Genomic DNA, 71,257 nt, shown 5'->3' on the forward strand with positions numbered 1-71,257 from the left:
AGCTCGTACAGATAAAGTATGTACAAAAAATGATCCTTGTAAAACCGTACGTTTCCGAAATGCTTGTTGAAGCAAACTCTTATACATGCACTTCTATGTCTAATGGCTTTGAAATTTAAAAGTTAAATAAAAGATTAATTCTAATGAAAAAGAGCGAGCTTATTTATTTTATGATGACTTCAATTGGGGAGTCATCAATTGGAGGCATAAACTGAAAAGTAAAATCAAATCAACATTGGCAAAAAATCAAACTATTGTTGAGTAATGCAAGTTGCACACACTCGTATCATGTCTACAACACTTTTCTTGATAAGTATTGAGTTAGATAAAAAAATTTATTTTCAAAATTTGTTTTAATTTTTTTTAGTAAGGGGAAATTCCTTTTTCTTCTTGAAAAAAAAATGAAGCATCATTTTTAGACTTAGGTCATCATACACATTGCATAAATCTCTCATCATAACACTTAGCATTATATCATGCACCATTGTCATTCATAAATGTCATATTTGTTTTATCATTTGTTTGTTATGAAGTTCTTTAACATTATGATTTGATTGTCTCATCAATAACATTCATATTGCAATTATTCATTCATGTCATCTCATTTGACTCACAAAGGTCTACAAGTTGATCCTATAATAATATTTGTTCTTACAAAATTTTCAGCAATCTTTATAAATTTTATCTAAATTGAGTTTTCATAATGCATGAATCATTATCACAACTTTTGCAAAAAGTATCATTTTGAGTCAATCTTTTAAAAATGTCTTTGTCTTATTGCATTTTGTCTTTCTTGTTTCATCTTGAAACCGATGGCTGGTCGTCGGCAAGGCCTCACAATTGCATGGCTACTCATTATGTCAAGAAAAACTTCATGTGAAACAAGGTTCCTTCTTTATCTTGAGACCAATGGTTGGTCATCGGCAAGACCTCCCACATTGAATATTTAATTATCAAGGTAGAGAGTGAAGAATGCCAAGATAATCAATTTTCATCCAAAATGACAATATTGACTTCAAGCATGCTAATGACAAGTATCTTTTGAATTATTTTCTAAAAAAATGACTTTTCATGAGTCAAGAAAAATATGTAGTGAGAACTTGCTTCAGGATTACCTTGATAAAAATGGGTTAAATCAAAGCATTTCATCATGCATCATCATATCATGTAATATGCATTTTTCTTTATGTTACTAACAAATTTTTGTTTTGCAACTGACATAGTTTTTAGGAACCCAATTATCCCATGTCCCATTAGAAAAAACCTACCCAATCTTATTTTAGGATCATTATGTAGTTATATGGATATTAGGCCCATAGGTTATCCCATGGATTGATAGAGCAATCCAAAATCCATTTGTTGAGCGCATAAACTATTATGAACCTAAATCCTTACCCTAAGGATGCCTCTTTGAGAAAGAGCTCTTCCATGATTTTCAAAAAGTCAAAAAATATCTTAAAAGAGGTCATTTTTTATGCTTTTTGCCCAAAAGCTTGTCTATGTCTTTGTCTAAAAAAACAATCTGCCTTTGTCAAGATCATCAGTCGTCTTTCATGCTATTTCAAGCGACAAAGTACTTGTTTCATCTTTGTTTGACCTCGTTCAACAAGACTTTTCGCTCACATCACCGAGGTTAAAGAAAAGCCCTCATGTGAAACAAGGTACTAGCTTAGTTTATAGTTCAACTGTGTTTGGCTAGACCTCTTTGCCTATAAGACAAGCACAACAGGGAGTCCCTTGAATTAAACTGCGTACACATCTCTAGCTATCATCTTGTACCATCAAACCATCTATATCTTTGTTTTTGTCAAGATTTCTTTTTTGAAAAGCTTTGCTAGAAATGATCTTTTTTGCACTTTTTTCAGCTGGTGTGTCTACTTCTTTGTTGTCGATCGAGCTTTTGCATGATCGACAACAAAGAGGGGGCATTTGTAGACACACGAATTTTGACCAAGCCATTTCATGTTATGAGTCACGTACCAAAATCTCATGTTTTTAGCATATTTCAAAGTTCTATAAATTTTAATTATATTTTTGGCCTTCGAAATTGGATCCTCAAAAAATTTGTCCAAAATAACACTTATACTAGAGGTTTTCATCTTTTTAACAAGCCAAATATCAGGTCTATCCAACACAGGGATCAAAAGTTATGATAAAGACAAGATGACTTGTTTAGTAAAAAACTTGTTTTTTAGGTAGGTCTACTTTAAGAGCAGTTTTAACCCTCAAATTGATCGAATTTAGTTTTCCATTCAAAAGAAATATTTGTCATTATTAGAAGCAATAATGATAAATCATTTGTCGTTATTGCTTTGTGAAACATTCTGCATTTTTGGATGTCGACAACCTAAAAAACGATGCATCCCAGCCCATTTTGGATCAATTTTTGACAGCCAAGGACAACCCTCTCACTTAATGACCTCTATTAAAACTAAATCCTATCCCCTAATCTCTTCCTTGAGATTAAATCTTAGCCATGGTTCAAATTCTTTGAATTTCAACCGTTGATCCTTCTTTGGATCGCAGATACATAGGAGACATATTTGGATCTGCCCAAAGCCAATAAATAGGGGTGGGCTTCCCTCTTCATGAGAGAGATCTGATTTTTGTCCTCCTAATCTCTGCGAAACCGAACTTAGCCTAGTCCATCTAGCCTATCCGACTTAGCCTAGTTTAAGCCCACATCGATATTCATTTTTATTACAAAAACAATTTAGGCACACTTAAATAACTTATTTGCTCATGTTAGATGATTTAGGAAAAATACCATAAGATAAGGATTATTTTGGAAAACACGTTAAAAAACAAAAAAAATCATTTTTTTATTGTAAAAACCATTTACGCACACCAAATAACTCTTTTGCCCAGAACAAAGGATAATTTAGAAAAAACAAAGGCTATTTGGTAATACTCATTAAAAATGTCTAATTTTGTACATTTTGGATGTAACATTTAGAAAATAACACAACTAACTCTCATTGTTGCGCCCATTTGTGGGACTCAAATCTTACTTTTAAAAACATTTTATTTAAAAAAAGATTTTAGAAAATTTCTTTTTTTTAAAACATGATTTTTTTTTGAAGGAGATGTGGGGTCCTCACCGGTACGAGGTTAGGTCGTTCCTCTCGAAGTGGCAAAGGATAACCCAACCAAGGTTGAGATTTTTCTAAGAAAGATATCCTCTAAGCGTCTTTGAGCACTTGTGAAGTAAGCCTAGAGTGGTGGAAACATCTAAGGATTAAACAAAGTAAAAAAAAAGTATGTGCGAGTTAGCAAAGTGCGTAGGAAAAAAATTACAGAAAAAATAACAATAAAAGAAAGAGAAGGAGAGAACACTTGAGCTTTTGGCAAGCCCTAACCCTAGATCGATGAATTGTCAAAGACTCTGTTTCGCAAACTGCAAGCTAAAAATCTGGCAGAGTATCCCCTTCTTAACCGGATTGTTAAGACACGTGAACCTAATACCGTGGATCCTTAATTTTTGAAAGAAAAAATGAAGGTTTTTTTACTGAATTTTTATTTAGAAAATAGATCCAAGATTCAGATCTGAATTTGAGAAGATAATGAGAATCGTTCTTCAAGACATTGAGCCTTTTCTCCTTCGTTGAGCAAGAATCAATTAGATCAGTGACATGGATCGTTGTTGTTGGAGGTGCATTGCAAAGAAAAAGTGTACCTCAAACACGAATACCTAGAAAAAAGTAAGTTCGGTAGTAAAAAACAACAAAAGTAAAAAAAAAAGTACAAGACAAAGAACAAGAACAAGATGTGAACATTAGATAAATCCGAATCTATTGCGAGGGAGCACGGTTGATACTTCGTTTTGGTTAGAGCTTCGGAAATGAGTAAATTGCAGATCTTGAACGTGTTTTTTCAAAATAGTCCTTACCTTATTATATTTTTCCTAAATTGTCCCTTTTTGAGTTGTGAAATAATTAAAAAAATCATAATTTCTCTGCTTAAATGGTTTTTGTCACCGACTTTAACGGGAGTTTCCCTTGGGTGGATTTGGCATGGTTATGCAAAAGGCAGGGATTAATGTGAGATTAGCATACAAGGCAGGGATGATTTTGAAAAAAAAAAAAACCAATGGTTTTTAAAATTCGTGTTGGGAAATAATGAAAAGATTTGATGGAGGGAAAACATGATTCAAGGGTCACTTTTGGTTAAACTCGACATATAGATCAAATTTAGAAGGACAAATCTACATGAAAAAAATAAAAAGTAAAAAAATAAGTTTTTTCACTCCTGATATTGGAACCCATAAGTAGGGGTGTTAATGGGTCGGGTTTGGTTCTAACTCTGGTGGAACCAAACCCAGATCTGATTTGAGATACTGGTATCGGGTCTGGAATCAGGTTCAATTAAGAGAAAATACCTAAATCCTATAAGGATTACAAGAACCAGGCCCCAACCATACCGGGTAAAATAATATTTTCTACTCTCTTTTGCATTGAAAATTTGCGGATCCTAATCGAAACTCGGGTCATGCTCAGGTCTAGTATGAAATTTCACAAACCATACTCTGCTCCATATATTAATCGGACCTTTTGATTATGACCCGAATTCTAACCAGATCTCTTTGTTCATCACCTAACCCTTATCATATAGGGTTTTGTGTGATTCGGGTCCGGGTCAAACCGATAATATTTCTATACACATACGTATCCACGTATATATACACACGCACTCGCGCATGCCAAGATCTTTCGAGAGAACAACGTTTGTGGAATTTATCGCGAGTTTTTCTAGGCCGAGGATCTAGGTTTGTGACCTTGTTTTTGGCCAAACGAAGGGATGTAGCGGGTAACGATCAGCAGCCACATACGTAACGGCCTTCCATTTGAACCACGCTCGGCACCTTTAGGATCCACCGGTATTCGTGGTCCCTCAAGCTCCAAGCCAAGAACCTTATCGACCACCGTCGTTGCTGCTGCTCGCCTCCGAGCTCCCCATCATGGCGGCAACCCTCGGCAACCATTTACCTCCCAAAACACACAACAGAACGAGGAAAAACGGCGTCTGGAAACCCACCATCATGGTGAAATCGTGCCGTTGCGAGGCAATCGGCACCGACAGCCGAGCAACGGCCGGCGAGAGTCGAGCCACTGTGAAGAACGGCGGCGACTCGCTGGTAATCTGCAGGGTTATTAACGGGATGTGGCAGACGAGCGGTGGTTGGGGGAGCATCAACAGGGACGACGCCGTCGACGCCATGCTTCGCTACGCCGACGCCGGGCTTACCACCTTCGACATGGCCGACCACTGTGAGCTCCTTTCTGGTTCTCCTGCTGGAGTTTGGTCTCCTTTTCCTTTGAATTCTAGTTTTCCTTTTATGAAAAATGATGAATTCTTACTTGATTTGAGTTGTTGGGGAGTCGATTTTTCAACTTTTTTATTACAGAGTGGGCATGATGAAATTGCCCAACAAGAAAGAAAAGGTTCTTGTTTTGTTGTTTAGCGGTTTTACAGATGCAGTTTTATGTCGAGGCATAAGCATGAAAGAGTGTGTGTGTGGGTGGAGAAAGTGGATTGCTGCTTTGATTTTCATGAATCTTGGCTGACTGTTCTTTTTGCTATAAAATCTGTTGGGAAATTGACCACCTCCATTAGAAATTTGTTCCTGAAATTATTTTAAGAACGTTATGTTTCAGATGGGCCTGCAGAGGACTTGTATGGCATTTTCATCAACAGAGTTCGGCGAGAGCGGCCGCCCGAGTTTCTTAATGGGGTCAAGGGGTGAGTTGGAAGTGCACGGTCACGTTCCTCTTGTATTTGAGAAATTAGTGAACCAGATGCATTAATCATGCCATTACTATCATTGAAGGGACTAGAAATGCATGTGTCTGACATGACTTTTGTCTGGAAAGGGATAAAATAAGTCTAGCATGTAGGCTCAAAGCCATGTTTGTTCAGTAAAAGAAGAACCTCCATTGATCTCTTTTCGCTATTGCTGTTTGAAATTTCCGTTTTGCTTTTCTTGGTCGCCCCTTTTCGCTCTGTTTCTCCAGAAATTGACTGTTAAGTTTGGATGAAATTATTGTGCTAAGTCAATCTTGCAAGTGTCTTGTATGATTGATGCAATGCCTTGAAAACTATTTTCAACAACATTCTTGATTTGTTACTTGCTTGATAGGTCTAGGCTTTGTTGATATCGATGCAGTGTAAAAAACAAATTTAATTTCCTATGTCTCACTATGTTCTATATTATTAGGCAACTTCCAGCTTATGCAAGTTCCTGAGTCTCTATGTTTTATGGTCGTATTTAACTTCAAGTTTTAACTAGTTGAGAATTCTTATCTGCTTTTGACAATCTAATTGCAGAGTATGAAAATTTGTTACTTCAACTTTATCTAGTTCTTCTACAAAAAAAGACCTTTTGTTGGTGAGTTTTGAGGTCTTGTATGCAGTGAGATGCTTTATGGATGTTTCAATATCCTCAATTACTTTGAATTTTCTGGCGATATCTGCCTGTTTATTTACGATATTAATTTGTAGCCCAGTATATTGTTATCACATTTGCCCTTTTTTCCTTGAAGGAGAATGATTTTCTATTAGAAATTTGAAAAGTCTTGGTGTGAGAATTTTTGTGCTTGTTCTGAAGACACATTTATGTAAACGGAGGTGAAGTTAGTACCATGGGGAGCATCATCATGTTATTTTTGTTGCTTGGATATATGGGTATTTCTTAGTAAACAATAATTTACTTTATCAGAAAGTTAGTTGGTTATCAAGGCTTAAATTGCATCTCCCTGTGAATTGTTTATGAATTAGATAGTTTAACAATTAATCACTATACTCTGTTTTTAGGTACAGAAATGCAAGCTTCCGAATTGTATTTTAAAAGTTGCAAATGTTTTGCAGCCTTACCAAATGGGTGCCTCCCCCAGTTAAAATGACAAGTAGCTATGTTCGCGATAGCATTAATGTTTCTCTAAAGAGAATGGATGTTGCCTGTCTGGACATGCTTCAGTTTCACTGGTATCTGATTTTTTCACTTGTCTTTATTCTAATAGCACTGTTAATTTGATAGATAATAAGAAAAGCATTACCAAGATGCCAAAGACAATCCACTGTCTGCTCTGACTGATTTTTGAGATGTTAGTTTGTAATGTAACTTGTTTCTGCTTTGATTAGGTGGGATTACTCAAATCCTGGGTACCTTGATGCATTGAAGCATCTAACAGATCTGAAAGAAGAAGGTTTATTCTATTTTTTGCATGGGTTACTTTCTTTGTGTTTCACAACTTGTGGGTATTCCTCATTGATGCATTCATATGCAGGAAAGATTAAGACTGTGGCTTTGACAAACTTTGATACAGAAAGATTGCACATAATACTTGAAAATGGGATCCCAGTTGTTAGTAACCAGGTAATAGCTCTCTCTTTGTTGGAACTTTGGTTACTTTTTAATAAAAAGTCTTTCAGCAAATAATTTAGGGTTTGATGCTTGATAGGTACAACATTCTGTTGTTGACATGCGCCCTCAACAGAGAATGGCAGAATTGTGTCAGCTTACTGGAGTTAAACTTATAACGTCTCTCTCTCTCTCTCTCTCTCTCTCTCTCTCTCTCTCTCTCTCTCTCTCTCTCTGTGTGTGTGTGTGTGTGTGTGTGCATGAAGGGTGCAGTACAATTTTGTTGTTAATATGATCTCATCTTCAACATGCAGGTATGGGACAGTGATGGGTGGCCTCTTATCTGAGAAGTTTCTTGACACAAACATATCAATTCCTTTTGCAGCTCCACCGTTGAACACTCCCTCCCTTCAGAAATATAAAAGGGTAAGTCACTTTTTTAGAAATTTTCAATCTTCTAGATCCGCCTTATGTTGAAAGTTTCAGAGTTTTGGACAAAGTTAAAAAATGTACTTTCTTGCTTAGGCCTTGGTGATATTTTTGCTATTAACATCTGTAAAACGTGCTTGGTGTAAGCATATAGCTGCCTACTTTCCTGAGCAGATCTGGCTTTCTACAATTTAAACGGAGTGAGATCAATTGTGGATGACTCTGATGGGTCCTTCAAATATTCACTTATAGAGGCTTCTGTCCTCTTAGGCCTTTGTATTGATTTAAAGGTGATGCATGTCTCTATTTGGCAGATGGTAGATGCATGGGGAGGGTGGAATCTTTTTCAAGTACTGCTTAAGACACTGAAGAAAGTAGCCGTGAAACATGGGGTTTCGATACCAACAGTTGCTGTTAAATACATACTGGACCAGGCATGTCAATCTTCATACCTTACAAATAAATGTGGTTCCTCTGATTGTCATGACTTTGGTTTCTGACATACAGGAGTAGCATGACCTACTTAGATTTATAAACAACCAAAAAGCCACCTCGATCGGTATGGGTTGGATATGCAGGATTAATCTGTTGAAAACAAATCCAGTCACCAATCCAACCCAGTTTACTATCTAATTTGTAATTCCTCTGCACAAGTTTGACAGTTTTGGTTGTAAAAGAGTTGTAATTGCTTTGTCCTATGCAGCCCTCAGTTGCAGGATCCATGATAGGGGCAAGATTGGGTCTATCCCAACATATAGAAGATTCGCTTGCCATATTTTCTCTGGAGTTGGATGAAGAGGACAAGAGCAGTATTGAGTCAGTATCAAAGAAAGGAAGAGATCTGCTTGAAGTTATCGGTGACTGTGGTGGCGAGTACAGACGTGCATAGGTACTGGACATGATACCAGGTTGATATACAGATGAAGTCTTTTGATACTTAGGAAGCTCTTTTTGGATTTTTTTTTTGTTTATTCAGAGGGTGGTGGGTGGTAAAACTGTGTTCATGTTCAGAGGGTTTCTTTGTTTTATTTTGTTGTATAATACCTTTTTTTCAATCCTCAATCTCTTTGGGGAGTTGGGATGTGGCCGTCAAGTCGCTGATTGCATAACCGGCTTAACATATCTAGAATACCTCCTACAGGTATTTTCATTTTGCTGCACTTTTTCATCTTGCTTTCTGTTCACTGTTAAAGACACTTCCTTTTGATGGGAGTTCAGATCTGATATGAGCCTGTGCCTCGATCCCCATGTCCATGGATATCTGGTTGAGATCAAGGTATTCAAACGCACGTAATTGATTTGTTGTAATAGAGGACGAAAAATATCTACAAAAGGTGGCAGGGTTCCCTCGTTTCTATTTTTTCTGATTTGCGTGCGCACACACACACCTATTCGACTTAAGTCCCTAGTTTTCACTTAGGGATGGCAGTGGGGCGGGGCGGGGGACAAGGTCTCCACCTTCGCCCCGCCTCAAGATTTTATCCTCCACCCCCGCCCCGCCTCCCTGGCGGGGATGGATTTTATCCTCCACCCCCGCCTTCATCCCCGTTTCATGTCCTCCATCCCCGGTTCAAACGGGGATGAGGCGGGGATATTGCGGGGAAAAGTGGTCGGGGCGGGGATGAGGCGGGGACGGGGAAAAGTGCACACCCATCCCTGCCTCCACCCCCGGACGGAGATGGATTTTAACCTTCGTCCCCGCCTCCATCCCCGTTTCATACCCTTCATCCCCACTCCGAGGCGGGGAAGGGCCCCGCTTTCCCCCGGTCCACTGCCATCCCTATTTTCACTCAAGAATTGGTCTTTGGAATAAAAAACTGATGTAAATCCAAATCAAATTTACAGAAAAAAACCTAACTAACCACGATTTTATCTATGAAACGCAGGAAATATAAAGGGAATTGCAAGAAATTAATTGAAAACAAGAAATAATTGGAAAGTCACAATTCTGTTTTCAACTCAACTATAGAACTCTTAAATTTCTCATCTTTTTATATATGAGGGTTCTTAATTAGAATCAAACAAACATTCTAATTTTGATAAACACTAATTAAGATAAGTTCCTATTTGGATGCTCTGAAATTTGATGTTGCTCCAAGCTTCACTCCATTACTTGAATCCAATCAAAGAATGCATTTGGACTACGTTGGCTTGTGAACTCAAGAATATCAAAATTATCATATTCGACACATCCAATATTCTAACCATTGTTTTGTAGTTTTTGATGGATGTTTAGATCCAAGGACTTGGGGGTCAGGGTCATTTATGGTTTGAGACAAATTGAAACTTGTGAATCATGTACCGGGTTAGGACTTGGATAAGTAGGCATATATGTTGGAATATGATCTGATTGGTTTGAGCAGATATTTAGGTTATAGTAAAAGGGACGGCCACGATGTTGGCATGAGCAAAAAAGCTCATGTTCAGCATGACCTGATCTGTTTAGGAAGATCAAAGTGACTAGTTCTGGTTTTGGGAAGAAACTCAATTCTCTTTTTCAGTTCAGGAGAAGGAAAAGAACGAAGAGTGAAGGGGAACCAGTTCCAAACCACCCTTCTTCACCGTTGATAGTTTTGGGAAAGGTAGAAAGAGGGCTAAGGTTTGAAGGTCCACTGACAACCATCAGTGAACCAACGGCTACTGGGGTCCTTCCCACTTAGCGAAGGTTGGTATGGTGCTGTGAGTGTTGGATGGGTGACCTGATTTGACACTATTAGTGGGCCACATAATGGGAAGACAGTGGGTGGAAGTTACCTACGCAACTGTCTTTTTCCCAGGGTAGACTGCTTTAGCAACAAGTCTAAGCTCATCATCGACCTAAAGCCTGGGCTCATCGTGGGGGTCGACCGGATAAGGAGAAAACCGAACACCCGCACACACATTCTATGGCATCTTCAGGTACACTTTTTGTGTATGTTGATGCAGGAAACACCAACATTGGGTTTTGGGCTGTGTCGGGGTGGCTGGTCTCGCCGAAGATCCAGGAGGCCGAGTGTTGGTCTCCATCGGCGGCGGTTTGCCATGAAATGTCGCCGAAGGGGGGATGTTTTTGTCGGATTACTGACGTTCGTTCGACGACGTATGGCATCCGGGGTTTGAAAACCCCCTTTCTCTGCTCCTTCAGCCGTGGGGCTCTGCCATCACCAGAGAAACAGGCTGATCGTCATGGGGCGATATGCCTAAAGAGGCGGTCGTCGGTAGTCGGCACCGCTGGGGTGTCGTCGGGGGCATTAGGGCTCCTCTGAGCATCGGTTGCCGTCACCATCAGGATATGCAGAGGGTTGAATGATCTTACCTGCATCGTTGCGTTGCAGGATGGTTTGTCGACGTCGGGTTTGCCGCAGGATGTCACCGTCGGGTGACATGCGGCATCCGAAATCCCCCTTTTCTCAATATCTGTGGCCGTCAGGCTACAAGGGTTTTTTTCACCGAAAAGAGGGGTGTAGGTAGCTGTTAGCCGTCGTCCTCGTTGGAATCGTTGGATCTGCTGAAGGTCGTCGCCTCACCAGCTGCATCACCGACGATGTCCCCTATCTCAAGATGCGCAAATCAGGGATTCCAGAACCCTTTACCTTTGGGTTTTCGTCGGGATGCGTTGTTGAAGATCGTTGGTCGCCATCGTCATCGCCATTTGCTTTCGGCCAACCGCCAGTGGTTGTCGCTGTGTTGCGACATGGGTTGCCGCCGAATAGGCAACAGACTTCTCTGCTTTCCTCCTCAGACCACCAGGGTCGAAGGGGTTTTCTTTGTCGTCGGTGAACTCAGGTAGCAGAAGTCGCCATGGAGTGACGTTGGTCACTGGCAGGCGCATGTGGGTCGCCAGATACTGTCCTCTTTTACATTTCATGTTTAGATCGTGAAATCCTTCAGTTTCCGAGAAACCGAACGCATGATCTTTTACGTTTTTATCGGGCGACCCGGGTTAAACCAGGTATTTCAACCCAATGGAGACCCGATCTGACCCATTTTGGGTGGATCGGGTCTGCCAAGATCCACCTGAATCTGGTCTGCGGTTTTGTCCCAAGACCGGACTCAGACCCATAAGGCATCGGGTCTGGATCTGATCCTGTAGACTCGGACCCATTCAGTACCGAGTCTGGGTATGGGTCAGAACCAACGTTTTGGATTGGGCTAAGGATCTGATCCCTTAGATGGACCCGAATCCACTAGGGTTTGGGTCAGTGATCGGATCCAACCCGGTTGGATCAGAGTGAGACCCATTTGGTTTCAGGTCTGGCCTGATCTGGTTGAACAGGGTCAAGATCCAAAATATTTTGGATCGGGTTGTGATCCAGACCATCAGGTATTCGGGTTCAGGTCTAATTCGGAAGACCCAGATTCAGTTTTAGATTGGGTTATTGTCCGGACCCATTTGGTTCTGTGTCTAGTCCGATCCAGCTTGTACCGCGTTAGACCCGAATCTGGTTTGTACCGGGTCAGACCCAGATCCAGTAAAGACCCGGATCCAGATTACACTGGGTCAGACCCGGATCTCGCTTATACCGGGTCAGACCCAAATCTAATATAAACTGAATCAGGATCCTGGCACTGTGTGAAACTGAATCGGATCTGTGACTAATTCGGCTCTTTCAGGAACCGGTTCGTTGCCATTTTTTACCGATTCCTTCCAGTTTTTCACCGGTCCAGAGAAGCTAAGACCCTGTTTTCATAAATATATGAAGATACAAAAAATTTAGAATTAGATTATAGGGTTTTATGAACTTGTGTTCATACTTAGTACCGATTCATAAGGTTCAGAACCGGTTTGAACCCTTAGATGATCAGTTCTGGGCTGTTTGAGACCAGTTCAGGGTATTTTCAGACCGGTTCTTGCTTGAAGACTCTGAGTTTTACCCATATGAGCATGTTTTTGTTATTTTTCATGCTTTATAAAGTGTTCATTGTAAAGATTGCACGACTTATGCATGCTAATTCATGTGTTCTATGTTGATTAAGTTGTGCATAATGATTTTAAGCGTGAATTATGATTAAATTCATGATATTTTATCATCAAAATTAGTTTATGCATATAAGTGGAAGCATGAACTTGTATTTTGACGATATAAAGTATATCTTGTCATGAATATAGATGCATTAAAATGTGTGCATGGGCATGCTCCATAATATGAATATGTTTTCAGTAAAAGATCTTGATTGACTGATTCATGTAATCACCAAAGTGATCTGAGTTGTGTTGATTGAGTATTCTATGTACCATATTAAGATTTGTTATTATGATTGTGTGTGAGTTTATGAAACATCGATTCTACCCAAAGGTAGGTCATTGCGTTCCCAATTCACACAGAGTGTTATAGTAGATGTGTATTCCAGCCTATGAAGCATGTTCGTACCCAAAGGTACAATGCTGAATTGCCTCTACTTACATGATCTGCTAGTTTTACCAACTGAAGTCAATTTCTTGAGAATTGAAGAGATGAAGCAACTATCAATATTGTTGTTTCCACCAAAGTGAAACGATATTGACTCAACTATGCTTGTCTCATAAAAGGTGAATAATAAGGGGTCTCATGTTTACCCTTTTAATATAAATCTCGTATAGAGCGATTTATCTTTCACTCATACGGAAAATAGAACAATTGTTCTAAAGGTTGTCTATGAGAAGTTGGAGCACTTAAAAGGATGTCCATAAGAAGTAGGAGTATTCGAATAATCCTAGCCTGTTGCTTTTGCAATCATGAGTGACTCAAAATATTCGAGGTGTCATCTCTCACTGTAAAACAGTGCAGGAATTTCTGAAATCCATTGGGACAGAAATTTTATACAAGATTTTATCTCAGGCCATTTGAATATAAAGTTTCAGTATGGATCTTGGGTTCTATTAAGAAACCACTAAAGATCTTTTGTGATAATGAAGCATCTATGTCCTTTTCAAATAACAACAAGAGCTCAATCTCGTGTCGACACATAGAGTTAAAATAATTTATTGTTAAAGAAAGGACTGAAAATCATCTGGTATGTATTGATACAATTGGGATGAAGGAAATGACTTCAAATCCCCTTACTAGAAGGCCTAGCACCGGGATTGTATTCCCAACATTAAATGGGATAGGTCCTTTTGATTTCTTCTTTTATATAAAAATACATTATATGATCACATTTGTGTATATAAATTTGATTCTCTATGGCTTTGTGTATTGTTGATTTTGCATAAAGGATCTCTCATATGGGTTAGAGAGAATAACAAAACAACAATATTAAAGGACCAATAGAATAGGTAAGCGACCAATCTATTGATAAAGATAATTTCAGCATGCTAAATCACTGAAGGTGAATTATATTATAGTACATGGGAATATGACATTTCATAAAGGAGTGTTCATCTTCATGACTCATTTGATTCATCTATGTGATAATGGGTAGCACATGAAGAATTAAATTGCGCTAATGGTATAAACCTCGATTTAATGCACTTTTGGTGTCAATAGGTCAAGTGGGAGAATGTTGGACATAACGGATCTGAGCCCAACCCATTTGGGTGACCCAATCTGACACCATTAGTGAGCTACATTAGTGTGCCACAAAATGGAGAAATAGTGGGTGGGAGTTACATACGTAACTGTCTCTTTCCCATTATATAAAGGGGTAGACTGCCATGCCATGAAAATGATGAGAGTTTCGCTGTAAGTCTACCCAAATTCCACATTTAGTTTACGTGGTATAGGGTCTGGCTCATCATCGACCTAAGGCCTGGGTTCATCGTGGGTGTCAACCGGATGAGGAGAAATCTGAACACCCACACGCACACTCTATGACATCTTTAGGTACGCTTTTTGTGTATGTTGATGTAGGAAATGCCAATAGTGAGCACCTTACTACCCTCCTTGGTGGTTGACTGGAGGGTGGGAATCTCACTGTCACACTCAGTCCGGTTGCTGGTTAGGGACCAGCATGGTGAGTCCAACGACCTCTCTCACTTTTGGTTGTTTTGATGATGTAACACCCCAATTTTTATAACCCAAAATTGGTGAAATTTTTTTTTTTTGAAATACATTTAAATCTTTTAGCAGTTAACAGCGGAAAAACACATTGGGCATAAAACTTGGCGTGCTACTTCAGATGAATGCTTGCAACCATATAATTATGGAATTTAAACTTTAACAACTAATTAACCATGCATGAAATAAAATCAAGTTTCATAATATCCAAAATTTATCACATTTGTCATTGAATTGAATTAAAGTAAAATCAGAGTTCAGAATTCATGAAGCAGAGGAAAGGTAGGCTCAGTCCCCGTCGCAACCTTTCGTCTTCGCACGTAAGTACCTACTTATTACCTGAAAATTTTTAAACCATATAGGGTCAGACAACATGTCTCAGTAGAGTAATTATGCTAAACTTGTAAGACAGAATAACAAGACAAGGATTTCAATAGAAATTTCATGGTTTAACATTTAATTTAACTTAAACAATCATACAACAAAGCATGCATGTTTAGAATTTTCATACTTAACAGAAAAACATAAATCCATACATTCAAAATACAAAATGCATGAACCATTAAAATGCATGACTTACCATATGCAGAAGCTCTTTCAATGCATGCATATTTTCTTATCTTCAATTACATTTTCTTAATTAGATGATGCATGCGATGCCAACTTAATACACACACCATTTAAGTTATCACTTCTTAGCCCTGCTGATACGACACAGACAGACATTCTCAGATTAAGACCATGACACAAGACATGTTTTACATACAGGGGTGGCTTTAGCCTGGCCAGGTCCATTCACTAAGACGAGGTGAGGGACGTTAATACGAGAGAGATTCCCAACACCTTTCAACCCGATGCATGAGTTTTTTCTTATGAATACTATAACCTCTACGCTGTAGTCTAATGCAGAGGTTTTCCCTCTAAAATCGTGGGAGGGGAGGAGCAACCTTTCTTGCCCATAACAGACCTGCCCCACGAAGTTTTGTATCACATGCTACTCTCCCAACAAGTATCTTGAGTTTAATGTCACATGATTACTTGATTACAGTCATACTTTTTATGCAACATCAAACTTAAACCACTTTATGGTCATGGATGCATTCTTATAAAGCATTGGACAAAGTCATATAATTAAACTTGTAACAGACACTTGAGCACATGCGTAGCATAAACATCTTATTCATTTTCACACATCATAAGGCATATGCATGTACATGGCCAATGCAACAAGAAGAATATATATGAACATCCATATCAATGAAACAATCATATCATCACGATATCATGGACATACATGTAGTCAACATATTTTTAGAATTTAAAACATAAACTTGTATTCATTGGACCTTTTGATCTTAAATCTTTAATGTGTAACCTTTCATTTACAATTCATGCCATAATCATATAAGATTGCATAAAATCAGACCTGCATAATCATTCACATAATGCATACTAATTCTATAAAGAAATTGAATAAAAACATATATACTATGCACCATTTGAGCCTTGATTTATGAATTTGCCCTAATTTTTCCAATTTCATAACTATGTCCGACTGGTATAGAGCTCACAGAAATTTTTTGGCTTTAGGAACAGAGCTGAAATTTGTACAGTATTTAGGAATTGTTGTCAGTTATCCATAGTCGCAAACCGTTTGTAAAAACTCTTTTGTATGAGGGAGTTATGCATGTTTTACTACAGACCTATCAATTTTTGTTTCGACTGTCACAGAGATGTGCTCGGTCTATGAACAGTGCCCAAATTTCTACAGTAGATGTACAATGGAGTTAGCTTTCCAACGCAACAATTCGTTTGTCAAAACTCTTCCGGACGAGGGAGAAACAACCATTTTACTGAACGAAGGTCAAGTGGAAAACCTGGAATTCCGAGATTTGCATTTGGGTGAATCAAACCGAGTCACCCGAATCCCAAGAAAAATTAAAAGAAATAGGGAATACGCATGAAATAAAATTCTGAAAATTCTAAAATATTAACAGTAGATGGAACACTTCATAAACTATCAATCCAAACTAATATTTGCATGAAAATCATGGAATAAATCAAATACAAATATATTTTACGAATCTATTTCTAAGAAACCGATTTTTATGATAAACCCGATTTCAAAAATGGTTTTCTTTAGAGGAAAACTTGTTTTTGCCATGGATCATTAGATCTGAGTCAAACCCACGGTTAGGAGGGTTTGATCATGATCTAAACTCATGAAAAAGCATCAAAATCCATGCCAAGAACTCCGTTCTTGCAAGAAAAGCATAGAAACCCTACCTTTTGTTGAAAAAAATGTATTTCTTGATGGATGAACGACCTTTTTTGCTCGATCCACCGATCAGTTCCTCCTTCCAGCAAGGTGAGGACCTTAGATCTCCTCTCCACACCCCTTGAGGTCTGGATCTTGCACTCAAGAACCAAAAGAAACCCTAAAAGAAGAGAATAGGGAAGGGAAAGAGAGGAGAGAGAGAAGAGGGTTTTTGGGGGAGAGAGAAGCTCTCCTTTTTTTTCCAGCACAAATGAGGGGGGCATGGGCTATGGGAGGGTTTTATGACCCTTCTTAAATTAGGTTATGGGCTGAAATTAATTTCAGCCCTTGATCTCATTAATGAAATTCATTTGGAGCCCTTGATCTCCACTTTGACTTTTCAAACTTTAAATAACCTTGAAAATCACTATACCTTTATTTTCAATTTGAATTTGAAGTAAGATGTCACATAGGATGGGACGGCCCACCTATGGGCTCCTACTAAACTAATAAAAATGGATTTTAATTTATAAAAAAGAAAACTATTATATTAAACTATTATTGAATAATCATAAAAATCCAATTAAAAATCATTTTTGTTTTATATAACCACAACTCATGTGAAAATCTAAATGAATTGAATATAAGCTAATTCCATCTTATTAATCATATTAATATGCATATTTTTAAAATCTACTTTTGTTAATTTACTTTATTTAAATAATTTTACTTAAAAGAGAAATCAACATTTTCTTTTTAAGTAAGACGTTTTCAATTAGACATCACTTAGAATTTTCTCAAATATTCAAACCATGTAGGGTTTATATTTACTACAATTCAATATAATTAAACCCCTTAATTCTTACGAATATACTCAAACATTCATTTTAAAAGAAATTAGGATTTTATATTGGCACGAATTTCAAGAAATTCCATAATGCTAATAAAAAAATAACTTAGAAATTTTCTGATATTACATCCAATCCCCCTAAAAAAAATTTCGTCCTCGAAATTTAGTTAACATTACGTACCGAACAAGTGTGGATATTTAGCTCTCATATCAGCCTCAGGCTCCCAAGAACACTCATCAAGCCTGTGGTGCTGCCATCGTACTTTAACAAGTGGAATTGACTTATGTCGCAGTACTTGTTCTCGTCGATCTACTATCTCGACCGATCGTTCCTCAAACGTGAGATCTCTCTGAACCTCGACCTCGTCATACTGAATAACATGAGTAGGATCTGGTACATATTTCCTCAACATTGACACATGGAAAACATCGTGGATGTTGGAAAACCGAAGGGGAAGTGCCAATCTATACGTGGTGCCTCCTATCCTCTTAAGGATGAGGAACGGTCCTACATACCTCAAACTCAATTTCCCTTTCTTGCCAAACCGAAATACGCTCTTGGTTGGCGATACTTTGACAAACACATGATTACCAACCTCAAAAGAAACCTCTCGCCTCTTTGGATCTGCATAACTCTTCTGACGGCTCTGTGCAGTCAAAAGTCTCTTACGAATCAACTGTACTTGATCCGTATAATGCTGCAAAACTATAGGCGATTCAACAGTTCGATCACCTACCTCGCTCCAACAAACAGGGGACCTACAGGGTTGCCCGTACAATGCCTCATATGGAGCCATGTCGATACTCGAATGATAACTGTTATTGTAGGCAAACTCAGCTAACTTTAGGTGCTTACTCCAGTCACCTTTCCACTCCAATGCACACGCTCGCAACATATCCTCGAGTGTCTGAATAGTCCTCTCTGATTGGCCATCCGTCTGGGGGTGAAAGGTTGTGCTAAACTTGAGCTTTGTCCCCAAAGCTTTCTAAAGTTGTCCTCAAAATTTTGACGTGAATCTAGGATCCCTGTCTGAGATAATTGAAACAGGTACCCCATGTAATCTGACAATCTCGTCGACATATAAATCCGCCAAACTCTCTAAGGTTTGATTCGCCCTGGTCGGTAAGAAGTGTGCCGACTTTGTAAGGCGATCCATAATTACCCAAATGGTGTCATATTGCTGGCGTGTCTTGGGTAGACCTACCACAAAGTCCATGGTAATGTCTTTCCACTTCCATTGCGGAATCTCAATCAACTGCATTATACCTCCCGGTCTCTGATACTCTATCTTGACCTGCTGACAGATTAAGCATCTTGACACGTATTCAGCGACATCCCTCTTCATGTCGGGCCACCAGTAATTCCTCTGAAGATCCTTATACATCTTGGTGCTTCCGGGATGTATAGTGAATCTGGTACGATGCGTTTCATCCAATAACTCTTTCCTCAACTGGGGCTCTGCGGGCACCCAGAGCCTCTGGCCATACCAGATGCTTCCATCCTCCTCTAAGTGTAATGTTGACTGGTCTTGCTTGCATGATGCAATCATCTTATTGAATTTGGGATTATCCTTATGTTGGGTGATGATCCGATCCATGAGTTATGTCCGCATTGTCGTGCTAGCGATCTGAATCTGACCCGATTCTGCTTCAAAGGGCTTCCAATCTATCAGGCTTTCAAGTAATTTTCACTTACTGCTGATAAAACTCGCAAGGCTCCCAACCTTTCTACTCAAAGCATCAGCCACTACATTGGCTTTGCCTGGATGATAAGAAATGGAGAAGTCGTAATCTTTTAAAAATTCTAACCACCGTCTCTGCCTCATGTTCAAATCCTTCTGTGAGAATATATACTTGAGGCTCTTATGATCTGAAAAGACCTCAAATTGCTCACCGTACAGATAATGCCGTCATACCTTTAGTGCAAAGACTACTGCAGCAAGCTCCAAGTCATGAGTGGGGTAGTTCGCTCATGCACCTTCAGCTGATGTGATGCGTAGGCGATCACATTGCCATGCTGCATCAAAACGCATCACAAACCAGTACCTGATGCATCACTATAAATCACAAAGCCTCCTTGCCTAGAAGGCAATGTGAGTATAGGGGTTGTAGTAAGCCTCTTCTTCAGCTCTTGAAAGCTTTCTTCGCATTGCTGGGTCCAGACAAACTTAATTCCTTTACGAAGTAGTTTCGTCATAGGTGAAGCGATCTTCGAAAAATCCTGAATGAAACGACGATAATAGCCTGCAAGCCCGAGAAAACTGCGTATATCTGAGACGCTCTTAGGCTGTCTCCAATCTATGACTGCTTCCACCTTGGCAGGGTCGACTGACACCCCATCTTTAGAGATTACGTGACCCAAGAACATAACTTGATTCAGCCAAAACTCGCACTTTGAGAACTTAGCATATAGTTGATGTTGTCGAAGTGCTTCGAGGACAATCCTTAGATGCTCCCTATGATCTTCCTCGCTCTCGGAGTAAATTAGGATATCGTCTATAAATACGATCATGAAAAGGTCTAGGTAAGGTCAAAAGATCCGATTCATCAGGTCCATAAATGTCGCAGGGGCATTTGTTAACCCGAAAGGCATCACCAAAAACTCGTAATGGTCGTATCGCGTCCTGAATGTTGTCTTTTGCACGTCAGATTCTTTGATCTTCAGTTGATGGTACCCTGATCAAAGATCAATCTTGGAGAAGACCTTGGCCTCTCGAAGTTGATCAAACAAATCATCAATCCTGAGAAGAGGGTATTTGTTTTTTATTGTTACCTGACTCAACATCCTATAGTCAATGCACATACGCATTGACCCATCCTTCTTTTTGACAAACAATACTGGAGCTCCCCAAGGTGAAACACTAGACCGAATAAAGCCTTTATCCATCAATTCTTGCAGCTGCTTCTTTAGCTCCTCTAACTCTGCTGGGGCCATACGATAGGGTGCTTTAGATATCGGGGCCGTTCCAGGCACCAACTCTATCACAAAGTCCACCTCTCTGGTAGGCGGTATGCCTGGCAGGTCATCTTGGAAAAACGTCTGAAAAATCTCGAACTACGTCCAAGTCTTCTAGTGGTGTAGTATTGGGGTCTATCAAAGAAACACTGGCCAAAAAGGCCCCACACCCCTTTTCTACACAACGATGCGCCTTTAATGCCGAGATAAGTTGTCATTTGCTCTCCTTTTTACATGCCTTGTACTCGAGTACAGGCTGATCAGGGCGAGCAAATTGAATGTGTCGCTCACGACAAAGCATACAAGCGTAATGCTCATACATCCAATATATGCCAAGAATTACATCATAACCGACCATATTCAACAGGATAAGATTGGCAGGGAGGTTCTGCCCTGCAATCATAACCTCTACTCTAGATAGATAGGTACGAGCGATAGAGCTACCACTCGAAGGTGTGATAACTTCTAGAGTATATCCCAAAGAAGTCGACGTGACACCAATCAAATTCGCAAAACATACAGATACGAATGAATGCATAGCACCAGTGTCAAAAAGAACTTTAGCATCAAACTTTGCAATAGGGATTGTATCTTCAATGACGTTGGCATCTTCTTGCAACTCCTCTGCAGAAGTCGCATATACACGTCCAGTAGCTTTCTTTTGACCTTGCGACTGAGACTGCTGGGGTCGCTGCTGCTGGGGTCCTCTAGGAACAGGGGCAACTTCCTCCTGAGCTGGCCTCATAGGGCAGTCTTTGATGAAATGACCTTGTTTTCCACATCTCAGACATGCACCCGAGACTCTATAGCAGACTTCAGGGTGCCTCTTGTTGCAGTGCTTACATACTGCATAAGACTGCGGTGCTGGTGTGTCGCCCTGTTGTCCCTTGACCTTCTTTGCGGGTGGCGCCTTACTACTCTCCGCTGCTGGTCGAGGGGCCTTATTCCCATTGCCCTTCGACTTGTCGAAACGGCTAGGCTGAGTCTTCTTAAAAGACTCCCAGTCATCCTGCGTCACAAAAACATCGTTACGATCTATCGAGATTATTTTTGGAAAACCAAAAAGTTGGTTCTAGTTTTCCCCACCTGAAGTACTGTGGCCATCTCGATGGCCTGGTTGAGGTTTTGAGGATGGTTGGTCAACACTCTCGTCCTCAGACCATCACGTAAACCCTGCACATACTTCTTAGCCCGCGCCTCGTCAGTGGTATAAGTATGCGGGCAGTACTTCTCTAAATGTCGAAAATGTGTAGTGTACTCTACCACCTTCATGGACCCCTGTCAAAGATCTAAAAACTCTTGTTTCTTACGATCGCGCGCGTACTGAGGAAAGTAGGTGTCCATGAATACCGCTGTAAACTCCTCCCAAGTGAGAGCGCGTCGCTCTTCAGGCGTGTAGCGTACCTCGCGTGTCGTCTCCCACCAACTCTTGGCATCCCCTTGGAGCCGATAAGTGGCAAAAGAAACCTGCCTCTCAGCGGGAACCTCGAGAATCTTGAAAATCTCGCTTATGGCGCGAACCCATTCCTCCGCTGCATCCGGACCTTCCTTACCAGTGAAAGCAGGATGGCTCAACTCCATGAAGCGCTTGTATGATGCTCCATTGGTTGCGACAACTGGTGCCGCTATGTGACCATCATGCTGATGGCCTGCACCATTGCCATTACCCCCGTTGCCGGCCTGGTTCTGACAATAGGCCGTCAAATTCGCGAGGGCTTCAAAAATGAAGTCCCTCTAAGCACTCCAACCTGGGGGTTGTTTTTCGGCCATCTACAAACACACACATGGATTCAGATTACTTATAAGTTGGACATAAATCTAAAAATTCTCATTCATGTGACCCTATTAGATCTACGTTCTGATTCTTGCTGCATATATCAACAGAAATAATTACAGACATACAATTTTCATAAGTCATCAAAACAAATAAAATGGAAGCATACTTACAGCGATGGTGGTCGGTTGGACGAGCTTTGAGCCATACTTTCCTTAAGCTCTGATACCATGTTTGTAACACCCCAATTTTTATAACCCGAAATTGGTGGATTTTTTTTTTTGAAATACATTTAAATCTTTTAGCAGTTAACAGCGGAAAAACACATTGGGCATAAAACTTGGCGTGCTACTTCAGATGAATGCTTACAACCATATAATTATAGAATTTAAACTTTAACAACTAATTAACCATGCATGAAATAAAATCAAGTTCCATAATATCCAAAATTTATCACATTTGTCATTGAATTGAATTAAAGTAAAATCAGAGTTCAGAATTCATGAAGCAGATGAAAGGTAGGCTTAGTCCCCGTCGCAACCTTCCGCCTTCGCACGTAAGTACCTACTCATTACCTGAAATTTTTTAAACCATATAGGGTCAGACAACATGTCTCAGTAGAGTAATTATGATAAACTTGTAAGACAGAATAACAAGACAAGGATTTCAATAGAAATTTCATGGTTTAACATTTAATTTAACTTAAACAATCATACAACAAATCATGCATGTTTAGAATTTTCATACTTAACAGAAAAACATAAATCCATACATTCAAAATACAAAATGCATGAACCATTAAAATGCATGACTTACCATATGCAGAAGCTCTTTCAATGCATGCATATTTTCTTATCTTCAATTATATTTTCTTAATTAGATGATGCATGCGATGCCAACTTAATACACACATCATTTAAGTTATCACTTCTTAGCCCTGCTGATACGACACAGGCAGACATTCTCAGATTAGGACCATGACACATGACATGTTTTACATACAGGGGTGGCTTTAGCCTGACCAGGTCCATTCACTAAGACGGGGTGAGGGACGTTAATACGAGAGAGATTCCCAACACCTTTCAACCCGATGCATCAGTTTTTCCTCATGAATACTATAACCTCTACGCTGCAGTCTAATGCAGAGGTTTTTCCCCTAAAATTGTGGGAGGGGAGGAGCAACATTTCTTGCCCATAACAGACTTGCCCCACGAAGTTTTGTTTCACCTGCTACTCTCCCAGCAAGTATCTTGAGTTTAATGTCACATGATTACTTGATTACAGTCATACTTTTTATGCAACATCAAACTTAAACCACTTTATGGTCATGGATGCATTCTTATAAAGCATTGGACAAAGTCATATAATTAAACTTGTAACAGACACTTGAGCACATGCGTAGCATAAACATCTTATTCATTTTCACACATCATAAGGCATATGCATGTACATGGCCAATGCAACAAGAATAATATATATGAACATCCATATCAATGAAACAATCATATCATCACGATATCATGGACATACATGTAGTCAACACATTTTTAGAATTTAAAACATAAACTTGTATTCATTGGACCTTTTGATCTTAAATCTTTAATGTGTAACCTTTCATTTACAATTCATGCCATAATCATATAAGATTGCATAAAATCAGACCTGCATAATCATTCACATAATGCATACTAATTCTATAAAGAAATTGAATAAAAACATATATACTATGCACCATTTGAGCTTTGATTTATGAATTTGCCCTAATTTTTCCAATTTCATAACTCTGTCCGACTGGTATAGAGCTCACAGAAATTTTTTGGCTCTAGGAACAGAGCTGAAATTTGTACAGTATTTAGGAATTGTTGTCAGTTATCCATAGTCGCAAACCGTTTGTAAAAACTCGTTTGTATGAGGGAGTTATGCATGTTTTACTACAGACCTATCAATTTTTGTTTCGACTGTCACAGAGATGTGCTCGATCTATGAACAGTGCCCAAATTTCTACAGTAGATGTACAATGGAGTTAGCTTTCCAACGCAACAATTCGTTTGTCAAAACTTTTCCGGACGAGGGAGAAACGACCATTTTACTGAACGAAGGTCAAGTGGAAAACCTGGAATTCCGAGATTTGCATTTGGGTGAATCAAACCGAGTCACCCGAATCCCAAGAAAAATTAAAAGAAATAGAGAATACGCATGAAATAAAATTCTGAAAATTCTAAAATATTAACAGTAGATGGAACACTTCATAAACTATCAATCCAAACTAATATTTGCATGAAAATCATGGAATAAATCAAATACAAATATATTTTACGAATCTATTTCTAAGAAACCGATTTTTATGATAAACCCGATTTCAAAAATGGTTTTCTTTAGGGGAAAACTTGTTTTTGCCATGGATCATTAGATCTGAGTCAAACCCACGGTTAGAAGGGTTTGATCATGATCTAAACTCATGAAAAAGCATCAAAATCCATGCCAAGAACTCCGTTCTTGCAAGAAAAGCATAGAAACCCTACCTTTTGTTGAAAAAAATGTATTTCTTGATGGATGAACGACCTTTTTTGCTCCATCCACCGATCAGTTCCTCCTTCCAGCAAGGTGAGGACCTTAGATCTCCTCTCCACACCCCTTGAGGTCTGGATCTTGCACTCAAGAACCAAAAGAAACCCTAAAAGAAGAGAATAGGGAAGGGAAAGAGAGGAGAGAGAGAAGAGGGTTTTTGGGGGAGAGAGAAGCTCTCCTTTTTTTTTTCCAGCACAAATGAGGGAGGCATGGGCTATGGGAGGGTTTTATGACCCTTCTTAAATTAGGTTATGGGCTGGAATTAATTTCAGCCCTTGATCTCATTAATTAAATTCATTTGGAGCCCTTGATCTCCACTTTGACTTTTCAAACTTTAAATAACCTTGAAAATCACTATACCTTTATTTTCAATTTGAATTTGAAGTAAGATGCCACATAGGATGGGACGGCCCACCTATGGGCTCCTACTAAACTAATAAAAATGGATTTTAATTTATAAAAAAGAAAACTATTATATTAAACTATTATTGAATAATCATAAAATTCCAATTAAAAATTGTTTTTGTTTTATATAACCACAACTCAAGTGAAAATGTAAAGGAATTGAATATAAGCTAATTTCATCTTATTAAGCATATTAATATGTATATTTTTAAAATCTACTTTTGTTAATTTACTTTATTTAAATAATTTTACTTAAAAGAGAAATCAACATTTTCTTTTTAAATAAGACGTTTTCAATTAGACATCACTTAGAATTTTCTCAAATATCTAAACCATGTAGGGTTTATATTTACTACAATTCAATATAATTAAACCCCTTAATCCTTACGAATATACTCAAACATTCATTTTTAAAGAAATTAGGATTTTATATTGGCACGAATTTCAAGAAATTCCACAATGCTAATAAAAAAAGAACTTAAAAATTTTCGGATATTACAGATGATCCCTGGTACAAAGAAATTCTAGACTGAATTGGGTAGGCTGTTTAGGGCCCTTGAATCTGAAGGGGCTAGATCGAATTGGGCAATCTGTATTATGCTTAATTTGGGGATGGATCTCAGCGTTGTCCCACCTGCCACCTATCTTATATAGATTATCCCTATTCAATGTAAACAAACCCATTCAATGACCCGTCTTTGCACGAGATACATAGGATTCCAAAACTGTAACATGCAAATTTATTTCTAAAAAAATGTGTGCAAAATGGTAAGTTTTTATAACAAAACGTTTGGACGATGTGTATGCATATGCATGAAGCCATCTTGGCCATAACGCATATGCGTGGCATGGTTCACACATATGCCACCATAGAGAGAGTGGAGGACAGATGATCAATGTGCACTTGGGCAAGGTGTACATGATAGAAATTAGAATAAATTTACGAAAGCCAATAAAATAACTGAAACATAGAAAATATATAAAAAATAAAAGAAATTAACAAAAACAAATAAAATAACTAAATTAAAGAAAAATAATCAATTACAAATCTCCAACATAAGCTGCTTAACCAAGTGGTTCTCTCATCTATATATACAGATGAGGTCTCCTAAATCCAATTAAACTAAACTACTTAGTTTGATAAACCTTTAATTAATATAGTTTCCTAAATACACTTAACTTCATAAATGAATATTCATCATTCATGTGGATCCAATATTTAGATACAAGCTAAAATCTAAAAAAGAAAAATCCATATAAGAATATGATCATAATGGATCTCATGAACTGAGTCTCATGTTCTGCTGCTGCATCAATATAGGTTGAGACCAATTAGTGGTTCAAACTAATCATACTGAACTGATTAGATCAAATATTGAAGATTTAAGAAACTGAACTTGGAGTGACCGCATGGTTTCTTGTCTTGCTAATGCAGTTTATATTTTTATCATTGATTTGACTCCAGTCTAAATTTCAGATCTAAGACCATGCTAGTTTGAATGATTCAAGTTTGAGCCTTAAATATATGTTCGACGCATATTGTCATGGGCTTACTTTTTCTAATAAGCCAGTGTGGCGCGACGGTCCTTCCTTACCGCCGCAAGCCTTCCTATCGCTCTGTCATGGGCATATAATGCTTCACAAACCTGTAATGCGCCAAGCTGCCCAAGCTGAGCAGCCTAACGGCCAAAGGTTGCGTACCAACACATTTTCATGTGCTGAATCATTTTCATTGGCCCTGCGCACCACTTCGTGCGTAGCTGCCTAGCGAAAGCTGATAAGCACATTTCCAAATGTGCATTCCATGTAGTTCATATCGCTAAGTATATAGTTGTCTCATACCAGCTATCACTTTTGAAAGAGACATAATCTTTATCTTACCCTTGCGTGCTATGAAGCGTATTGCAGCTCTATGCGCATGACATAGCAAAACCTCGCCACTGAAGGAACAAGACCTTGTGTCCCCTAGTCCAAAGACCATTTGATGATTGAATACCATGACGAAAGAGCACCACCCAAACTCATTCGCTGGTGCTTAGGCATTCACTCACCTAGCTCTGAGTCACCTTACTCGGTTGGAATCACCTAATGTGATCCTTGAGAGAATTAGCCCTAACCCATATGTACCCTCATGCATCCAACTGCTACGCATAGAACACTCTTGCAAGCCTAGAGGTCCTTAACCAAATCTCCAAAGGCAATTTCCTCTGATTCGGTGGCACTGCTTAACCAAACAACGCTCTACGTCTATGCCGCCACATAGTGATGCACTAACGATGATATCGATGCCTATCGCATGTCGTGCTACCACCGCATGTCACTGATCAAGCAAACACATACCACACGTTCCTACACTCGATGCATTTTTCACTCAATAGAGCTCCACACTACACATGTCATATTCAGAAAGATCTGCCGAGGACATTCTCTCCCATTCAAAACCATTATCGTCTTCGACAATGCAGGTGCAGGTAAGAACACAATCTTCACTGATATGTCAGTTTTTCTTTGTACTTATTTTTTGTTTACTCTTTTTCTTCAGCCTACTCAATTTGTTCTGGTTTACATCCACCATCGTTGCAACCTTTAACACATCAAGTCTCATTTCTTAATGCGCCTCCGATCACTAAGACAATGATCTTTTGCTTTATCAACATTGAGCATTCTCTGCTCGTGAGGCTATAGTGCAGTCTCAAATACAAACAGGCCATCCTCGCCTGCACGATAAACTTGTCATCTTTATGCTCATGGTTGGAGTGCCTTCCAACCCCAGCAAAGGCGAGTCTAAGCCCTTCGTGGTCCTCGCAGAGAAAGACGACCACCAATGAGTGTCGTAGGGATCAACTCTCTTAGGCACCAACTTACAGTTTTCCAATGGTCCAAACTAGTCCTCAAGTAGGGGATGCCTTCTTGCGTGTCACCCCAAAGTGATCATTTAAAGTGTCTTTTTGGGCACTCATCCTCACAAGGACACTTTTGTCCCAATGTTGGAACTCCCCTCCCGAAGCCAGCATGCTGTAACTCTCTCTTAGAGTCAGCAAAATGTTCCCGAAGAAACCAACGAGCCGCGAATAACAACATTTTTTGCATATACAATTCATTAAGGATCTGCCAACTCAAGAGACCAAAACAATGAGCATTCTGCTCAACGTGGGCACTCTGCTAACCCATAATCTTGGGAGAGAATCTAAAAGTTTAATTGAGTCTCTTATACCCAAATATGCAAATCCATTCAGTCGAATCCAATATGCATTCTCTGCATGCACAAGGCAAATATCACGTTTCACCAGTGAGCCAAACACACAATTGGTAGAAATCTTTGGCTTATCTATGTCCCCTTAGCCAACTGAACATCAACATTACACTTCTGCTTATCATCAATAAGATGTTTCATACCATCCTGTCAACATTTTGCTTCTATGCTCGATCAACCACACTTCAGCTACGAAATGCATCGAGTATAGCATCTTGCTTGTATGTGTTCGCTTGATCGATGATATGTGGTGGTAGCACGACATGTGATAGACATCGGTATCATCGTTAGTGTATCGTTGTGTGACGGCACAGACGTGGAGTGTTGTTTAGTTAAACAATACCAAAAGATCAGAGGATGTTGCCTTTGAGGATTTGATTAAAGTCCTCTCAACTTGCAAGAGTGTTCCACATGTAGCGGTTGGATACACGAGGGTGCATGTGGGTTAGGGCTAATTTCCTCAGGGATCACATTAGGTGATTCCAACCGAGTATGGTGACTCAGAGATAGGCGAGTGAATGCCTAGGCACCAGTGAATGAGTTTGGGTGGTGCTCTTTGCTATAGTGTTCAATCATTAACTGGTTTTCGGACTGGGGGCCGCAATGTCTTGTTCCTTCGATGGCGAGGTTTTGCTATGTCATGCACATGAAGCTGCAATACACTTTATGGCACGCAAGGGTAAGGTAAAGTTTGTACCTCTTTCGAAAGTGATAATTGGTATGAGACAATTATGTATTAACCGGCATGAACTACATGAAATGTTCATTTAGAAATGCGCTTGATCAACTTCAGCTAGGCAAATGCGCACAGGGTGGTGCGCAGGGTTAATGAAAACAATTCAATACATGAAAATGTGTTGGTACGTGGCCTTTGGTTGTTAGGCTGGCCAACTTGGCACATCGTGGGTATGTGAATCATTCTATGCCCATAACAAAGCAATAAAAAGGCTTGTGACGGTAAGAAAAAACCATCGCGCCACACTGACTTATTAGAAAAAGTAAATATGTGACAAATTGGCATCAGAGCAGAAATATTTACGGAGACTTTGTTCTTCATTGTGTGCGATACTGAAGAGAACAATGATGAAAGCTTCGCACTACACATGTCCTATTTCAAAAGATCGACCTGAGACACATACAATCATTGGTCTAATCGGTCAAGTCAATATGGTAACCTACAATTCAAGTCAATTTGGTTTTGGTTTCAATCACGTTCATTGAGATCTATATACTAAAGAAACCCGCTGTGTGTATGTGCACGTGCACTTGTGTGTGTAGCAGATCAAATTGGCTAAGGTGAGCTCGATTTTTTTTTGTCAGATTTGAATATATAATATGGCCTTGGTTGACATTAGTTGGGCATACGATGCAAGAATATGGTGAAACAGGGTTCAATATCTGTTCCAAGTTTTTAAAAATCGTCCACCTACTACCCAAGACCTAACACTCATGATTCAACTGGGTACATTCACTATCTAGAACTCTTAAATCAAATGGTGAGGCTTTTGCCCCAAGGGGGGTTGGCTTAGTGGGGATGGGGCCTTAGCTGCTTGACCGAAAGTCAAGGTTATTCTTATGGGTGTCGCCTTTCTGCGCGAGCCAACACATAGCATAGGCCCTGGGGTAGGGTCCTAGCCTTGGGGTTTTACCCTGTCGGCACAACGACCGTAGGTATGGCAGGCTGAGCCAGAGCAATCAGGTATTTGTGTCGGGTGTGGTTTCTTCTGAGTTATAAATTAAAAAAAAATAAAAGTGGTGAGGCTTTCAGAAATTGTTAATAGTGTATAAAACGGGAAATGCGTATTGTAACTGTCCTGAAATTAAGTGATGTAACGGAAGATTTAAAGTGAAAGGAGAAAGAAAGGGAAGTTCGTAAATGGGAAGTAATAGATCCATATGTTACGGCAAATGAAATTTTCTGTTTTTTTTTTTAATTTTGGAAATAGGCGTGTCTACTTGTAATCCATGCGAAAGGAGAAGATTTATGATGAATAAAGCCTTTTAAACATGACGTCATCACAACCTTATTCTTTCCTTTGACGGCATCCATGGTATCATTAGGAGGCACCTATCTCTGAGATCTCCTATATCCGTTTCTTCAAAAGAACATTTTAAAGCTGGCGGAAAAACTGTTCCTTCTGTAACTGGATCCTATCATATAAAATATGAGCTTCCGTTTCAACAGCACACGATGGTTGTACGTTAATTCGTGATATATATATATATATATATATATATATATATATATAGAGAGAGAGAGAGAGAGAGTATGTTAACTGAAAATTTGTTAACTGGAGTATGACTTTTTATTTTTTTTCTTAAATTTTACCGTACTGAAATTATCCATATGCTTGCTTGGCTTTATAGAAACACTCTTGGATGCTCCGATTAAGATATACAAGGACGACTTGAAGATAAATGTGTCAAAAATTTTATAAATATCAAACTATCAAAAAATTCATATTTTTCATTGAAAATAGATGATCCAACAGCCAAATCCTAGCAAATAGACCATGACACGAATGCATCTACAGGTTCAATTTTGCAAAAAAAGAATATTGAATTACCCACCATAAGTAAAGAAAAAAATCTCTAGGAACAAAAAAAATAGTATTTCATTGTTATAAATATGGATTATTGAGCTTGAGGATCGAGAAGAAGAGGTAGTTACTTGTTTGCTTGGTGAGGTAACCGTTGGCTTGATGATCAACACTTTGTGCCCGCGCACTACACTCAAAGTGAATCCACCTTATGCCCAGTTCACACTTGGATATATATATATATATATATATATATATATATATATATATATATATATATATATATATATATATATATATATATATATATATATATATATATATATATATATATATATATGAGAGCAATAAGCTCGCTCTACCCTCTTAGGCTCTATAAAAAATCATAGTTTTTGGTATTTTTTCTCACATCTAATACCATAGGTGTGATCTATGGGTTTTGTGTAGTGGGAACCGGATTTTGGTTTATCGAAATTTGACCTATATATGGGTTTTTTTGGTTATCCAAAATCAATGGCTATGCAAGCATCAAATTTTACTGGCTCATAAACATATTTTTTGTCAAAAAAATATGTTCTAAGGGTCGATTCTCACTAAATCGAGCATGCTAAACACATTTAACATTTCAGATCTATCATAAAACACTTTAAACTATAGGGTTTAATGGAGCAGAACAAGAAAAGAGAGCCTAGTATGTTCAATTATATATATATAAGGTAACTAAAATATGTTTATTGGTATGAACCAAGATTTTCATAAATTTTTTTTTTCAAAAATTTCATCTTATGGATGTGATCTAGATACTTGGTTTTATAGAAACAGACTTTTGGATCATTCAATTACTATGTATATAAGAAAGATCTTTTAAGGGTTGAAAATCAATGACTACGCCGAATGCATTAGATTTGCCAAAAAACCTATAAAAAGAAAAGCAATAATTAACACACACTATATACATGCCCCATTAAACTAATAAATACATCACATTGCACATAAAAAAATGTGGGTCGAAATCAGGTGAAATTGAAAATCACCACTTAGAGTTGTACTTATAACCACCATGGAGAGTCCTTTTGAGCTTCTCTCAGGGTCATTTTCGTAGCACCATTTGGGCTCCCTCAAGGCCATGTTGCTTCCACCTGGCCATTTGGGTGGTACAGGCATGCCTTCATACAGGATAAACGGTGGATATTGAAAATCACCAGCTGTACTCAAGTGCAGCATTGCACCTGATTCGGAGTCTGAACAGCATATGTCACCCAAAGGGCAATCCAAATGAGGCAAGAAAGTCTACAAGAGTCCTATATCAAGAAATTCTCAACTGGTACTCACCACGACGGAGCCATCTCTCTCTCTCTCTCTCTCTCTCTCTCTCTCCAACATGAACGACAGCCGTAGCTATCCAAAGCTCTTGATGCTACCATGGGTAGCCTGTGGCCACGCCTTCCCATTCTTCGAACTCGCCATCCGACTATCTCAGAGACATTTCACGGTATACTTTCCCTCTACCCCTCCCATTCTGTCCTCCATCAGGCAAAGATACAACGTAGAGAAGTACCCAAACATCAACTTGGTAGTGATTCAAGTTCCTCCATCCCCTGAACTCCCTCCCCACTACCAATCAACTCGCTCACTCCCCTTCCACCTCATGCCTGCGCTGAAAAAATCCTTTGATCTACTGACATCAACGTTCTCCGATCTCATCAAGGCTCTTGAACCACACTGTTTCATCTACGATGCGCAAGCACCGTGGGCACCGCCGTTGGCCACCGAGTTCAACATCCCTGCTATTCTATTCGTGACCATCAGCGCTGCATGTTGTTCCCTCGTTACCTTTGTGGGCAGCTGTGCTCATGGAACAGAGTACCCCTTCAAAACCCTTGGCCCCCCGGAATTCGAAGAATCGACCATCAATCGAAAGACCAGCGATCAACCCGACGGACCCGATGATCTAGAAAGATTTGTTCAATCCTTGGAAAGGTCCACACAAATTATTGCCATCAAGAGCCTTGGGGCGTTGGAAGGGAAATTCATAAAATACTTCTCAGAGCCGTTTGGCAAAAGGGCATTCCCGGTGGGACTTCTTCTCCCTTATCATGAGGACGACGAGTGCACTGTCGCATGCAAGTTCAGAGAGTGGATGGACAGGATGGGTAAGTCATCTGTGGTCTTTGTTTCCTTCGGTAGCGAGTACTTCATGACCAAGGAGGAACTCACAGAGTTGGCATTCGGTTTGGAGATGAGTAAGGCGAATTTCGTGTGGATGATCAAGGTGGAGGATGCAATAGACAAGGTAGAGGATGTGTTGCCGGAAGGGTTTCTGGAGAGGGTTCAGCAAAGGGGGATGGTGGTAAAAGACTGGGCTCCCCAGATGAAGATATTGAGCCACCCTTCAACCGGTGCGTTCCTCAGTCACTGTGGTTGGGGGTCTGTATGCGAAGCCATATGGTGTGGTGTCCCAATCATAGCATTGCCGTGCATGTATGACCAGCCAGTGAATGCTAAGCTGGTGGTGAGCGAGTTGGGTATTGGAGTGGAGATAGAGAGAGAAAAGGGTGGAGGGTTTAAAACAGAGAATGTGGATAAATGTATTAGAAAAACATTGGTGGATGCGGAGGGAGAGGGTATTAGAAGAAAGGCGAAAGAAATGGCAGACATGGTTAGGGGCCGTGGAGAAGCAGAGATGGATATGTTGGCTGAAGAGGTGAAGAAGTTGGCAAGCAGGAACCATCATAATGGATGAAGATTGGTGTTTGATTTTGTTCCTTTTGCCGTTTGCTCGTGTGTGAGAGAGAGATCCATGGCCAATTGTTGAAACGAAGTTAATTACAAGCATGCTATAATCTTGTATAAGTTCTTGCTTTACTATGATGCTTTGATGATGGGTAGTTGTTGAGCAGTAATCTCTCTCTCCAAATTTATCTCCAATTGTAGCTCTTTCTCTAGCGAGTTTTTTTTTTCAACAAGTTGGTGACGTCGCAAAAAAAATTCTGCTTCTATCCTTCATCTTCGTGACATGATTCAAATGAATACATGGATCTCTCCTAAACCTTGTCTATCGTACCAAAACTAATATAATGTTTAAACTAGAAAAGCCTCTAAACTCCTGTCTCCTCTCTCAAACACAAATAAATATTCTCTAAAACCAGTGAAACTGGATCTGAATCGTGAGAATGAATATGGATCGAGATCTTATGATGGAAACTACGCATATGCTCATTTAACTAAGCAGGGCAGGGCTAGGGTCTAACTAGGGAGGTGAATGACTAAACATTCGCATCTTTTCTCCTTTTGTTGACCTAACTAGATCTATGAACAGGTGGATCTCCACAACTAGGTCATGCAATCATAGATGAATCCACCTATGGAACAGATTTACTAGACTTATGGTTCAAGCCCAAAACTGTAGAATCATTATCGGTCCACCATGCATCATTCTCTCCTTGTTTGAAAGAATTTGGCTCGGACTAATTAATTTTATCATGGTGCAATATGCCAATCATCAAGCACCTCAAGTAGATATGCATCATTTCTAATTTCTAAATAATTCTAAACGGGCCATACTTTGTTGGATCATATTTCGGATCACACAGTTTCACAATCGTCATCATGATATAATACACGATAGAAAACAGTAAATACAACAGTGTATATAGCATGATTAACAGACAATCGAAACCATAACAGGGAGCAAGCATGGCATTTTCCGCATCAGACCAAAATTCAGATGACAGCATTTTCCGCATCAGACCAAAATTCAAATGACAGCATAAGAGCAAACAGAAGCAAAGAACATAAAGAAAACAGCAAAAACATGTTTAGATTATGTAACAGGCTAAGGCGTACGAAAGTACTCCCCTTAGAGAAGATTCGCCCCCACATACAGTGCAAGTCAGGGTCCGACGTCCTTCCCCAGGATACAATAGCCACGACGAACCGAACGATGCACTCCGACGGGTCGTCCTTCGAAAATAACCTCTTCGAACCAAATGCTGCATAACACCCTTTCGGGATACCTCAGGAAAGAGAGAGAGAGCAACAGGGGAGATGGGAAATCGCAGAGCTTCAGAAACCAGAGCGTCTGTCTCAACCTCTTCGTAACCCCAACCCTTACCACCCTTACCACGCTTTTATAACCCACGAACGGTTATGAAACGTGGAAGGACCCGTTACGTATTCTGAGGAGACGTGATTTGTTAACGGTCTTCGAAAGATCGAGACCCGTTACGGAATCCGAAGAGCCATAACGGGCATGGACTACGAGAAGTCGTGACCTGTTATCATTTCTCATAACCCGTTACAGAATCCAAATATCCAAAGAAACTTTGGGTAAAAAGGTACTTTGTCTTGATTGGATATGGCCCTAAAGGGCCAATTACCCGAACCGGCCCGGCTCGACACGACACGACACGGCGGGCGGGCAGGCGCGTGTGTGTGTGTGTGGTGGTCATCCCACTCTCTTGTTCTCATGGACAAGTGCATGAGTTCACAAGTTGCTTATAAAGCCCACAGAAAACTCAAGCAAAAGCAATATGGGATTATTCCACCTCATCAAGACCACTTCCTCTAAACAACCCAGTTTCTCCTTTGAATTTTCTCTCCCTTCTTTCTTACACCTAACATACTTATGCCACTCAATTTCCGATACATCCCTACCGGAAACCGGGCTAAGAAAACCATCACTAAATCACCAACCAACCTCAAAACTAATGTATCATCTACCCTTATCCAGATAGGATTTGCATTGCGCGTAACTATCCTCGAGTTTCGCTTTGACCTAAGAATAAATCTCTTTTCATGTAGTCCACTATGTCTGAATCCAGAGCTGCAGACATGCTCAACCTAAGGAAAAGAGCTAGGTCAACAATATGGGTGGAGGAATGCCATAAGCAATTTGTAAGGATGACCTTTCAGTGTACCCGCAAATTCAGCTTGTGGTAAAAACAAGATTCCAAGTTTTGATAGGATGATTTGCTAATCTTCAACAAATTACCTAAGTGCAATTAACAGTATCAGTCTGTCCAACAAACCGAGGATGATATGCACTGCTAAATTGAAGCTTGGTTTTTAAAATGGTCCACAACAACCTCCAAAAGTTTTACCAAGATTCGAGTATCACTATCAAAGGTGATAGTGAGATAAAGTCTAGGCTTCCTTAAAATAATAAGAGGCAACCTACTTATATAGAATAAAATCTGTATATAGAATAAAAAAACTATCATTTTAGAAAAGTGATCAATGACAACAAGAGTTAAATCAAAACCTCTAATTGTCTTGAGTAAGCTAAGAACAAAATCCATGGACACAAGCTCCGGTGGCCGATCAAGAATGGGAAGAGGTGTATATAAGTTCGTGTTTTGCTTGTCCTTTTGCCACCTGACAAAGATGACAAAAGCTGGTTAAACCTAATGACATCTCGCCTTATTTAAGGCCAATAATACCTCTCTTCCAAAAGAAAAAATGTCTTATCCAGACCAAGATGACCAGCTAATCCACCCCCATGCAACTCAAAAATTAGGTACAATTGAAGAGAAGAATCAAAAGTACAGAACTCATTCACTCTAAGTCAATACCCATATGGATGGAAAACTATAGATCATGTGGATAATGATTTGTGATATAGCTCTCTTAAATGTCCCTGTAGTCCGGATCCTCAAGATATAACTCCTGATATGTCAAACCTATAATTTGAATAGACTTGGTACATGATGTGTTTTGTGTTTGGGTTCAAGTTTTAAGGTTTAGGTGCGCTCTAGGATCCAGATGACACCCCAGTTGTGAAAGAGGGTTTTTCAAGTTCAAGTGGAGCCCATGGAGGTGACATGACCGCTGAGATGACTCTTTCTTCAGAAGAAATGCCAACGAACACGTGTCCACACTAGAGTTAGAAAGAACATCTTGGCAGGGCCCCACAGGGAGGGCGCCAAAATGGAGGAAGAGGGTGGAACGTTCTTACCTCTCTAGAGCCTTCCCACTCCTTCCAAGAAGGAAAGGTTGTATAGAGTCCATCTATGTCTCATTTATTTGATTTTTAATTTTTAGGACTTTAGGCTTGTGGAGAGTCTAATTCAAGATGAGACTCTGGTCTCTTATTTTAGTTCACTTTTGGTTGCCTGATAATATTTTTTTGTGCAACTAAAAGGTGTTTTGAGTTTATGAGATAGTTAAATTTTATGCACTAAATAAATACTCTACTCCAAACCTTTCTTCTATATAAAGAGGTCATGGAACCTCCTTGATGAATATAATTAATTGATTGATTTGCTAAAGCTCTCTCTATCTAGTTGTCCTTCCCTCCTCTCTCTAGATGTCATCTCTTCTCTCTCTCTTCTTCTCTTTATCTCCTCTCTCTCTCACTTCTCTCTTATCTCCCTCTTATGCATGTGAAAGCCAGGGTCTCTCGAGGTTGGTTGACACCTCCCTAAAGAGTCCAAGCTCTCCTTACCTTGTAGTGTGTAGTTTAGCTATTCTGGAAATCCAACTCAAACTTCTACACTAGAGATCATGTATCTGCACTCTAGAACATGTGATGTACTTTCCCTACCTACTACAAATCTTTAACACTCCCTAAGCCCTAACCTCAGCCTTATTTAGGTCCCTACATACTTTCGTAACCCTGAAAACCAAAACCATACCTTGCCAATTCAGAAAAATGTGTAGTTTGGTCTGTTCGACCACACCAACCTCTTTCACGAACCATCTTGAAATCCTTGATCCTTAGAACATATATAAGACCCTTACACATGTTCCTAAGTTATTATAGAACCCATGGACCAGGTCCTTTCAATTTTGGATCAAAAATCCTACTTGAACTACTTACCGAACCCAAACTATACATACCTGATTAGTTGTTCGACTATGTTTATCACCATTTCGCCTTAGCCACAACTACTAAAAACTTCAGACCTCTCCTCCACTATGTCAATCAGGGTTCAGCACCCCCAACACATGACATATAAGTCCCACAACACAAAAACCACAAGTTTGATCCTCTTGAATTCGTCAGGCTTAAATTATAATATTTGTTCATTGTAAATCTGAACCTACCTTCTAATCCTTCTTTTGAGCTTTTCACATTGGACAATATGGGGGTTGTATCACAAGAGTATGCTTTCTTTAAAAAACTTTTGAAATTAATCTCAAGTTTTATAGGAGGATGCCTTATCCTATTATTTTTCAAAGAACAATGAAGTTTAAATTCAGTCAATCCATCTTAAAATATATTTGAATGAAATTGCTTTTGGAAAAGGTTATCTACAATAAGACATAGAGTTTTTGTCCATCCAGACCAATCTAAAGTTTTAAATAACAAAGTAACATTAGAATATTAGTTCGCAAAGGAACTCACACAAATGAATAATTCTATATATTGAAGGAATAAAACAATGATTTAAGAAAGCTTAATCTCGAAAACATTGTGTGAGGATTAAAAAAGAGAGAGAAGAGGGAGCAAGGGTATAGAAGAAGAGAAAATAAGAGAAAAAGTGTGAAAATAAAGAAAAAGAGAGAAAGCAAGAAAGATCACACAATTAAAAGAAAAAGAGAGCAATAAAAATGATAGGTGCACATAGGCCAAGGCCCAGTCTGAGTAAAATTCTATCTGAGGGTAGAGGCTAGATTTAAAAGCCAAGTCTCAGTCTGGTTATGCTACCATGATGGTAGAGATTAGATTAGCACACAAAATTCATCATGCACCAAAAATAATAATACGAGGTGCATATAGGTCAAGGCCCATCCCGAGTAGGTTCCAAAAAATGGCTACCATGAGGGTAGAGATTGAACTAGTACACAAAATGAATAGAACACCAAAAAGTATGAAAATATATGAGAGGTGCACTTAGGCCAATGTCTAAGTTCTATCATGGCGGTGGAGGTTAGATTTGAAAGTCAAGTTTCTGCTTGAATAAGGTACCATGAGGGTAGGGATTGAATTAGAATATTGTGTGCTAGGAGAAAACCAACTCGAATCTCTCGAACAAATGGAGTGGTGGGTTAGGCTCCAACCATATATTCACATGCAATAAGCAGTGAGTGACATCACCATTTCACTTAAAGATGATGATAAAAGTGAGAATAAAGTCTTTCAACTTTAAGCCAACAAGAAGAATTGTTTTTATTTCTTAAATATAGAGAATTATTCATCTTAAGCAATCTTGAGTTAACTAAAGGTATTAATTGGGGCATCACTAATTTGTTATTTTGGACACAATATTGGAGAAGAAAGCTAAGATTTGGACCTGCCAGGCAGATTCCTCATCCATTATAATTCTTGAAAAGAGAATAAAAAAAATTGATCAAATTTGAAATTCAACGCTAAAACAAAGATAAGATATTTTATCTTGGATAAAACAAGAGATACACTCCAAGCACATACTCCACTATTTCAAAAGAATTTTTAGAAACCCAAGGCAGGCTTGGGGAACCTAATTTTGAATAATCAATTGATCAAGACCTATTCTCTCAAGCCAAAAGTAATCAAATCATTAATTTTGGATGATTGTTTGATCAAGAATTTTAGCAAATTCATGTTAATAGCAACCTTTTTGAAATAACTATGCAATTGATTTTATCTCAAAAAATTTCACAAAAATTTTGAGCTAAGTCATTTAGAACAAAGGCTCTTCTTTTTAGAAGTGATCTTGGATTCTCTAGAGCTCCACGATGATTAGTTCTTTTAATCTTTTATATATTTTTAGTTTTTTGCAAGTTTTTATAGTTTTTAAGAGTATTTTATCCCTTTCCAATATTTGTCGAAGTAAGTATTTAGTTAAAAGAGGTTCACATTTTTTTGAGATATTCACAAACATGCTTTGTGAAGGTTGTACTAGGTTTGCAGACACGTCATAAGTATTTAATTAAATGTGGTTTGCACATTTTGAAGACATTCACAAACATGATTTGAAAAAATCATACTATATTTACGAATGTACATCGAGAGTATTTAGTTAAAGGAGGTTCACACATTTTGGGCATTTGCAAACATGGTTTGCGAAGGTCATACTATATTTATGGACATACGTCGGTCGTATTTAGTTAAAAGAGGTTTGCACATTTTAGGCATTCACAAACATGGTTTGCGAAGGTCATACTATATTTGTCGAAGTAAGTATTAGTTAAAGGAGGTTCATACATTTTTGAGATATTCACAAACATGCTTTGTGAAGGTCGTACTAGATTTGCAGACACATCATAAGTATTTAATTAAATGAGGTTTGCACATTTTGAAGTCATTCACAAATATGATTTGAAAAAATAATACTATATTTAAGGATGTATATTGAGAGTATTTAGTTAAAGGAGGTTCATATATTTTGGGTATTTGCAAACATGGTTTGCGAAGGTTGTGCTATATTTATGGACATACGTCAGTTGTATTTAGTTAAAAGAGGTTCACACATTTTGGGCATTCGCAAACATGGTTTGCGGAGGTTGTACTATATTTATGGATATACGTCAGTTGTATTTAGTTAAAAGAGGTTCGCACATTTTGAAGACATTTGCAATATTGATTTATGAAGGTCGTACTATATTTGTGGGTACGTCAAAAGTATTTAGTTAAAGGAGCTTTGCACATTTTGAAGACATTCACAAACATGTTTTGAAAAGATCATACTATATTTGCAGATGTACGTCGGAAGTATTTGATCTTTGTAGGTAGGTAGAAAATTCAAGCATGCTATAGTCTAGTAATTAAGGATTTTTTTTTTAATTTATAGCTTGACATACATTGATTGTGTTTAGTTAAAAGAGGTTCGCACATTCTCAAGACATTCACAAAACTAATTTCTTAAGGTCGTACTATATTTACAAACGTATATCAAGAATATTCATACATTTTAGAGATATTTATAAAAATAATTTGTGAAGGTCATACTGTATTTGTGAACTTACGGCAAGAGTATTTAGTAAACTGACTTCAAAAGACCATTTCATATTTGTAAATGTAGGTTGAGAGTATTTAGTTAAAGGAGGTTCACATATTTCAGGTGATATTTACAAACTAATTTGTGAAGATCAATATGACAAAGATTGAGACTGGTCTAGAAACTTTCAAACAAGCAAGACTTCAATTTCCAAATTTACAAGAAAACACTTAGTCTACGAAACGAAGCCCTTCAAGTTTGTTTGAGCCTATATAGGGCCTTTTTTAACTTACAAATGTACTCAAAATTATTGGCATCTTCATATCCTGGAGATTGTTTAATGAGAACTTCATCTTTCAAAATCTCGTGAAGAAAGACAATTTAAATGTCAAGTTGACGAATATCCCAACCTTTGAGAGTTGTGACATTAAGAACTGTCCTGATGCTACTTGGTCTAATAACGGGAGAGAAGGTTTCATAAAAATCAATATTTTTTATTTGGGTAAATCCATGCGCAACAAGTAGAGCTTTGAGGTGATCACGGGCCCCATCATGTTTTAAATTAACCTTGTAGACCCATTTTGAGCTCACAATATTTTCATTGGCTCTTTTAGGAATGAGATCTCAAGTATCATTGGCAAAAAGAGCTTTCATCTCTTCATCCATAGATGCCTTCCATCCCCGATGAGAAAGAGCAGCTTTAATATTTCGAGGTTCCTTAGGAAGGGTCTTAACAACATCATGCAGCCCAAGATATTTGGGATTAGCCTAAAAAACCCATGCATGGATCTACTGAGAACACGGTTTTGATTGCTAGTGTCATCATCATGGTTAGGTTCTTGAAAAAGCAGAATTTCATCACTGCTGGATTCTGCTGAACCATTTTCATTTTGATCAGGTTCCTCCAAAATCAAAGATGTCTCAACATCTTGGTGCTCACTCTGATCGTGAGTGACATCTTGAAAAATCTGGGATTGTTGTTGTGTCTCATGTTCAGCAGTCCCAACAGTAGTTTCAGCATTTTTATTAACTCTATGCTCTGAGTTTTCTATTGAATCATAACCAGAAAATTGAGACTGTTGCTGTGACTCGTGCCCAACAGTTCCATCAGCACTTCCAGCGTTCTCACTGCTGTTGTGGTGGTCAACCTATCGAAGATCACAACTATCATGGTTGACGTTAGCATGAGGTCTACCAACACATTCTTGGCTCTCATTGCTACCGTTAAGACTCCCATTTTTTTTAGAATCATGTCCATTGTTATCACCAACGTCTCAACCTGAGCTCCCCCTCAACACCATCATTTTTTATACAAAAAGTTCTTGAAACGGCAGGCTAGATTCATCAAAAACCATATGTCAAGATATGTAAACCCTTCTTGTTGGTGAATAGAATCACATGTAATCTTTATAATGAATACTATATCCAAAGAAAATGCATGAAAATGTTTTATGATCAAAATTGTTTTTATAATAATCATGCAAATAAGAGAAACAATGACTTCCAAAGACAAGTACAAAGGACTAGTGAGGGCGTGGCACGTAAATTTTAAAATAAGGAGAAAATTTTTCAAGCTTGACGAAGGCAATCGATTTAACAAAAACACAGTTGTAGAAAATGCTTCGACCCAAAATCTTTTGGGAGATTGGCATGAAAATGCATAGTGAGACCTAATTCGGTAATACTTCAATGTTTTTGCTCAGAGACCCTGTTTGGTTCAAGAGGCTTAGGACACGAAATTTGTCTTTTAATGCCAAGATCATCTACATATTTAATAAAAATATTGCTAGCATATTCACCACCTCCGTCTGATTGAAAAATCTTTATTTTCTTATCAGATTGTCTTTCAATTAATTTATACAAATGATTGAAATAGTAAAAAAAAACAGATTTTTTTTCATAAGATACAAACCAAGTAAATCGAAAAAAAAAATATCAATAAAAACCACATAATATCGATAATTTTTTCTAGATAAAATCGGTGCAGGTCCCCACAAGTCGAGATGCACTTTAAAGAAGGGTTCAAGAATTCTTTTGTTGGATTTCTTGAAGGATAGTTTGGACGATCTTCCCAATTGGCAACTTGAACAAAAGAACTCTTTATTGTCATCCTTAGAAAAAATCAATAAACTTATTTTTATGTAGAAATTTATGAATGGTACCAATATTGGGATACCCAAGTATCTCATGCCATTTCTCCTCCGTAGCCTTCTTAAAACGATTCGCAAAGCATGTTATATCCCTTAAGATTAAACAACGTACAATATTACATGTCATATGTGTGATGGCACCGGTGTCAGGAAACCATTCTGAGTCTTGACTATCGGCTATAGTCAAGGCAACAAGGGCTTGAGTAGTTGAAGCAGTTTATGATCGAGTGATTCCTTTTGTTATAAATCATAAAAACCATATTTTTCAAATTTCTTTTCCTTTGAACTACTTTAGTTTCTTTCACGTTGAGGGATGGGACTTTGTTGGCTAGCATCTTGACCCTTGTTGTCATGAGCATTTTCTTTTGGTCCATTTCCACGAAATTTATTGTTGAATTATTTACTCCTTTGTTTTTAGGCATTTTTTTTAAGAATAAAAACCCACTTGCAGAGAGTTATAACTCTCTTGGATTTTATTTCTGGCCTCAGAGATCTGGAGCAAGGATATCAATTTCATATATGAAGGTACAAGGGGCTAGAACATGGATGTGACAAAGGATTCATATCCTTACCCAAGTCCCTATAGAAGCCAAAAGACTTTTACCCTGCTCTATACGGGCTTTCCAATAGCAACAAGATCATTGCATAATCCTTGAACTTGTTTACGTAATCAGTCAGAGAGTCATTACCTTTCTTCAAGGAGGTTATCTGCTGTATCAAGTGGAATTCTTGCTCTTGAGAATCTTGAGTGAAGGCACCCACGAGGGTCGTCCAGATCTCTCTCAAGTTTTTCAAACTCACAACTAAGCCAAAGACACTCTCGGAGAGAGTTTCTGTGTTCCAACCTCTAAGGAGACAATCAGATCTGTGCCAAACATGGTAAGCAGGATTCAGCATCTTTGAAGCTTCATCAGCTTGATGGAAGGCTCAGGCTAAGGTAAATCTCTGTTGAGAAAACCATGAAGATCCTTGCTTTCCACAAGAGCTGGGACTTGCGTTTTCCATAGCAAGAAGTTGTTATGGTTTAACTTGAGTATCAAAATGACCAGGTAGGGAAACAAAGATGAACTTGTGGTGTTGGATGAAGAAGCCATGACTGAAACACACAGGAGTAGAGAGAAAAGAGTGATTGTATCTCACTCAAAAATGAGGCTCTGATACCATAAAGAAAAGAGAAGAGAGGAAGAGAAACAAACAAGGCTTAATGTGGTTCGGTCGATCTGTCCACGATCTGAAAATAATTTTATAAGTGGAGACAAGCAAGAACAATTGCAGAAACTTTACAATGAGGCGACGATAGTCCTTGAATATCGTTCTTTTTTTACGTAAAAACTCCACAGGCATCATCGTGAACCTGTGCAAAAACCCCGAGGACGTAGGTCTAAAGACCGAACCTCGTTTGTGCTTCATTATTCTTATTCTTCTTCTCAAGAGGATAGTGGCTGCAGTGTCACCCTGCACTGCACGTCCTCACGTTGCCACGAGCCGCGCTTTGTGCAAAACCGTCGATTAACTGCCTCATTTTGGATTGCCCACATGCATCCAAGAGCCCGTGCTGCAACTGTTTGTCTGTGGCACCTGCTCTAGGACTGGATGAAGCCCCTCGCAGAGTAGCCGCGGCACTGTCCAAATGCGACAGCATGCACACATTTTGCAGGGGCATGTGTTGCCGGGTGAGGAGGCCCATGCCTGCATGTCTACTTGTCTGGCTCAGACACAATCACAGCATCCTCCCATGCTATGCGGTGTTTCTGTTGGGACTACCACCTGCGGTGGCGTCGTTCTAGTTAACGGGCCATCCATGTCTGCCACCCAGCTTAGAAGCAGACTTCATCACATCGAAGGGTCTGAAGGGCCTACCTATGTATGGGATGTGTGCAGCGACTCCCATGCCCTGCTAGCCTGCGGACCAAGCTTAGTTAGCAGGTTAGGATTAGGTAACAACTTTGATGTAAGTTCATATAAGTAAGGGTGTCAATGGGTCAGGTTTGATCCAGACCCAACCTGTACCAAACCCTACAGGGTCAAGGTTTGGTGATAAATAAGCTCTGATTAGAATTCAGGACCAATCCGAAAAGCCCAATTAATATATGGAGCCAGGGCCCTGGGTTCGAACCAAACCCAACCCGTTGACACCCTACATGTAAGGGTGTAGCAGCGTGCACCTTTAGGAGGGAATAGCCATCAGTGGTTTTTTTGAGGGGAGGGGGCGTAGAGGGTATTTTCATTTTTTTTTATATATATATATGCAAAAAACACAACCAGGTTTTTTTCCCTCTCAAATAAAGATAATAAATTTCCAAGGACACATATAATGACAAAGAAACCAATGAAAATGGACAAATATTGTGTGATTTAATGTGGAAAAATTCCATCCTTCCCAATTATGAATCTGGATCCATCAATAACCAAACATGCATATTCCGATCTGACCTAGACTAGCGTATCTACTGCCCATATCCGAAAATCTGAAACTAAAATGAAGTATCCATGCAACGCAGGACAGTAACAGGGATGGACAGTTTGAGATAAAAATGCTACTTCTAACATGGAGGGACATTTATCAATAAAGCCATACATACACACAGCTGCCACTGCTGAAAGCTTTCATTCATGACATAAACTGGAAATATTAAGAACTGTGGACCTAGCTTGGATGTTGTATAGGACCTGCGCCAGGTCAGGCCGTACAGCCCCACCTAGTTAGCCCGGCCATGCTTGAGTTGAACTTGAGCCAAAAGATGGTAGGCACATTAGACCAATGGACTACCATGCAGGCTTTCATTTTGCCACTTAGCCCATACCATTGCTATGAGCTCCGGACTGCAAACATGACAAAGGTCTTGAGCACTGTACAGGCAATGGCGAAGCAGGAAACTGCTGAAAAGCTGATGGGCTTGAGATACGAGGTAAAAGGTTCACAAAATCAAACTCGAGCCTGGGACCTCAACTCCTTTGGATAATCTGCTACACATCCAATTCTTGGACCTGCACCAACAGTGCACCATTTGAGAGATAGCTGGTGCCCAAGTTGGTACGAGTGAGCCTTGCTCTTGGAATCAATCCTCTGCAATATTGCTTTTGCAGGAAGATCTGTCCTTGGGCTCCGAAGGCCACCTGATAGTGTCCTTCTATAGTGACCATTGCCATTTTATTGCTGTGTTTCACTTTGGACAGTGACTGTTAAATTTGAGATTCGTTCAACTGCTTTGAGATCAGGAAGTTCAAGTTGCGGAGGTTCGCCTACTGTACAAATGCTAATCTCTTTTACTTCCAATGGTTTGCTTTCCTCACCGTTCTCATCATCGCTTGATGAGCGTATCTGAAAGTGCACATAAGATGAGATATACAAATGCACAAACAAGTGTGGATGAGTACAATGTGTAAGAGATACAAACCTCCACTTCATCCAGGTTGATCCCATTGTCTCTAAGAAATGTTAAGATGATGTTAAGGTTCTCATCAGTGGGATGGTAATGCCCGCTATATGCTGAGATGGACTGCAAAGGAGAGTAAACATTCAGCAGCAGATGAAGAGGAGAATGCACAAGTTTCAACGGGATGTGTATTAGCTAAAATTGAGCAAATTACAAGAAGCTGCCAAAGTTATCAGCTACTTAAAAATGCCACCTTTTGGTTTACATTTTACCACCCTTTTTCTCGTGTTTTTCAAAGACACTTGGCTAAAAAACCACTCAATTGCCCATTGCTTAGTGATTTTATTCAAAAAGAAATAACTAAAATGTCATCAATATTCATTTCTTTATAAATTAAAGACAAAAAGTTTTATACTACAGGAAGGAATTTGAAATACAGTAAGAAAAAGCAGAATGTTGAATGCAATAACTCAAAACCTTAGTGCTTATGCAATATACTCTTAAAAAATTAAAATAGATAACATGACATGCCCATGAAACTTGCAAAGGGAGAGATAAAATCTCACTAAGCTCTCCAATAAAATCTCAAATTGAAAACCTTCTCCACTAGAAAACAAACATGGAATGGGTGTTAAGAAAGAGTCCAGTACTTTAAAACAAAACAAGTATATAAACAATCACTGAATTCATATGTTGAATTAATCTCTAGATCTCCTAGTATTGTACATGGTACCTTAAGCACACCATTTTCGGCAATCAATTTTCCTGCTGCTAGCCACCAGCAAGAAAGCTGGAATGATGAAAGTGTCATTTCTTTTTCTATACATACACAAAAGCAGTAGGTCAGTTTTACTAGAAAGAAAAATTTAGCAGATGTTACAGAGTTCAATAAATCCAAATGAACAATTTATCTGCAATAGAGGATTGGCAACTATCTAATTCACTCCCAGCTTGCCCATCAGAAAAAAAAAACTATCTAATTCACAGGAAACTGAGGCCAGTTACCCCCATTTTCCAGTTTAGCTATAGACTTGGGGCATATTAAGACCCAAAGAGATAAAAAGGAGAAGCTTGAATTGACTGGGTGGAGGTAAATTACAAAGTTCTCTGGAGTCTGGTGGGTGACAACCAGAATGATGTCAAAGCCAAATTCTATCAAAAATGAACAAAGAACATGTATTTTACCATGCCTGCATAGAGCTTCTTAGAGGTGCTCATGACAAAAATCCATTTTGCTTTGGATGGACCTTTAGTTGTGTCAAGAAGCTCTCCACTTTTCACGTGTACAATCTTCCCATCCCTCGGTTCATATTCCTAGTCCCTCTCTTTCTGAATTTTAGTAAACCAAACATAATAGCAAAAAGCTTATAAAGTTTAAAGGTCATGATGATACATAAAGAGTAAATAGCAAAAGATACATTTGCTTGTTAAGTCAAACATCACTTGGTAGAAAACTGGAATAAAGCGCTTCAGCATCATCCATTACATAATCTTCAATGTCTCAAAAGCCGATTTTCAAAAACTTCAAGCACAAGACGCAAATAATATCAGTGAACCTAAGTCAGTCCAAGTGTATAAGGAAAAGACATTTTTTGTGAATGAATATTTACAAAGTACATAGGTTCAAGCACTAGTGGAACTAAACGACAACAAGTATATATCTTGTGCCACATAGACCTGGGTACACAGCAAGACAAGGGTGTGGCAAGTAAGGAGGTGCCTTTTTCAAAAGGAGTTCTGGGGTATGGCTATATATAAAGAAAGCAGGACAAAGAGAGAGAACTCACTTAAACTAAAGAAAAAGTATAGAAATTGTATAAAACATACAACCAACATCAGCACCCTGAACATGGTGTTACGGTAAAAACCTGATTGATACAGCAAAGAACAATGACTGTCACCTATGTGAATCTGCAGTTTGGTTTGTTACTGCCAGAATACGGAAGAAAGACACGAACAAACAAACAAGAAAAATTTACATATTTAACTATATGGGCATCTCATTTAACTGACAGATTTCCCTTCAAGTATGATCTAATAGAGAATGTAAATACCACCTAAGCCACAGGAGAACTACAAACTTTAATCTTTTGTCCATCCCCATCATCATATACATAAACTACAATTTTCAAGCCATCAACTTTTAAGCAATTTTACTAAGACACCACTCTAATCTCAATGTAGAAGCTAGAATTTCAAAACCGTCAATCTTTATCACTTTGATTTGTTTCATCTCTGTTGATCAATATACATGATATTGGAACAAAAATTTACAGGACCCAGGTATTTGACACAATGTTTTTTAATCAAACACCGTTCACATTCCTTGATATCAACATTTCTACCTTCCCCAATGTCCATTCTGCACAAGAAGAACAAATATGGATTTTAAATTTCATCAAATTGTATGAAACACCTTTGATCTGAAATCAGTTATGATAGTTACATGACTGAGAATTCTCCTAGAGCACTTCTAACCTGTTAGTAATGATTAACATGTGCGGCATGATGCTATCAAAATTAATGAACACTCATTAAACATGGCATTTACTACCACAAGACAACTAAATTACCTGCCGCTTTGAAATCTGTCAATTGAAAGATACTATAAATCAAAATTAACATAAATATGTGAAAACAAATAATTAAGAATCTATGGCCCGTAAATTTAGTGTTTATTAGCTTCCTCACTATTAAATGTTATAAGTAGATGGTGCATTCATATGGTAAACTGTCATGTAGCACACAGAGCACCCAAAGGAGATTTTCTGCTTGCAGACACACACACACACACACACACACACACACACACATGCACAGGCATGAAATTTTCCTGGCATCACAAATTTTCAAACTATATCACTGTATTCCCATCTCATACCTACCCTAATAATATAGGAATACAGCTTGACCATTAGTAGGAACACTAATGTTTGGTTCCTCAAGGACATATCCAACAAGAAAAGAAAAAATCCTACACACTGGTGTAAACTACAAAAAATATCCTACACATACTGGTGTAAACTGCAAAAAACCTATACCTTTTCTTCTTTCATCTTCTTTATATGTTCTTTACATGTCCACCTGATTAACAGTACAATCATGATCATGATTACTGTTCTTTTTTCGACTACAAGCTTATACTTTTCTTCTTATTTTCTGGCATTTTTATATATCACTTAGAATATTATCCTATAATGGGTCGGATCCAGTTTGAGGGTTTTGCAACTTTTAGCTGTTCCGGATCCAAACAGTTTGCATCCCAACTCTTGATGGAATTTGGTTGTTTATAAACAGGATCTTATTTCAAGACAAGGATGACACTAACATAATCCATTCAAATGTTCACTAACATTGCTTAGAGTCAAAGAAAAGCGTGGCTACAAAAGAGCAGCAAGATATATGAGTAACAGAGTCCATGCAAAGGGATAAATGCTTCGTTCATAATTCATGCATAAGTTTTGCCAAGAATACAGAAATTACCAGTAAAAGAAAGGTTGTCCAGAGTTGCTTTTACACCACTCCTTATGATAGTAATGCAGGTTATGTCCATAACGATGACGAGGATCAATCTGAGAAAAGGAGAACAACAGCTTATCCACTTAAAATCTCTCACTATAACTAACTGATTCTCAAAACATATTAAGCGATTCATGTAGTGCAGTCACAATTGAGCCCAGAAAAAAGCCATAAGTTAAAACTTTAAATAATAGAATATCACCCACATGTAAACAAAAGGAAAAAGAACAAGCAAAAGATGAAACTTACAGCCTCAATCCAATGCTGGAATGCCAGAGTCCGAGCTGTGGCATCTCTGGACAGACCCTTTCCAACCTGCAAGAACTCTCTCTCTTACTATATTTAACCCCAAAAAGCAAAAATATAAAAAGAAAAAAAAGTGTGAAGAAGCACCGTTTCTTTCGTGAGACAGAAAAATCAACCAACAATAAAAAAAATCGAAACAAGGGTGACCACGCACCTTTGATGCGTTCCCGCTAGTTCGACTCCATTTGGCGGCAAGGCCCTCCGGCTTGATGTAACTGAATAAGGAGGTCGTTCTGTGATTTAGACAAGCGAAATTGATCGCCTGCCACCTGAACGTTTCCATCTCTTGATAAAAATAGACCAAACGAAAATGAAAGAAAGGAGGGAGGGGCAGAAACAGAGAAGAAAAAAGGATGAAAAGAGGGACGCACCATAGCTCCTCCGCGACAACGACCGAGTCGGCGAGTCGCCGCCTGGTCCGGTAACTCTGGTAGACCTTCTGGACCTTCAATGCGGCCTCGTCCATGGGCTTCCCTTCCTTGTCCACAACAGCGGATGGGCTGTTGAGCTGGGAAGGTAAGACTGAGGGTGGAAGTCTAAGTTGTGACAAGCAGGCATGATCTCCATCGTTCTCTGTCTCTTTTATACACACACACGCACCGAGAGAGAGAGAGAGCAAATGGGGAGGTTGGTCAAATTTATTAACACGATTTCCTTTTCTGGTTTTGTTGGTCGCTTTTCATCTTCCTCGCTCTTTCATAGAAGAAGGCGCAGAGAGAGAGAGAGAGAGAGAGTACATCTATATGCGGGGGGTGTATTCGAGGCATAGTGACAAACGTTTTTATAGGCAATTTCTCGTTTTTCAAAAACTCGCGAGAAATTGAAAAAAAAATCATAAATCTTGCGTTTTTTTTGGCAAAATCTCGGCAATAAAAAATGTAATTAAAAAATATCTTTTATAAGAAAATATTAATACAAATTATTCAAAAATAAAAATACATGATTTTTTTGTGATAAATAGCTGTTTAAAACGTAAATATCATGTTTAAATCGCGGTATTTATGTTTTTTCATAAATCTTGCGATATTTTGTAAATCTCGCAAGAAATTGCCATTTTAAACTTTCAGGCAATTTCTTGCGATATTATCGCGAGTTTTTCATAAATCTAGCGATATTTGTCACGCTGATTCGAGGCAAGAATAACAAATGTGGTGGCATTTTTAGGGCATGTTTGGTTGCTTTTTATAAATTTGTAAATGAAGATTTCAAAATCATGTGAAAGCTATTGTTAGGAAAATCTCATGTTTGGTTGGTTGGAGTTATATGAGATTCATTTTGTTTAAGTTGTCGTGGGTTTATTTTCTCTATATAACTGGATCATGGTTTTGGATAGGAATTATAGATTAGATCAACTGTTTTTCTATTTAATAACCATGTATTAGATCTAATAGTTGGATTCAGTTAAAGATTAAGTTTGGTTTCAATGAACCATGGAATGGATCAATAGATTTTTTTGGATTTATTTCGCATTAAATGCATCAATTCATGATGTTGTCTCAAAGTATTTATCATATATCTTAACTTGGCCGTTGTAAAATATAGGCCAAATATATCTATCATCCTTTTTTTCATTATTTTTCATGCTTGTTTACTAAAAAAATCTTATTTTTTTTACAACCTTGTAATTGTTATTGAATCAAATAGTCAAGAAAGTGCTCGTCTTGATTATGATTCCAAAGGAGATCCATATAATCATTATTTTTTTTGCTTGTGACTTTTGTCATGATTACAATATACACATAAGCACATAAATATATACATACTACATAAAGTAGGTAATATATATATATATATATATGGGTGACCAAAATCCTCGTTTTCAGATTTTTTATCACTAAAAACTAACAAAACATGTTATTTCAAGTTTTTAGTAGAACTCGCCGGAAACAAAAAAGTCATTCCGGTGAGCTCTACCCCGGCCCCCTTCGCAGCCACAAAAATGGCTAGTGGAACTCGCCAGAATCCATTCCATTTCGACGAGCTACACCCCTTTTATCTCAAGCCTTGGTAGATCGTCTTAAGAGGTGCATCTGGCAGAGTCGGGATCAAAATTTTGGAGATTGTTGTGAATGTTGTCACATCTATTTTGTACCGTGCCTTGGCAGCAAGCGAATCAAACTACCAATTTAGCAAAGTAGCTTGATAGTGGCAAAGAACGGAAGCACCACAGGTGATGAAATCAAAGTGGCACACCCGTGGCATGTTTGGTGTCTCATCAGAATGTTTATTGCCCAAGGAACTAAGCAATTTTTTCAAGGAGTGGATGATACAGATCATTTTTGAATTGTATCTAAAGTATCAATAAAAGACAAATTGAGACCCAGATCTAATGAAGTGCCCAGCGAATCTGACCTAGATCCACCCAAAGGTCGGCTAACCCTTGTGAGGCCCACTTAGAGAGGTAGACCACAGCATGTAAAGGACCTAGATGGACCTAGATCCTGCCTCCCGAAACAGTTAATTTTTTTTGTTTTGTTTTTTTAAAGCCCAGTCCAAGCTCAGCCCTGATTCCATATGAAATAGATTTTTATCCATTTTTGTAGCCCAGTCCAGTCCTAGCCCAGCCCTGACTGCAGCAAATAGTTTGATTTGTCCATATGAAATAGATTTTTATTAATAATTGTAGCCATTTTTTATTTTATCTCAAAAAAAAAATCGGGGGGGGGGGGGGGGGGGGGGGCACTGCCCCCGAACCCCCGACTATCGCACAAATAACTTTTTTTTTTGCTACACCCCTGTTTGCCCCCCTCCCTCACATGAATCCTAGCTACGCCCTTGAATGGGTGTTTATGATAGTGCGTGTGTGTTATCCAATTTTAGCCTAAGCAAAGTGAGGTGGAATCTAGAAGTTCTGTATGTGTTTTTTTAATCTTGGCTTAGTCTCATGCAGGTGTTAACTAAAGATAAATTTAAGCTTAGTTGATAGTATCTAAGTAGGGTTATTTGTTTTAAATATGATTTGAGATTTATAAAGCATTTATGAGAGTTCTCTTGGCTTATAAAAGGACTCATTTTATGTAGATGAATCATGAAATTGAATATTGAAACTTGATCTCACTTTTCCTCTCTCTAGAACTCATGAGAAAGAAAAAAAGAAAGAAAAATAGAGAAGAGGGAAAATCGTGAGATAGAGAGAGAAAAGAAAAGGAGAGAAGAAGAGGTTCTTCAACGTATTTCATCATTCCTCTAGTTCTTTTTTAAATCAAAAATCAAGGTACAGGTTTTTCTCTAAATCTGAACGAAAAAGGAGTTAGTGTAAATCGATTCGAGCATGGATTTAAAGAGGAAAAAGGAAAATCTGATTACAAATATATATATATATATATCAGCTAATTCATGTTATGAATATGATATATCAGATTCATAACATCAATCCGCTTATATATATCAGTTTATCGATTCATATATTTGAATATGATCATGCACATGCATTTTTTTAGTTCATTGATCATGTGCATGAAACTGTGCACAACATATGTATTTTTTCCAGTAGTTGATCACGTACATGAACCTCATATTTAGCATATGTATTGATGACAGTCGATCATGTACATGAAGTTGATAATAGTCAGTTGATCATGTATATGAACCTTATCATAATATATATATATATATATATATATATATATATATATATATATATATATATATATATATATGTCTATCAGTGAAATCTAATCAGAATATATATCAGTCGAAATTTGATCAGAACATATATATGTATGTCTGTTAGTTGAATCTGATCATAATATATATATGTCTATTAGTCGAATCTGATCAGAATATATATTAATGATATTTTTGTCAATCGATTAGATACATAAATCTGATCTTAAACAGACCAGGTTATAATTTACTGATCACACGCATGTAATTTGATCATTGGCATGTTTACAACCTGTTGATTATTCATGCAAATCTGATGCTAAGTTGATCAGTTTGGGGTCAACTGATTATACACATAAAACTGAACATAAATAGATGTTTGCATGATTGTTGATCATATATATATCTGATATTGTGTAGATCGTTTGCATGTTTGTTGATCATATGCATAAATTTGATCATAAATAGTGTAGTCTACAAGCTTTCTTTATGCATGTGTATGTACTAGGTTAAATGTGTGTTCTTTTTATGTGTGAATGTGCATTGTGAACATAAATTATGAAACTTTGTGTGTTTTATATTCACTAAAATTTTGTAATTACATGAATCATTTTTTGAGATTATGTTAGTGGTTATGTGTGAACAATTATAAGCTTATGTAGGCTAGGATCATGTGTTTCTCATGTGTTATTGAATTGTTTATGCATTGCAAAATGATTTGTGAAATTATTGGTTTTTCAAAATTAATTACATTGTTAAATTGTGAGGGTCAGGGCTCAAAATTTGTTATTTCATTTGGATTTGGAAAATGATTCTTATGTAAAGAACTTAAAATTGATTTAAATGATAAAAGATACCAAAACAGTGTAATTATGATTTTTCTTGATGTCCCTTCTATAGTGTGATAATCTTGCATGACGGTCATTAGAGACTGTGAGAATACTAAAACTTTGTATGTAATTGTGTCCTTAATAACCCGATTTGAGATTTATGTTCTTGACCATGGTTTTAGGGAGCTTTCGGTCACTTTGCTTGAGGGAGCTGGTATTAACTCAGTTGTAGTTATTGGTATACCAAGAAAGTAGCATCAATGGTTGAGGATTTTCATTGATGCCTCGGCATTATGTGATAATTTCTAATGTTCTAATGGATTGTGAGGATTTCTGATATCGGTCAAAGAATAAGTCTGGAATCTAGTAAATAAAACACAAATTGTGTGTTAAGCTATAACTAAAAACTACCTTGAACCTCATGAATTATGCTCGGTTTGAGTATTTATAAGTTTTAAAAAAAAAGTAAAAATTAATTTTTTGTTCATTTAATAAAGACATGCATGCAAAATCAACTCTAACAAATAACTTAAGAAGTTATTCATGCTTCTTTTACTGTTCAGCATTAGTTTCATGCATTTCTAAATATTTGATTTGGCATGATATTGTTAAATGCTAGAATGGTAAGTTATTTTGATAAATTATTGCTTGTGATTTCATCTTAAATTTGTGCATGAGTTAATTTATGTTATTTCCTTTACTGTTAGATTTTTAGAGAAATTCGTATGAGGACTTCAGTTTTTAGCCATTTTCTAAAACTATTTTTCAGGCACAAGAGCTCAGTGATGCGTAGGACTGGGTGGCTGGAGGACTCAAAGCTTGTGACTTGGTGCTTGGGTTTTGACTTGTGTGCAAGATGTGATTGAGTCAATTTTTATATTTTGGACTTCTAACTAATTGATTTAATTATATGAAATTCAATTTATTATCTTCAATTGGATCTATGCATGGAATGGTTTGTGGATGAATATATTAAATCTGCGATGTACCTCAGGTTTTTGGGAGGTTTTTTGCAATTGTTTAAAAAAAACCATTATTTTTTTAGGGTTAGTTGAGGTCGTTACATATAAAGCTTTTAGGAGAGTTCTTTTGGCCTATAAAAAAACTCATTTGTGTAAATGAATCATGAAATTGAATATTAAAACTTGATCTCACTCTCTCTCTCTAAAACCTGTCTTTCCTGTGGATGTCCAACTCTCTTGGACGTTTCTCTCTTCTTTCCTTAGCTCGATGAGTCCCTACCCTCTGACTCCTTCACCCTTTCTAAGGGTTCATCTGTTTTATCTAAGAAGGATTAGACCTAGCCCAGGTTTGAATTTGCCTAACTCTAAAGTAGAGTCCACCTCTATTAATGGTTTTTATGGACTGCAACAACTTCGCGATGGACTCGACTCAACCTAGCCTTGAATGTGGAGCCTTGGCCAACCCCAGATGGACCAAACCTTCTTCAGCTAGCCTATGTGACCCTAGTAAATTGACCAAACCCTTAGTTAAAGCCCAATCACTCATTGACCTCTCCTTTGAACCTAGTTGTAGACCTAGATTTTGTTGTTGTGAACTGCAAATTCTAACTCAACTAGTCTGAGTCATATCTCCCTAACCTGAGCCAATCTACGGTTGAAACTTTTACACTAGGTTCTTTTACTTGTCTTTGTCCTACCCTCAAAAAATCAGCATTTTACCCCAAACCAGTAATAAGATCCAAACTTTATACCATAACCTATCTAAGTCCTGACCCAATCCATAACCTTAATCTTTGTTGCCTATTTATGAGGTTCTAACTCCCACACTTAGTGGAGTTAGGTTCTGATATTTTAACATGAACTTCTCTCTTGTGTCTAGAACCCCCACCTAACAAATCAACCAACTTTGTGCAACATTTTGTGAGAAATAATTTTCTCCCAAATTCTATCTAAACCAAATTAAACCAGACCCTGCCATGTCTCGTCTGTATGTCATGTTTTAGCAATCATACTGACTTGTCCTTGTATCGCCTGGCCCTGAAAATTAGCACGTTCATTCATCAAGTGTCTAGAATAATCCCTCCTAATTTTGGGTTTTTTCTCTACACTGTTTGGACGTACCAATTTTCTATTGAACCCTACTAGAATAAGCCTATCTTGTTTACCAAATTTGACTTTGACTAGACCTAGACCTAGACCTAATCAAGCCCACCTAAACCCATAAACCTAACCTAGGCCAACCAAGAATGCATCACAAGTCATCTAAGTTCTTTATTCAAATGAAAAAATAAGTCACTAGAGTAATTTGATAACTAAAATATATGAAGATGCAGAATATATTAAAACCTATGATATAAGGATGAGTCATAATTTTTAATGAGTCCTTAGGACAAAATTGGCTAAAGTATTTAAATAAGTTTTCACTTTATATAGAAACACTTATAAAAGTGTGAAAGTATAGGTCACCTTCTATGAAATTTAGCTTGTCTCTAGAACACTAATGAAATGGGACGTTTGATAGGAATCTAAATATATGAAGCCTTTATATATTAAAGACATATTATTACCTCAAAGGAACGTGTGTGTGTGTGTGTGAATAGGCTTAAGATGTCTAAAATGAAGATTGTGTTCAATGTTTAATTATTTAGTTCTTAAGACAACATGAATCGTGTACACACTAAGTTAAGGTTTAAACCCAAAAGGTACCTTCATTCACGTATATGACTTTCACGAGTTGCTTCATATTTTATTTTCATAATTTTGATCCACGTTGGAAGATTGTTGTTGTTTTGATTCAAAATTATATGATTTTTAACCTTGTTTTATAGTCAAATACATATTGTTTATCCTAAGTTTGATTAAAATAATTTTTGAAGGGAAAAGTTCACTTCATGAAGACGGTTTATTCACATATTAATCATTTTTTAGAAATTCAGGAGGTTTAAATAGGTAAAGATGAACGTACTGTATGATAAATTTGACGTGTTTTCTGAAATGCCACATAATTTATCATATCTACCAAATGAACAATTCTGCAGGTTCTTAATTTTTCTGGATGATTTTACCTCTCGCAACTATAAATTTTTTATTTTCACTGGTAACGATGCTAAAAGTTGATGGACTTGCAAAACTCATCAACAAAATCACAATTGATATTATGATATTCCAAAAATTATTATGAAAATCATTTACCTTGCAAAATTCTCAGAGAGTATCACATGAAGTATTGTGAAATTACTAAAAACCTATGAAAGTCCTACATTGTGGAATTTCCAAGGAGTATCATAATGACATTGTGAAAATCTTTTTTCTTGCATAATTTTTATCTATATAAATGAGGCTTTGATTCTCAAATCCTTATTTGCATGTGGATGCCCTATTTTTGCAGCCCTATAGTTCTTTTGGTCCCTAACTGGTGGTCTCCATTCATTTTGATGACATTTTAATGACATTCAGGAGATATTCTGGCTTTGCGAATATCCCTCATGGGCGGCAGTTCAGCGACAACGGCTCACCGATGGTGGAAACCCCCGAAAGCATGGGCAACACTTCATCGATGGTGAGTTTTTCCATTAAAAGCATGGGCGACTATGAAATCCCCCTAAGATGTGTTAAACAATGATGACGTTTTCTCCCCATGCAATGTATGAGCGACTTCATTTTGTGAAAGAATGAAATGAATGCAATGTATGAACAACTTTATTTTATAAAAGAATGGAATGGATGCAATGTACGAGCGACTTCATTTTGTAAAAAGAATTGAATGAATGCAATGTATGAGCGACTTCATTTTGTAAAAGAATACAATGAATGCAAAATGTATGAATGATTTCATTTTGTGAAAGAAAGGAATGAATGCAAAATGTATGAGTGACTTCATTTTGTGAAAGAATAAAATGAATAAATGTATGAGTGACTTCATTTTGTGAAAGAATGGAATGAATGCATAATGTATAAGTGACTTTATTTTGTAAAAGAATGGAATGAATGCAATGTATGAATAACTTTATTTCCTAAAAGAATAGAATGAATACAAAATATATGAGCGACTTTATTTTGTGAAAAAATGGAATGAATGCAATGTATGAGCAACTTTATTTTGTGAAAGAATAGAATGAATGCAAAATATATGAGCAATTTCATTTTGTGAAAGAATAAAATGAATGCAAAATGTATGAGCGACTTTATTTTGTAAAAGAATGGAATGAATCCAAAATGTATGAATGACTTCATTTTGTGAAAGAATGGAATGAATGCCAAATGTATAAGCAACTTCATTTTATGAAAGAATGAAATAAATGCAAAATGTATGAGCAACTTCATTTTATAAAAGAATAGAATAAATACAAAATGTATGAGCGGTTATATTTGTGAAAGAATGGAATGAATGCAACGTATGAGTGACTTCATTTTGTGAAAGAATAGAATGAATACAATGTATGAGTGACTTCATTTCGTAAAAAAATGAAATAAATGCAAATGTATGAATGACTTCATTTTGTTAAAGAATTGAATGAATGCAATATATGAGCAACTTCATTTTATAAAAGAATGAAATGAAAAAATTTGTAAGAAAAAAATGCAATATTATTGTGATACTTGAGAATTTCGCAATATAGGACTTTTTCAAGTTTTTAGTAATTTGGCAATAATTCATGTGATAATCCTTAGGAATTTTGCAAGGTAAAAGATTTTCGCAACACTTAAAGAATTTTCGCAACATGACTTGTGATACTCATGAGTTTCACAGGTTTTTTGAAATTTCAACTTTTAACGTCATTATCTGCAAAAATTGAAAATTTGCAGCTGCGAGGGTAAAAGTTTTCAGAAAAAATTAAGAACCTATGGAATTGTCGCTTTGACGGGTTTGGTAAATTGTGGGGCTTTTTTGGAAAATGCATTAAATTTATCATATAGTACGATCATTTTACATTTAAATAGTGTACCTGTGAGTTTACGAGCAAGGTTGAACTTTGGACTTTGTATTTCGTTTTGTTTTTAGATTTGGACTTGGATTTGGATTCGGTTTTCAACTTGGACTTGAATTCGGATTCGGATTCTGATTCAAATTTTGTCTGACCTGACTCTTCTTAGTTCAATTCAGTTCAGTCTAGATATTGGTTTAACTTTGACCATTAACTATCTTTTTATCTCACTTTTTTATCCATTTTCTTCTCTCTCTGAAAGGCCCACTTTGTCGTTAAAGAATATGCAACTTGCTGGATGGCTAAAAAATCATCATTGGTGGCATGTTTCATTGACAGCAAGTTAATGTCTTTACCACCCTCGTGTCAGTCTTGAAGTTCGGAGAGGATTATCGTCAGGTAATCCTTTGTCTGATCCTTAATGGCATGAGATAGAAATTTTCTAATTGAATGATGATGGTGACTGGTTGGTTGTTAAACAAACCTAAAGTGCAGAATGACTCGGCCAGAAATTTGGTGTTTAACTTCATTCATGTTATGCATCCAAATGTACTTCCTGGCGATGTCCTTTGCCCCTACAACCACATTGGCATTCTCCTCCTCCTCCAACGTGCCTTCATAAGGGCACCAATTTACCTACATTTTCTTTATGGTTAGTCCTACTGACATGCATTTATTTAAAATATATAAAAAATATCAACAACAATACTTACGTTTGCCCTAGTCAGTCAGCGAAGCAATACAGCTCAATCAACACGAGAAATGCGAGGACCCACCAATCTTCGATCAAGGAGAACAGGAAATAAGGCATACTATTTCACTTAAAAACCTCACTTTATTAATATTTCAAAAGAAAATAAAAGAATTACACTATCTCTTCAATTATAATGCAACAAAAGTAAATATGATTAAAATGAAAGCAAATCCTAAACTAAGCTCGAGACTTTTTCTTTTCGGGCTCAAGTAAAGAGGTAATGATAGATATCCTCCTCTCCAAAGAAGCAACCTCTAAGAGAAAATACTTGCAAAACAAAATACATAACTATACATATACTAAAAAAACTATTATCAAAATAACAAAAAGCCCACGGGACTAACAGTTAAAACTCAAACAAATTAATTCTAACTAAATTCGAGAACAATTGAAAGGAAATCAAAAACTAATCAAATAATCATCAATATATCTATCTAATTTAACACTACTAAAAAACAAAAACAATGAGATTATACTAATTAACAATCATAACTAAAAAGAAAACTAAATAAAAATACCTCTATTTTTCTTGACAAAAATCAACGCACAAACAAGGATCAGAACTAACTAACACTAATATATTGAATAACACAAACAACACCCAAAAACAATAAAAAAACTACACTATTCTACCTGATTTGTAAATAAAGAAAGCCCAAATTCGGTAGGACCTGTCACCTTTGGACCGAGGATGGGCAAGGTCATAACATATCAAAATCTCCTCAAACTTGGCATAAGCCTAGACAATGACCTCTAGTTACGTGTCTGCCTTGTTTCTGAACGAGACTTTATAAAAATTCACATGAAATGATGCTCTAAAACACAAAATTCACTTTACTTATTTTTATTTCTAACAATAATTCAATTAAAAACTAAGCAATTCAATCTAATTAAATACTAATCAGAATGTAAACTATACTAGAATCAATTCTAAACTAAAAAATAATCACTAACATGATGATGCAATTCTGAAAATTAATTAAAAATATAAAAACATCTAAACCGCATGATATAACTATTTACTACTAACTTAAACAAGACCCAGCTAATATCAACTAAATTAATCCTAAAAATGTGGATGATGATAAAATTTAAAGCAAAATAGCAAGATGAATATAAATTTAATCTAACTACTATTGAACTAAAATTAATAAATGACCAAAATTAACTAGGACACACTAAAACTGTAAGACGCGCTATACTGATTGACGTTATTCAAGTAAATCTAATTTATCTAATTCTAATTAATCTAATCTAAATAAACTTTCTAAAATATGATAAAATAATTTAATTAACAAATTGATTTAACAAATTAATAATAAACTATATGTCTAATCGAATTAAATCTATTCTATGCCCAACTACAAGCAGTGGGTGAGAAGACTTACTTCAAGAGTTGTCCGACGAATTTTAGAAAGAAGATAGTTGTCCACCTTTCTTGAAAACACGTACTCATCTTTTTCTCTTGTTGCAACATTGACATCCTCTTGGTGCACACGTTCTGTAGTTGAGTCTACGAACGAGAAGATCGATGAAGAAGAAAAGATGGCCGACGGTTGCTAGACAGGATTCTCGACCACTGACAATGAAGGTAATTGGCATTTTCATGCCAAATCCAATTTGAAGATCCAAAAAATTATACCTGCAGCGATTAGATACAAAATATTACAAGAAGAATAAAGAGAACACGAAGAGAATCACGTAGAAAACCAAAAAGAAAAGGAAGAAAAGAAGAGAAAAATAGTAGAGAAGAAGAAGAAAAGAGGATGGCACAGCTTCCAAGGCTGTTGCATGAGTTTTAGGGTTGATGTAGATTTCTTTTTATATAAAAAATTTACCCTATTTTCTAAAACATCCCTTAGTTCAAGCTATTTTCAAGAATCACCTTCAACTTGTTAAAATTTGCAACTTACCTTTAGGCACCATCTTTGAGGGTGATTCGGACTTTTCTCACCTTGAATCTTCAAATCTTGGATGGGTTCGAGTATGGATCTGATCCAAGGTTCATGGTAAAGGCTTTGGGTTAGATTTGAATCTAAATCTCCTCGAAAATCGATCATATTATCTTGAAACAGCTCCATCTCTCTTATTTTAACTCACTTTCGAGCAAAATTCGTATTGAAGCCTCTTTGCACCTTAAACATCACAAATATGGATACTTAAGCCATAAAACCACATATAAATGTATGAATGTATGATAAAATGATATGCATTTTATCCATTATCAAATGCCCCCATGCTTGCTTGCTTGTTTGTCAATCTCTAAGCAAACCAATCCTAAACAATCTCTAACTGTTAGAAAATAACATATATATGTATATACTTGAATATATATATATATATATTTAAAGTATATATGTATATCTTTGTAATATTTATTTTTCTGTATTTTTGTTTTATTTCTTTTTATTCCTTTTTTGTATTCTTTTTTGTCTTTTTCTTAACAGTCATAATGATTGTCATTGTACAGTCTGGTTGGCTGTCAATGTACAGTCAATAGTCAATATTTGACTATTGACAAAGATCTGTTGGGAACTATTCCCAACAGCTCTAATTAGAGTTGTTGGGAATAGCCCGACAGCTCTTTCAAGAGAACATGTAATCTATAAATAAGGTCATTTGTGCCCCTTGTAATTCACTTTTTGTAGAGGGTTCTCCCTTTCAATTATATTCAGATTGAAGTACTTTTTATGCACTCTTTTACATTTGTGTTGTGAAGCATTTATATGTTATTTTTGTTCTAGCGTATTCGGTTAATATATGTATTATCAAGTTATTTGAAAACTTGATTATTTATAAGTTTCTTTTCATGGTATCAGAGCTTAGTTTATGATCGATCGTGCATTGTGGGTTGCCATGTAAAATGTGTTTGCTCTCGTTCATGGTAGTGGCTCTCTACTTTCTTTGTGATTCATCATGGGTGAATTTTTTCTACACAAAACAAGCAACTCCAACTTTATTTCGCCATTCAAACTTGAAGAAAGCAACTATAACATTTGGGCAGAAAACTTGGAGACATTCATAAAGGGTTAAGGTTTGTGGGGTTTCGTAAGAGGTACTATTCTTGAACCTATTCCCAAAATTATATTAGGTGAAAATTGTGTGGAGACTAGTCTTGAAGAAAGGGATAAAGCTATGGAAGAATACTACAAAAAATTGGATGAATGGGATATGAAAAATGCCAAAATTCTTTCATGGATGCTAAGTGGAGTTGAGACAAAAATTGTCTCAAACCTTTTATATTACAAAAAGGCTAATGAAGCATGGGAATATCTTAAAGGTATGTTTACCGAAAACGATATGACTCACAAGTATTATCTCTAAGAAAAAGTTAGAAATATCAAACCAGGAGATAAGAATGTAAGAGATTATTTTATGGAGTTATCCTTCATTTGAACCCAACTTACTCATTTTGAACCCAAATGAGAAGGGAAGTGTATAGAAATGCGAAGAGTTCAAGTTGAAAAAGATAGACTCTTCGCTTTTCTACATAGTTTGAGACCCGAGTTTGAACAAACAAGGGTCTCTTTGCAATCATCTTCATCACCTCCTCTTATTCATGAGATTCTCACTAAACTTAGTGGAAAAGAAACTAGGCTAAACATGAGTAAGAATATTAGTGTACTTGCTACTTCTAGCAATAGACAAGAAGAGGATTGTGCACTTGCCGCATCCAAACCAGGACATTATATCAAGCCATATAAACCTCCTCATTTTAGTAAGAATAGAGGAGAATCAAAAATCATTTGCCATAATTGTAATGAGCCCGGTCATATTAGGCCTCAATGTCCTAGATACAAATATAGGCCTTAAGAAAAACGTGTTGTTGTTGCACCATCAAAACAAGACGAGGATACTCTCAATCTCAAAGACCTAACCAAATCATTATCTCAACTGACGAAAGCATTGCAACCATTGCTTAAAGAATCTACCTCAGGAGCTACCATTGCACCCTCTTCTACTCTTGATATTATTGACAGGTTAGGACTATCATATGATAAAGTTATTGACACTCCAGAGACTGTTGGAATGAAGATGTGAGCCGACGATAGAGTTCCTTTGGACAATTCAACTCCATTCAGACAACTCGTGGGGTCTCTTATGTATTTAAGTATTACAAGACCGGACATAGCTCATGTTGTACATATAGCCAGTCAATTTCAACACGCTCCAACTTCAGCTCATATGAGTTCAGTCATAAAAATTATCAAATACATTACAGGCATAATAAATAAGGAAGTTTTTCTATCCTCTTCTTCCTCCTTAGATCTTATTGCATACTCTGATGCTGATTGGGGAGAGGATCCAAATAATAGGAGATCAACAACTGGCTTTTGTGTGTTTCTAAGTGAATCCTTGATTTCATAGAGGTGCAAGAAACAAAAAAAGGTGTCTTTATCGTCTATAGAAGCTGAATATAGAGCAATGACGACTACTACCATGGAAATCATGTGGCTCAAGCAACTAATTTCAGATATGGAAATCCATCTTCAGAATCCTACAAGATTGTGTTGTGACAACAAAAGCTCTATATACATTGCTTAAAGTCATACTTTTCATGAAAGAACTAAGCATATAGAGATGGACTGTCATTTCGTTTGTGAAGAATATTTAAAGAAGACTATTGATCTTCTCTATGCGACGTCAGAATATCAACTTGTTGATTTCTTCACCAAGGCACTGTGCTCACCAAGATTCAACTTTTTACTTAACAAACTTTCGGTGATCTCACCATAAGTTTGGGGGAGGCTATTAGAAAATAACATATATATGTATATACTTGAATATATATATGTATATAAATATATATTTAAAGTATATACATATATCTTTGTAATATTTATTTTCCTGTATTTTTGTTTTATTTCTTTTTATTCCTTTTTTGTATTTTTCTTAACAGTCATAATGACTGTCACTGTACAGTTTGGCTGGCTGTCAATGTACAGTCAACAGTCAATATTTGATTGTTGACAAAGAGTTGTTGGGAACTATTCCCAACAACTCTTTCAAGATAACATGTAATCTATAAATAAGGTCATTTGTGCCCATTGTAATTCACTTTTTGTAGAGGGTTCTCCCTCTCAATTATATTCAGATTGAAGTGCTTTTTATGCACTCTTTTACATTTGTGTTGTGAAGCATTTATATGCTATATTTGTTCTAGTGTATTCGATAAATGTATGTATTATCAAGTTATTTGAAAACTTGATTATTTGTAAGTCTCTTTTCACTAACTAGATATGCTAAGAAACTAGAATTAGCAATGCATAAATTTAAAAGCAATACAAGTATAAGTCCTAGTTAGCCTAACTCACTTTCGTAGGAATCACGATTGTATTTAACATATACAGCAAGCCCTTTAAACCCCTGTGTTACCCCAGTGGGCGAGTTTGGTCTCACGAGGGTTTACAGTGATGTTACCCACAAACATCTTTGTAATGAATCTATATAGACTTTTCCAAAAAAAACATTAGGCATTCAAGAAAACAAGTTTGAACATATATTTCATGTAAATGCATTCTCATAACATGTTTAGAGTCTAACACACCTCCACAGTAATAAAGATTTTTCTTCTACCTTTCTAGAGTTTTTAATTATCTATGCTTTTTCCTTAGAAAATCAAGCACATTTATATTATTGCCCATCTATCCTCACATGTATATTTTCTTAACAATTTTCAAAATTCTTTCTAAGCAATAATTTTTCATTAAGCTCCTCTCTTTGCTTTGCTTTGCTTTGCTTTTCTTTTCTTTTCTTTTCTTTTCTTTTCTTTTCTTTTCTTTTATTTCTTTTCAATTCAAGCACTAGGTCAGTTTTCAAGCTTTTGCAACTCATGTAGCAAGCTTTGGGTCAGTGAGTCCCAGGTCAGACAACCTTAGGGCACCAGATACAAAGTATCCCTTAGACTTAATCACTCAAGTCACTAAGCTCTAGATTTTCATAGGTATACATAGTTTTCTTCCTATCATGTGCAATGCCTACACCTCTTAGGCTTTTTAATGGGTTCATGTAACGAGTGTTGGGCCGATGACTCTCAAACCAAATGACTTTAGGGCACCAGGTGTAGAACACCCCTCGGGCTTACTTGCTCGAACCCACTAGGCCACAAGTATTGACTAGACAAAAAAAATTGACTATCCCAGTTACCCTATTCGCATGAGCGCAAGCAATTTGCATTGTGCTTAAACCCAGCTACTAAGAAACAACTATGAATTTCAAGACAAACTACACATGTGCGCTTTTTTTATCACTTTATATTTTCACTGCTTAGTTTTTCACAAAATCGTTGTTCATATTCATTCATGCAATTCAAAGTGAACTCTAACAATCATATCCTATCTTTTCTTTGAAATCCACATAAATAACCACTCTTTCTAGATTGGATTCAGAAAAAAAATTTACATGAAGCTAAGAAATCTTTTAAACTGTCAGATCATGTAAAAACATTCATATGATGCTAAAACTTGTTTCTTAAAAGCCTAACTTCATGAGTTTTTACCAAAAACAGATATATTGACAGAAAAAATTAGGGTGTGGATCTCATACCCTCTCCCATTCTTGAATGATATTGTCCTCAGTGGCATACTATAATGCAAGAATGCAAATGTTCATGCACACCTAAGAAACATAAAAGAAAGATGGAGAAAGGAAAGATACAACTTGTTTTTGTGCAGAACCCGGTGAGCTTAATGTTGCCTTGTTCGTGCACCACTGTCATGCACATGCAGACGCATGATTTTATGTTGGTTTGACATATAAAATGTTCCCTTCAAGGTTTCATGTTGTCCAGTAACTTGTAACTCATAAACACTAAAAGCGTAAAAGATTAAAGCAACTATTCATGACAGTTTATTCAAAAACTAACTAATAACGAAAAGAAAGTAAAGCAATCTAATCTATGATTATGATACAAAATCTCTGCTCAGGTCCTACTTCTCAGCAAGATCCAAGACCTAGCACTCTCCTGCCTGTGAGCCATCTAAAATGTAGGGCTTGAGTCTTTGCCCATTGACCTTGAAAGTACCTCGTGTGCGAGGATTGTACAGGGTCACTGCACCATGCAAAAAGACCTCATGCACCACGTACGGACCATCACATCTTAATTTGAGCTTCCCTGGGAAGGGCTGAAGACGAGAATTAAAGAGGCACACTTTCTGCCCAAGCTTGAACACTTTCTTAACAATGTGTTTATCATGAAATGCCTTGGTTTGAACTTTATAGATCTTCACACTCTTGTATATATCATTTCTAAGTTCTTCGAGCTCACTCAACTACAATCGCCGCCCCTTGCCAGCCTGGATCATAGCAAAATTGAAATTTTTGATTGCCCAGTAGGCCCTATATTTCAACTCGATAGGTAGGTGGCATGCTTTATCAAAGACTAAAGGATAAGATGACGTGCCAATAGGGGTCTTAAAGGCAGTTCGGCAGGCCCACAATGCATCATCAAGGCACTAAGACAAATCCTTCCTATCTGGTTGAACTGTCTTCTCAAGAATCCTCTTAACTTCCTTATTTAAAACATCTATCAATCCATTGGTCTGAGGATGAAAAGGAGTGACAAACTTATGGTGCACAGAGTATCTTCTCAGAAGAGTGGCAATATGCATATTCTTGAAGTGCTTGCCACCATCAATAATTATCGCCCAGGGCACACCAAACTGACTAAAGATATTATGCTTTATGAACTTAAGCACTACTTTATGATCATCGGTCTTGGTTGTCACGGCCTAGACCCATTGGGAAACATAATCTACTCCCACAAGAATATATATATTTCTGAAATGATGGTGGGAACGGGCCCATAAAATCAATGCCCCAAACATCAAAAATCTCTACTACAAGTATGGGGAGCAAGAGCATCATGTTCCTCTTGAACGTGTTCCTTGATTGTTGGCAATGAATACTATATTTTTTAAACTCATGAGCATCTTTGTGGAGGGTGGGCCAATAAAATCTATACTGCAAAACCTTGGTTGCAGTCTTCCTACTACTAAAATGTCCTCAAAAAGCCAAAAAATAACAAAAAGTAAGAATGGACTCATACTCTTTCTCAGGGATGCATCTCCTTATCACTTGGTCTGCACAGTACTTGAACAACTCTAGTTTATCTCAAAAATAGTGCTTGACATGTGCTAAGAATCGATCTCTCTTATTCCTTCCCTAATGTGCAAGTAGTTATCTGGTCACCAAATAGTTCACAATATTTGCAAACCAAGGCAACTGCGATGATTTTACTGCCATTGTTTATTTGGGAAAGAATCATTGATCGGTCTCTCATCTATTGTGGAATCTATAATCAGTCTGGAAAGAAGGTCGACTACTACATTCTTGTTGCCCTTCTTGTCTCGAATCACGAGATCGAACTCTTGTAGTAACAAAACCCACCAAATGAGCCTAAGTTTGATGTCTTTCTTGCTCAACAGGTATTTCAAGATTGCATAATCAGAGTAGACAACCACCTTGGAACCAAGTAAATAGGACCTAAACTTGTCTAATTTGAACACTACAGCGAGCATCTCTTTCTCTGTCGTAGTATAATTCATTTGAGTATCAGAAAGAGTCCTACTCGTGTAGGAAATTACATAGGGCTTTCTATCAATTCTCTATATTAAAATGACTCCTATGGCATAATCGGACGCATCACACATGATCTCAAATAAGAGCATCCAATCCAGAAGCCTCAAAATTGGTGCAGTGGTTCAGGCATATTTGAGTGTCTCAAATGCCTTCCTACACTCCTCATTAAAATCAAAGGATTGTTCTTTGGCCTATAAAGCACACAATGGTCTAGAGATTTTGCTAAAATATTTAATAAACTGTTGATAAAAGCCTCTATGCCCTAAGAAAGAACACACATATCTCACAGTAGTAGGTGGGGTCAATCATGAGATCGCCTCCACCTTGGCTCGGTTCACCTCAATCCCTCTCTTAGACACAATATGTTCAAGCACAATCCCCTCCTAAACCATAAAGTGGGTTTTTTTTCAACTGAGAATAAGATTTATCTCTTTACAATGTTTGAGCACTCTGGTTAATTTATGAAGACAATCATCAAAAGAAGAGTCATACACTAAAAAATCGTTCATAAAAATCTCCATAACATCATCCACCATATTAGAGAAGATTGTCATCATGCACTGCTGAAATGTAGTTGCGCATTGCAAAGCCCAAACAACATACGCCTAAAAGAAAATGTACCATAGGGACATGTGAATGTCATCTTCTCATGGTTGTTAGGGTGCACTACTACTTAATTGTATCTTAAATAGCCATCTAGGTAACAGAAGTAGCTTTGTCTAGTGAGTCTCTTAAGGATCTGGTTAATGAATGATAACGGAAAGTGGTCATTTTGCTTTGCTACATTCAGCTTCTTATAGTCTATGCAGACTTGTCACCCTGTCGTGGTCCTCATAGGAATACTCTCCGCCTTCTCATTTGCAACTATTGTGAGTCCAGACTTCTTAGGGACCACTTGAACTGGACTCACCTACTGACTATTTGAGATAGGGTAAATTATCCTTGCATCTAGCCACTTGACCACTTCTTTCTTGACAACTTCATGTTGAGATTCAGTTTCCTCTTTATGTCTCACACAGGCTTAAATCCTTCTTCATAATAGATTCTATGCATGCAAAAAGAAGGATCTATCCCTCTGAGATTTACACCACTCAACCTATTGTTGCCTTGTGTTCTTGCAAAACCTCAATCAATCTGGTCTTTTGATCCTCTGTAAGGTTTGCAGAGATGATCACAGGCAACATATGGTTTTCTTCGAGATATGCATACTTGAGTGAAGCCGGTAAGGGCTTCAACTCAAGCTCTAGGGGGACATTCTATTGAAGACTTGGTCGATCTCTCAGCTAAAGCGAGGAGAGGCTCAAATCCTCCTATCCAAGGAAGGGTACCGAAGACTATCGATGGCACATTTAAGGACTCCCTATCTAGGATATCTTCTACTGTACAATATGCTTCTAGTGGATCTCTAATCAACAAGTCAGAGTCTTCTTCCATTAAATCCTAAATAATATCCACATTGAAGCAAGCCTCATCTCGAACGAGGCTCATGGCAGCATTAAAGATATTCAATCTCACTTTCTTGTTGCCAAATGAAACATCTATTGCTTCGGTATGACAATTGATACATGCATTAGCCATTGCCAAGAATGGTCGACCCAAAATGATTGGAGTCTGGTGCTGGCGATCTACGCCCTTCATATCCAAGTTAATGAAGTCGAGTGAAAAATAGAATTCATCTACCTTGACTAGCATGTGCTCAAGGATTTCTCTCGGAACCTTGATAAAATGGTATGCCAGTTGTAGGGTCATAGGAGTCGGTTTCATTTCTCCTAATCTAAACAAATCATATAGCACTTGCTCCAAGATCTAACAACGCTCGCTCAATCTAGATATTTTCTAAGTCAACTAATTATAATAAATTTTTATATTTTTGCACATATATCTGACAAACTAATTAATTGCATGCATGCATATATATATATATATATATATATATATATATATATATATATATATATATATATATAATCAATGAAATCAGTCAATTACAATAAATTTTTACCTCTCCATGAGCGTCGAACATTCTTTGATATTGTAAC

At 37.4% G+C, this 71,257-nt stretch overlaps 1 protein-coding gene and 2 pseudogenes across 3 annotated transcripts; 2 read left to right on the forward strand and 1 right to left on the reverse strand.

Annotated features, from left to right (window-relative positions):
• Window positions 1–4,778: 4,778 nt before the first annotated feature.
• Window positions 4,779–8,940, forward strand: LOC149847062 (NAD(P)-linked oxidoreductase superfamily protein). Its single transcript, XM_089996777.1, has 9 exons — window positions 4,779–5,267; window positions 5,655–5,739; window positions 6,865–6,981; window positions 7,138–7,202; window positions 7,284–7,372; window positions 7,458–7,537; window positions 7,672–7,783; window positions 8,101–8,220; window positions 8,490–8,940. The coding sequence occupies exons 1-9, from the start codon at window positions 4,958–4,960 to the stop codon at window positions 8,673–8,675; spliced, it is 1,164 nt and encodes a 387-aa protein (XP_089852903.1). The 5' UTR covers window positions 4,779–4,957; the 3' UTR covers window positions 8,676–8,940.
• Window positions 8,941–32,726: 23,786 nt separating this feature from the next.
• On the forward strand, window positions 32,727–34,233 carry LOC149847063 (UDP-glucosyltransferase 29 pseudogene; annotated as a pseudogene). Its single transcript, XR_016428510.1, has one exon. The product of XR_016428510.1 is annotated as a UDP-glucosyltransferase 29 pseudogene (transcript).
• A 12,040-nt stretch (window positions 34,234–46,273) lies between these two features.
• LOC149847064 (IQ domain-containing protein IQM3-like) lies at window positions 46,274–51,033 on the reverse strand (annotated as a pseudogene). The gene is made up of 9 exons (XR_016430587.1): window positions 50,932–51,033; window positions 50,715–50,829; window positions 50,504–50,569; window positions 50,210–50,307; window positions 49,010–49,097; window positions 47,921–48,064; window positions 47,469–47,554; window positions 46,757–46,858; window positions 46,274–46,680 (listed from the first exon to the last, which is right to left on the reverse strand). The product of XR_016430587.1 is annotated as an IQ domain-containing protein IQM3-like (transcript).
• Window positions 51,034–71,257: the final 20,224 nt, after the last annotated feature.

This window comes from Nuphar pumila, chromosome 2 (assembly GCF_984573655.1).
Source record: "Nuphar pumila chromosome 2, dmNupPumi1.hap1.1, whole genome shotgun sequence".
NCBI classification, from domain to species: domain Eukaryota; kingdom Viridiplantae; phylum Streptophyta; class Magnoliopsida; order Nymphaeales; family Nymphaeaceae; genus Nuphar; species Nuphar pumila.

Coding starts and splice junctions, on each gene's coding strand:
- LOC149847062 (XM_089996777.1), top strand. CDS start 4,958: ATGGCGGCAACCCTCGGCAACCATTTACCTCCCAAAACACACAACAGA. Junction 5,268..5,654: donor CTTCGACATGGCCGACCACT/GTGAGCTCCTTT, acceptor GTTATGTTTCAG/ATGGGCCTGCAGAGGACTTG. Junction 7,203..7,283: donor AACAGATCTGAAAGAAGAAG/GTTTATTCTATT, acceptor ATTCATATGCAG/GAAAGATTAAGACTGTGGCT.